This window comes from Saccostrea cucullata, unplaced genomic scaffold (genome assembly GCF_032062105.1).
Source record: "Saccostrea cucullata isolate Sc308-1 unplaced genomic scaffold, CSIRO_AGI_Scuc_v1 ctg1420, whole genome shotgun sequence".
NCBI lineage: Eukaryota > Metazoa > Mollusca > Bivalvia > Ostreida > Ostreidae > Saccostrea > Saccostrea cuccullata.
The window spans coordinates 12194-84282 of NW_026919358.1; the positions used below are offsets into that span (position 1 = coordinate 12194).

A 72089-nucleotide genomic window follows, 5' to 3' on the forward strand; every position below is an offset into this window, starting at 1 on the left:
AATCAAAAGCATTCTCCTAATATGACAATGTTTTAAACCTAGTATACTTTTGACAGATAAAATTATAGTATAGTAAATTTAACAGCGTCGTGTAATATTAGGATATAGTAGAATTTGTAGTCGTTATAATCACCGTGTAACCTAACTTATTATAAAGTCTATGAATATTCCTTTTATTATCTACGCAAACGGAAACAGTTCATAGCACTACTGATTCGCTGAGTTTGAAGCCGTATTAACCGCAGGGTCAGTTCTTGTGCGGGGTATTATGATGTCACAATTTCTCAAACATTGTTGAAAATAATATGGTGGCAACGATCGAGGCTGTGTATCGAAGCAAGAAAAAATGCCAAGGAAGTCTACTGCAGGATTATTTTCAAAATGTTGCGATGTTTTAAATAGCACAGATTTAAGACGAAAGTTATAAGTTGTGTCTAGACATTTATTTTTTGCAACAGAAGTTCGTTCATGATAATAAAATTGTCATGTGGTCTCACTACATATGATTCAAATTCTGACTATATGATAAAACAATTATATTGGCTTTTTCGTTGGTGATATGGTTTGTTCTTAAACTTAAAATTATACATGTATATATTAAAATTATTAACTGAAGAACAAACAATATTTCAACCAAAGAAAAAATCCAAAATTGCATATCTTTCTAATATTCAGCCGTATTTATGTTGACTCATTTAATCTACATCGCAATGTTTCGTCAAACTGACCAATGGATAGAAATCAAGGTTGATGTTACCGGTAAATAGGGGATGTCACCTCCCTTAAGGCACCTTATGTGATATGAAATTTAAAAGCCAATTTCCACCAAAGGTCAGTAATCTGGTTATTATACCCCACGCTTGAAAAGCGGGAGGGTATATTGTAATCGGTATGTCCGTCCATCCGTCTGTCTGTTACGCTTTGGGGTACCCATCTCTTATCCGCAAATCCTCTTATACCACTGAGTGAAATTTAATGAAACTTAATTCACAGAATTTTTTTTACATATTGCAATTGTGCACCTCCTATTTTACTTTGTGATTTGACACGTATTTTGGGTTTCTTGGCCACAGCAAAACATGGACTTTGCCATTATAACTATATGTATGCATGTACCCCCTGCTTGAAACGTGGGAGGATATATAGTAATCGGTACGTCCGTCCGTCCATCTGTACGTCTACCTGTCTGTACGTCCGCCTGTCTGTCTGTCTGTCTTTTACACTTAGGGGTACCCATCTCTTATCCACATCTCCTCTTATACCACTGAGTGAAATTTAATGAAACTTTACAGAACCTTTATTACATATTGTCATTATGTACGCCTCCTATTTTACCTTTTGATCCGACACATATTCTGGGTTTCAAAGCCAAAACAAATCGTGGGCTTTGCCATAATAACCATTTCGGAGGCGATGGGAGGCGGGGGTATCATTTAGTGAGCTCATTGCTCACACTACCTCTACTTTGATATCTAAGAATTAGTGGTATATAACTGAAAATTTAGTATATTATTCTCACCATATAACCCAGTGAACCCACTTATTGTTAAGATGTATTCTGTGCTTTCATCACCGACAAAGAAATAACTGTATTCTGCTTCTAATGGCTTGTCATCTGTCTTCAGCATCTCTACTCTCATATGATTGTACCCATTTTTCGTCAACATGTGTATTACGTCATTTCCTGTTGCAACATTGTACATAAATATATATTCAGTTAAAGAAATTAACTGTGACATCAAATAATAAAAAAGAATTCTATTAGTGTTTATAATTCTTCTCATCAAAAATATTTATAACATAAAACATATATGTTTTTTTGGAAGAATAAAACTGTTCTCTGGCATACCGATCCAGAAATCGGATTCCTCTTTAAAATTACCAAAACCAGTCTTGTAGTTGAACCAACTTCTATAAAAGTTTGTATTATTAAAGCATCTCCTTTGTATCACCTAAGAAAAGAGACAATTTCACGTATAGTATTTAAAACGAGCTTAAGCGGTTTATTAATTATTAATGTTAATGTTAAGACTCCTTCACCACAGTTAAATTTCAGAGGCTTTTGTCTTGGTAAATTGACATGAAGAGGAAGCTATTCAGCAATTAGAAAACATGACAGGGATTTGTATTTTGATAGCCTACATGTCAAGGATATCTATGTTTGACAGTGTAAACATTATGATACAATTTATAAAGAATGGTTTAGAAATCCTGAAGAGGGCAAATACACAAGACATTTGTAATTAATTATATTATGGCCTACAAAGGAGAACTAATTCATCGAAAGCAAGTTAAACATCATTTCAAATGAGATTTTTATTTAAAAAAATGTTTCTGTATATTCAAAATAAGACTTGTCAATCCTAAGATCCAACGGTAAAATGGATATTTTAGTGCAAAATGTGCATACAGTGTAAGAGGCAAACACCCAATGAATGTAGTTGGTTTTGATAGATAAAAAAGGTTTAAGAGTTCGTACAAAAATTGGAAAACATCTTCAAGTTGTTTGTATATTATGTACTTACTTCTGATATTAAAATTTGAAATCGTACAAGGGCCTTTTATAATACAATACATTAAAAAATAAATCTGAAGAGTAACACTTGTAAACTGATTTACCGCCCATTTGTGTCCCTGTGAGTAAACATATGGTACGTCAATTTGTTTATCATCAATGTCCAGATTCTCTACTGACGTCACTTCAGTAGCACAGGTGACCAAATCTAAAAAGAGGATTGTTAATTATATTAGATATTATATATAAAGAATGTGAATTGAAAATAAAGGAAACCAAGTACAAAAATTATCTTTTCTAAGGTTTTGAATAATTATGAATTATAATGTTTTAGCTTTAAATGTTCTCTAAAAGAAATTGTCTCAAGAAATAATGATATAAAAAAGCAACTTATGATAATGTTACGTTGTTTACACTTTATGTTAGCTCGTGAATATGCATTTTCATGATATTTTTACATACTGCAGGGTGTATTTTGATAATGTGTCCAATTTCCGTCTGACTGACATATAACTTTTTGTCTATATTTTTTCTCATGAGTCCAGGGATAGCATTGAAATATCCTAAGGGAACCAACGCCAATTTTTAGAAACTGTCCTTTTGATTTTATTTCTTTTGCGTTTCTCAAAGTAGGAAGAGGTCCACAATCTACAATGTAATTCTTAAATAATTGATCTCTGTCCCCTTACACAGATAGCTGACTCAATACTGTGAGCCAACATATATTTGCATGCGAAAAATTTTCGCGAGGTTCGTGAGAGCCTCTTCATCCCAAATGTTTTACTCCGCCAACCGGTCCTTAAGCTCTCTCTTTCTCTTAACAACATATTAAAAAATAGGTTGATCTCAAGATTAATCGTCGTGAACGAATTTACCTTTCGTTAATTGTTAAATAAAGTCGCCGTAATTGAAAGTTAGTTAACATTTTCATGATTTTGACAATAGAAAAATTGTTGAGGTCAACCTACAAAATGGGATATAAAAATGTATAAAATACAGGATGAACAGGTGCATAGAGTTATATCCTACATGTGTTTTAGACGATCATGTTTGCTCTGCTTTTAAAGATTAATAACTCTTAATTAGATTAAGATCACAATAATTGTTCGTCAATTTTTATTATTTTTCTTTTTTTTTTTTTTTGGTTTAATGAATAATGCAGGACTAGATAAATAATTATGATATATAAAACCAATCAAGATATACACAAAGTCACTATAATTTTTGTCACGTGAACAATTGCATTAAGTGACTTTTTAAATATTTTCATCGCATAAAAGAAGTTAAACTTTCAACAAAATATCTAGTATTCGTTTGTAGCCACCTTTTTCTTTAATTTTAAATATTCGTGCGAAAAAAAATATGGAATTGACGAGCAGTATTCAAGACCATTTAAACATGTCGAATCGGGTACAGAACAAACAAGGAACTTCATAAAAAATCAAAGATGGAATCAGGTGCCGTGGAGAAGTAAGCATCTTCTACAATAAATTACCTGATATTTCACACGAATATGCACCAAAAGGACCAGGTACACATTTCATATCAATTGCACATTGGTGATTTCTGCAACCTTCAACAAAATCCTATAAAAGTGAAAAAAAAATCTTCAACACATTATATTTACATTCAGTGTGATTTTTTTTATGAAATCCACGACGTTCAAATTTCTATAGCACAAACAAAACCTCGTCACAGCGCGGTAGAATACACAGTAGGAACTACATGCATTTTCAATATCTAGGAACACCAAAATGTATATTGTTTTGACTCAATTTTATTTTTGAAAAACTACCCTTTTAGAATTAAGGTAAAATGCAACAAATGAGCAATAACATTTAATTTGTCATTTTTTTTCCTCGCAATGTTTATTTGCATTATTTAACTTTCTGTGTCACAAACGGCTTTCCAACGTTACGAACGGCTATTGCGTTTATTAAGCACACCAATACCGAATGGCGCTAAATTCACATTAAACATAAACGAAATAAACAATTATGATGAAGGAAAATTAGAAATTGTAAATATTAGCATTGAATTCATATTTTGGTATGTCTTCGGTCCTATAACACATCTGGCCGTGCCGACAAATAATCATACCGCGCTAACGGCCAGGTGTGTTATAGGACCGAAGACGTACCAAAATATGAATTCAATGCTTAAATAAACGTTTTCGAACATGCCGTCAAAATTTGAATAACTCAATATATGCAGCATTGTTAAGGCTTGAACAGGGGGCAAGGCCTAATTATACAGGGAATGTTTACTGTGACGTCACAAAAAATAGGTACATTTTGTATTCCTCATGATAATAGAAAATCAAAAACTTTGCAATTGTAAACTGGATTAGCATACAATGTATAAACGACATCAAAACTTATCAATGCATTAAACATAGTTACTAGTTATATCCCAGACAACAATTCATAAAGAAATCACTGATCGCAGCAAACTTGTCGACATGACATCATTTCCGTAAACATGACGTAATTTATGTGCTGCGAAAGGCAGATCAAGTATATTTTTTACAATCTATTATTTACAGAGTTTAGATAGGCTATTAATACCATCGTAAAACTTTGTTTAGTGCGATTATCTAATAATTAGCGAGGGAATGTATGTAATTAATTTTACTGTGTTTATGGGTACAGGTTAGGTATGTTTAATATTGAGGTGGCTTGTCAAATCGCCGTTTCGCAAGGGCATACACTTAATAGATGTTAGTCATTTTGTAAATATAAATAGAGGATGGTTTTCTTAACTTGGAAAGTGCTGCTGCTTTCTTTATATCGAGAGTGTAACTTAATAAGGAAATAAAATACTTGGTAAGTTTATACATATTTCGACATTGGCATATTTGCTTTAGATTTTAAGTAATAAAATGCGAATTCTATATAAAGCAGCAGCAATTTCTGGAAAAAAACAAAGTATGCAGAATCAAATGATAATTTAAATTTTCAGTTTAAACTAGGGTATACCCTTGCGATATTGAAATTTGTTTATGACCTCCATTCAGTTCACATATGAGGGTTGTCCCATAAAGTCGTAGACAATGTTCATAACTTTTTAAACATGCAACCAATACTAACCAAATCTTGCATAGATATAATGTATTCAACGTTCTTTGAAATTGTGAATTTCTAAGTATATATCTTTCATACCAATGATATTAGGACGATTTATATGAAGGCCGATAAGGTCTGTCGGCGCACGAACAAAATTCGGAATAATGTACGCATATAACTATTACATTTGCTCTGTTTTCTTTAGTACTATGTAAAACATTGAACCCAATTTTAAATCAGTAAAACCAGAATCAAAATCTTAATAATATGTGAAATTTCATATAAATAGCTTTAGAAACAGACGATTGGTGTCATGATTTTCAAAGTGTTCGTGGAATTGAGTTTGATGAAAATGATGTCGTCAAACGTGTAACCGGCGCACGGAGATGGAGATGGGAAAATAGAGGAAAAAAGTGACATTACACACGAGAATTAATAGGGAAGTTATTTTTAAATGACATGACATTTAATGAGAGTTTTTTCTCTTTACCGAAAATAGTTACAGCAGTTAAGAAATAGAGTACTGTTTGTTAAACGCAGAAAATGGGGAACAATATCGACCACGAACGACGTCAATCAGTGTGTATTCTCTGCTGCCTACAATCTATTGCGATCTTTCGACTAAGTTTAGACCTAAATGTGAACCTGCTTGAAAAAAAAAAAAAAAGAAAAGAAAACTCGGAAAGTACTGAATTTAAATAAGTCCCTCAGTCAAGAATGGTCTTTCACTTTAAAAAAAATTTGAATGTTAACAGACGCGTGTGAAACAAAAAAAAGAGATCATGACGTTATAAGAGATGTAAATTACGCTTGCTTTCGTTCGCCGATGTACACTTACACACATTCTTTATCTTTTTATAATGTTCTTATTAAATGTGATATCATCATAAGATTTGAAATGCATGATCATGAAATGTTACTTTTTGCTATGACAAGAAAAGAAATTTAATTTAGCAAAGAGAAACAAAACTGTTTTCTCTCTCTAAGACTTTTTGGGACAACCCTTGTACTATGCATTTATCACGTGACTGTCCATTGATGGAACCAAACTTAGTTCAGCACAGAGTGGGGTATAGGCCCCTACTTAGTAATTTCAGTAAATATTTAATAAAGTTATGTAATAATAAAATGGACTTATACAAATATATCCAGTTTTGAAAAATTTCCGTTTTTTGCACGTCTATATTCCATTGAATTCTTTAAAGTAGACCTTAACAGCGCTGCGTATTTACACTTTATGTATTTTTCTACTTAACCAACTGTGAAATTGATCAGAAAACCACTTTTGCTTTATTCATGCGTAAAAATATTCACGGAGGAACTCACGCTTAGTGATGTCACAATGAAGTTCCAAAGATATTGATATAAATTTGACTATAAAGGGGCGCCGAGAAATTCAAATAAAGAGTGTGTTATTGGTGCTTTAAGCTTGTAAGATATAAATATAAGCAATGTTTTTAAGGGTAGAGTGAAAAATTGCTGTGTAAACCAAAGATTTAAGGTTTTCGTGATGCGCTAGTGTGTTTCATGAAATATACCTACTTACGAGTCTCCGAGATTTTACAAGAATAACTCATACAAAACATAAAAACATTCCTGTATAAGCTTTAATAATAAAAATAACGACGGTTTTTGATGATTAATTACTTCTTTATTTCAATATTTTATGATAAAAAAGTTATGAAATATGAATTAAAGATTGGTTTCCGGATTTTTGTTCTGGAGTAGTTCTAAAAATAAATTATTATAGTAAGCTCATTAATCAATTTAACATAAATTTTTAAATAAATGGTATATTTATCAATACTTTTAGGTAATGTTCATAGTGTTCTCAGGGTTAGCAGAGAATTGCATTAAACAGATACATTATATAACTATTTCGGTTTGAAAATTTCGACGTTTTCTCGTAGAGAACATACATCATATAAAATAATTTCTGTGAAGCGTGCACTGCAGTGCAGGGGAATACATGTATTCAGTATTGATATTTCGAACTATTACTACATCTACCCAGAAATGCATAAGAAAATGCCCTTTTCATAAATCTAGATATGAAATTTGCTTAAATTGACATTCGTTTATGCAACACTACATCGAACAATTTAAATCAGAACAAAGAACCATTCCCCTTGTTTTCAAAAGACTGCATTATCTAATATAAAAGTTTTAAGACTATATTATTATACGAGTATATTAAGTGTTCAATTACATATATGCACATGAAACATATGGAGATAACGAACAGTATACAAGATCAAAAGTCCATTTAACAATATAAAACAGAAGTAGAGCAAACACGGACACCAAAACATCAGAGGTGGAATTTTGTGCAATTTAGGAGTGAGCATCCCCAGCCGAACGGTAACACCTGCCGTGTGCTCTTTGTCATGATCGGGAAATAGGGGAAAAATCCGTCGTCATTTCAGTGTATTATTAATGCATGTTTATCAATAATTAATTACATTTTAAAATTATATATTTCATATTTTTTCTAATTCATTCCAAAGTTTTATTGTATTCGTTTAATGAACTTAAAGATTTTAAAAGCACACGCATTCAAAAACTAAGTAATAATCAGTTATCACTAAGAAAATCATTTTAGTAATAAAAGTGTGAATATCATATACATTCTGGTTATACTAAGCAGAATAAGAACGACTGTCAACCACAACTAAAGAATTTAGAAGAAAAACGTTTATTAACGAAGAGATTCTGATATTAATTGACCTTGAAGGTTGAAAAGTAAAATTACGTAATTTTACCTGTTTCCATAATGCAATGTCAGCAAACACTGTCCTTGGTTCTTCTGAGAGTAAATGTGACGATGTGTCCACACTGTTCATCTCACATAACAGTATACTTCTCCAGTAATTCACTGACAAACATCTTCTTCTACTGAAACATTCTTCTGTACACTCTATAAAACTGACTCCCTGAACAATGTCAATAAGGGCACCCAATATTCTCTTGCCGTACTGAATTTTATTTTCAATGTCTTGATAAGAAAGACTCCAGATAAATACCGTACTTAAGATTACAGTATAAGTGACATATTTTCTCATTATAAATATTAAAACGTCTTTCCTTTTACTACGAAAATTTTCTGCGAGAAAATACTTGCAGAGAAAGACAAAATCTGCAATGCAAAACTCGATCTACGCAACAGATTTAATCTATCTGTAGATATATTTATTGGGTTCAATATCGGACCAGCAATGTATGTTTTACATGAACAAGGAATAGTTCTTATTTACATGTATATCACTTTGACTAACGGTTGTGACGTAAACAATTTAATGCTTTTGAATAATACATGATTGATAGAACTAAAAAATCCAAACAATTATTTAGTTCATCTTTTATCATTTAGATTTTTTGTTTTGAAGTGATTTTTTTCAAACATTGATTTCTCTACACCAAAATCAGTGAGAATATTAGATTTCTTCATTTTGTGATCAAAGAGGTATTTAACCTTTTTCGATATTGATCATGAAGAAAGACATTATCCAGTAAATAAAGAATATCAATTGATTTACAAGCTCCTAGCATTATCACAACTTTGAGCTGCACAAAAGATAGGTACATGGAAAATACTTATCATTGGTGTCTAAGAATTGATAGGACATAAAACATGTTAAAAAAAAAAGTACGGCCTAAAACAGATTGTAACCTGAAGGGTATTTATATCCTGATACAGTTTGAAATGGTGTTTTATTGATTGATTGATTGATTAAATGGATGTTGCTTTACGTCAAAATCAATAATTTTTCACTCATATAGAGAAGTCACCATCTACTGATGAAGAGCCTCAAATTAAGTTTTTTACTCTATAATTAGTACCCTGAGAAGGGGGTCCTTATTTTGTCATTGTCTACCGTGACACAGGACCTTGGTTTCATCCAAAGACCGAAAACATTTATTTCAAATTTCAAAACGCATGACAAAGGAGCAAATACTATCTTTTCTATCGACTTCGGTAAATCGCGTCCTTGATTCGTACACACGAACTTCCAATTATGGATTCTCTTCAGCGATTAACCGTGAGGGTCTAAGATCTATAGTGTTTAAGGAATATTTTAAATGTATTCTAATAGTATTGCTTCCATCTCCCTTGACAGAACGGACCATTTTAATCATCGCGCGATATTCTATTTTTCGGCACGGATAATCGCTTTAATATAATCATCAAATGTCATAAAAAAAATGAATAATAATAATAAAAACCATAAAGCTAACCAACCAGCAAACAACCAAACAAACCAACCAACCAAAATAAAGATGTTAAGCTTAAGTAATTTTAACGTTAAATCCCCTGTGTATTTTATCTCTTTGAACTTCTTTTTTCCATGTGGTTTCAATAACAATTACATTTTCTTTTCTTTTCTTTTTTTGAAAATCATTATTATAATATAAATCTGTAGTCATACTGTACATGCCAGAATTTTAAAGGCAAGCACTTAGAATAAAGATATTGTAAAAATTACCTTTTGGTTTAAGACTAAATTAAAGTAACTTTACAATTTCTATTGACATTTCTTATGACAAAACTTTTTTCCGTTTAAAGCTGTTTAATGATTTATAAAAAAAAGTAATATTTGAAAGACCCCAAAAACAGAAAATTCTAAAGACAAAGTTAAAGTTTCTTGGAAACATACAAAAAAAAAAAAGACAGACATATGGATGGACTACATTTTACCACTTTATTCAAATTTTTAGTATCTGTAGCATCACAAATAAAAGAAACACATTTAGGGACAAAAAATCAAATTGAACATACTGATTTTTTCTACCAATATGTTACATATAATTTTGTGTTTATTAACGATAAATATATGCTTTTTCATTATTATGCCTGAATTACAAATTCGCCCAAAGTCTGAAAATCATAGTATTTATTAAAATTGATTATATTTCAGAATAAACTCTACTAAAGATAAAAATTATGAAAAATTTATAAGAAAGTTGTTGATTACACAAGGCGATGATCATAATAAAAAATATGACCTTCAGTTGACGCTTTATCGACATGGATCAAAGGGATCAGATTGATTATATAATCTTTAAAATTGATTATATTATAATTATAAATTGATTAATTATAAAATCATTAAACGGCTGAAATGTATTTAACAAGAAATCTTTACTACCTTCTTTTATTCATAGGTTGAAAACAGATCGATTGAAATTAGGTTTAAATTGTACAGGTTTTGTTTGTAAAGCTCATTCTTAAACTATATTTTAAAATTTTCTGGGGTCCTTAGATCATTCCCCTTATTTTCCTTACAATTTTTTTTATAAGTACCTGTAGTATTTTACTTTAAGTTACTCTAAGTGTTTTAGCTGTATAACTCAATAAAACATCAAGCATTCTTTACTTTGCAGTTTTTAGTTTAATTCCAGAAAAAAAAAAGAAAATGAAATTAATCCACCCACCCACCATCACGAATGGATGCACTACAAGTATTGCAGTGTTGAAATTAGAACGATTATTCTCCGTAACTTTTTTTAAAGAGTTTAAGTTTTCATTGAGGTTTCTTTAAAGATAAACATTATGATATTTTTTATGAGCCATGGAGTCAGTTTGTCTGCCTGAGTTAAGTATTAATATACAAACAAAGGTACTAGTAAACCATCCATTTCCTACAAATTCGGAAGTCAATATGGAAGAAAATATGAAAATATGTTCTTTATTATTTTATAATTTTCTTAATTATGACTTACTTCGGTTATTCAATAATCTGATAAGCGAGATGATTCTGATTTATGTAAATGTTTATTGTTCTTATATAATTTGTCAAGTTGAAGTGTTTTGCCAAATTTTGTCTTACAAGCTACAAATTATGCATAATAATTGTAAGTAATTTACCTAATAAAAGATGTTTGGGCAAATCTTTAGAGTTAAAGAAACATTTTTAATACGCAGAGGGTATATGAACCCGAAATTTAATTTATTTTTATAATTTATATTTAAATTTGGATTCAATAAAGGTAACAAGAGAGAAAAAAAGTGGAAAGAAATGTTATCCGATCCTATAAATCTTTCATATTAGCGTGATATATATATTAGCTTAAACATTGCATGTTTCATTAAATGAAACAATTTGAAAGAGTGTCATATCTTTTTACGTATAACCCGTCCTTTTCATGAAGTGAATTTGTAATAAGAAATAAAAACAGTAACATGTCCTACCTAAAAATCATCGTTAATGAACACCTTATATAGCATCAAAGATTTAACTTAAGTTTATTTTTTTTTCTAGTATGTCAAGGTCATATGAATCTTGGCTTTTACATGTTAAACACGTGATTGTCTGCAAGCATGGAATTAGGTGCTCATGTACTTACTAACTGAAATGTCAGATGTACGGGGATATTTATTTCAAATTACCGCTTGGCTTGGTTCAAAATTATTTTATTGTTTAGATGTAACAACAAAAGAATTGGACAAACTAAGAACATGCATCCTCTCCGTTATAACAATTAATTACAAAGAATATTGTTATAAAACTTAATTTACACTGGCTTTACCACTTACTAAAACTCATTTATTTTCAAAATCAGTCTCATCAAATAAATCGATAAATAAATATTTATAAAGCAGCAATTTCCCCTTGCCAATAACCAGTTCATATTTTTTTTCTTATGGTGACATGCCTATTTCTTTTCCAACATCTTTTGTGATATCTGCCGTTAATCTCAGATGGTTATACAATACTTGTAGGACTCAGGAAACTACTATGCATTTTTTTGTTTTCTAATTGTTTTGCCATTTGTATACTACATGTTATTTTATATTTTTAGTAGGTCCTAAACTGTCCATATACTTATATTACATACTAGTTCAAGAACGAATACTTGTACTTGTGACAAAAAATTATATGCTATAAAGATTCTAAACAAAACCATCGCTGAAAATAAAGAAATTTGATGCTATTTCCCGATGTCTGAAATTTACGGCGACATCCGATCGTTTACAACAGTGAATCACGCTCTTCCTGAATGGAAAGAAAATAAATTTAAAATTTCGCGAACGTTTTAAAAACATCCTATATATAAAGGATGGTGAAGAGAAACCGATACATTCAACAAATTGATTCCAATTACGATGTTAATTATTATGACTATTGCAATGATAGGATAATTAGAAAACTTAATAAAGAAAACGGAAAGATTGCAGCCATCATATTAACAAAAGGGTAACATATGTAAAGAAATTACTGCAAATCAGATCATAAAACAATAAATTTTACATATAATCTGTCTAAGATAAAGAAAACCTGTTCCTTGCTTTATGGAAAGCAAAGTAAAACATTAAATATTCGCCATTTTCATCAAAATGATTTTTCTAATCTACTGTTTTTCTTTCTTTCTGATATATTTCTGATTATTCCTTTTTTAAGTGGATCCTGGGAGATACATGTGTAATAATGTCTATCCCTTATAGAAAACTTATTATTAATTAGGGAAACTGTACTAGTATATTTAGATAATTTATTTGTTTAAAACTGATCGGATTAGCAGAGATAAAACTACATGTAGATTTTAAAAATGTGAATATAATCTTGAAACCAGTAGGACTATGAAAATATATATGAATGCATCGCTAATTTAGTCTAAATCTTTCTGTGTTTTTCAATGAATTTCTATAATGAAAAAGAATGAAAAAAGAGGGGTCAGGCTGTTCTGAAGGTGCATTCCGAGTCTAGCTGTCGGGTAAACATTGCGTAACTGACTGCGAGTGATATCCGGCAGGTGCCCGTCTGTATAGAAGAAGTGACACCTATTGTTCTTGTTTCTCGCTACCGCATTGTATAATTCACAGAGCTTCCATGTGCGTAGTACTTCACAGAGCTTCCGTTTGTCAGCGCCAGTGTAGTACTTCAAAGCGCTTCCGTTTGTGTACAATATCCATATTCACGAATAAACTGCAGTGTTAAATAAAAACATTTTTTAATAAATTAAAAAAAATGTTTTATTCGTACAATTACACAGTAAACAACTGTTTCCGATTAAGCTATATTTTTATATGGAGTTCATAGTATAGCTTGGGTTTTTTAATCTGATGGTATTAGTTATTTTCCATTTTAAATGTTTATATGCACGCGATCTTGTCACCTACCAGCCTAAGTATTAGCAAATGACTTAGGCACTATTGTTCTGGATGAGGGATAAACATATGCCCCCATACGTTAATACTCTTGAAAATCACTTCAAAATCGAGATCCTACACAATAAACAAAACAAATCTGCTCCGAGGATCCACTTCCACTCAAGCATACATCAACATGGTGTCACATGTCTTATGTAATATTTAAATGCATCCGATTTCCATCTACCCAGGAATCTAATCTGACTATCGCTCATCCCTCGTGATGCACAGTAAGAGGCCATTCCGATTCGAAAGGAATGTCCTTTGAATCTATTGACATCCAAATTACAAAACATGAGGCTTTGCTTTAATATGTTTGAAAATTCTTGCCTTGTGACTGCAGTGTTTTGGGGGTAGCAAAAAAGGGGCCCATTGGTCCTCCCTCTCATCTTAATGTAGTGTTCCAATGCCCCCACTGGACAATATTTTAAAGAGTTGCAAGAATTAATTGTAAGAGTAAATACTTTACCATCAGAATGTTTATAATTTTGAAAGTGAATCAAAACTTTACTTTTTTGAAAAGTAATCTGTGAAACTTGTAAAACCTTATTAGCAGTGCCAACTGATGTTATCTCTCCTATTCTGAGGAAGCCGTGAAAAGCCAATAAAAACATTGTTTGAAATAATGCCCTTTTATATATGTTCGATATTGTATGTTCTAAAGCATCACAAATTTTATGCAGAACTACTATGGTTATTGGTAAACGAATATCCATTGAAGGTCTTGATTTGCGACAGGAACTTAATAGTTTCTGAATGAGAAAGCATGATGTATTGTCAGGCAAATTATTAATTTTATGTATATCTGCTATTGATGAAATAAATGACACGATAGAGGAGGCTGCATAACCTTCAGCAAATAAATAAGAGATAAACAAAGCCAAAGTTTCCTGAGACAACGGAAGATCATTACTCATATCAAATTTGCAAAATTTCTATAAATAGACCATGCCCGTTTATATGCTTGAGTGGAAGCTGGTGCCAATGTTGAAGTCAACAGGTTCCTCAAGACTGGTTCTAAGGAGGCAATGTTGGCAGATTGGGAATCACCGTTGGTTCTTTGTCCATCCAAGGAGCAAGTTAATGGAACTGCTGCACCTTCAAACGAGACAAGCAATCACATAGAATATTTTCCTTGGTACCCAGATGCCTAGCTTTAAACAAAATGTTAGACTGCAAACAAATTAGCACTAACTCTCTAACCAAATACATTATACTTTTATCCTTAGACGATTGCTTGTTAATGATATGCACAAGGGCATAATTGTCTGTGTAAAAGTAAATGCATTTGTTTTTAAAAATATGACTCCAAACTTAAAGAGCTAACACTATTGGGTAAAATTCCAAGAGAGTAATATTACATTTTTTCCAATTATCATTCCAAGTCCCATAGAACCAGTGCCCACCTAACACTGCCCCGTATCCTATAGATCCTGAAGCGTCTGTATACAGTTTTAATTCATTGGAATCAACCCACCTATCTGGTAAGAAAACCGACCTACCATTAAATTTTTCCAAGAAGGCTAACCAAGTACATGAATCTGCTTTTACTTCTTTGTTTAGTCTAATGCGATAATATGCTTTTGTAATGCCAATAGTAGTGTTGATAAGTCGCCTTAAGAACGCTCTACCTGGCAAGACCACATTACATGCAAAATTAAGAAGACCAATCACTGACTGCATGTCCTTCAAAGTAATCTTTCTGCTTGGTAAAAGCTGTTCAATTGTATCTCTACATATTTTAACTTTATCAATAGGTAACCTTGCCTCCATCATCTCGGTGTCTAATTCATATCCCAAAAAAGTCATTACCTTGTTAGGACCAAATGTCTTATCCTTAGCCATAGGTACACCTATGTCGGCGCAAACTGTTAAAAATGCCACAAGTTTTTTGTGGCACTCTGTCGCAGATTTGTCAACAATTAGAAAATCATCTAATACATGAGTCATAAATTTAATTCCTAATTTTTCTTGTGCAATCCACTGAAGTGCTGTACTAAACCTTTCAAATATACGACAGGAAGAACTGCAACCCATCTGAAGACATGTGTCAAAATACCAATGACCTTGCCAAGTGAAACCAAAGTATTCAAACTGTGATGCATGTAAGTTGATAATTCGAAATGCATTAGAAATATCTGTTTTGCAACAATATGATCCTTTCCCACACTGCTTAATGTTTTGAATAGCATCCTCTACAGAAGAGTATTGAACAAATGACTCTTCCTCGGGTATGCCATCATTGACAGATATGACAAATGATGGATCATACGGTACTCACCCTCTGTTTTCTTACTAACTAGACCTAAAGGGGAACAATTTAAAATTGGCAGTGGTTTCTCTTTGAAAGGACCCATAATTCTACCCAAATTTATCTCCTTTTCTACCTTTTTGCTAATAACTTCTGGTAAGTCCAGTGCCGATTTTAAATTTTTTGAAAGAGTATTTCTACTTTCCCCTGTGTAACCAATGTGGAAACCATATCGAAAACCATTAACTAAAAATTCTGTTTCTACCTTGTCATACCCCACCAACCAGTACTCTAATCTACTGGGATTTACTGGAGTTGGACCCTTTTGTGGGATAGGTTGGTTTTGAGAATTTAGCATTACCTGTGTTGGTTGATGTGCCATTTCCTTGAAATGGTTTTTGGGTTCTGGATTTGTCCAAGAAACGAAATGGCCGTTGAATTGGTTTTTTACATATGTAGATTGGATGGAAGCCACCACAGTTATAACATCTGTGCTGGAATTTGCATGATGAACCAAGCCTACAATACCTTCCAGCTTTGTGATAGGCAAAGCATGACCCCTGAGGGACTTCCTCATACGTACCAAATGACGAACGGTCTGGTGTTATTTTGCTTGACTTCTTTTCTGATTGTTTGAGGCGAGCATTAACATATATCTCCATATGGACATCACCCCATTCTACCTCACCTTGTTCTATGAGTTCCCTGAACTCCTTATCATATTTTCTCCAGTCCCCCTTTTCCTCTGCAATTTGCCTTACTGATTCCATGTGTTTTGCAAGCTTTGGCTGTGCAAGTGTATTTTTAATGCAATATATTGTCACATACCTATTCCACGCAGTTACCCAGTCATGCAGGGATAACGAACCATCCCTAACTTCGTCGTCATCTGTGGATCGCATATTGTGGATAATACCACCTTACCTGTCTGATCCTGTTCCTCTACCTTGATAGAATACTTACTTTTCCCCTTTTCCTTTTTTAACAACAGAGCCCTATCAACATATTGTTTTGACCAAATTTTAGATTTTATTTTGTCAGAAACAGTTGCCTCTATTGGTACTGATGAGCTTACAAAACCTGATTTCTTACCGACATTTGCTGCAGGTGGAAGTTCAGTACCTACAATCTGTGAACTGTGTTCGATTACAGCGCCTGATACCAATCCTGAGATACTTGCATCCACTGACTTATTTGTTATTTGACAAACTGACCCAGAAGGACCTGCTGTTAAGCTATTGCTTGATGTAGTGGAAGCATTATTTCCCCTTTCTCCCCCCATATTATGAACAGAGATACTCCCCTGATGTTGCAGTAATGGTTTTATCTCTGCTAACACCTTCTCCGTGACTGCCTTTGTTATGGTTTGGGTTAATGCAGCCAAGGTTTCAGGAGGAACATCAAGGGGTTGAGTGCTTGTATCGACAGCCACAGCATCATTGGTAGTGGACTCTCCAGTTCCGTTCTGTGCACGACGTGGTCTTTTCACCTGACTTGTTTTGGACTGTTGGGCTTTATTCCTTTTGCCTGGCATAATGCTGGTAAATATATACCTATATAAATTTAAAATTAAAGAAGAAGTATGTATCCAATATATTATGTTATGTATAAATATAAACTGTAAAAGGCTTCGGCCTTAATTGACAATGAACAAGAATTGTAAGACCTCACTGTAGCCAGTGAGGCCCCAACTGTAACTGTAAGAGTCAGTTAGCCTACATGACAACGTATTTGAGCATATTGATATTTAACATTACATTATATAACCACTTTCATCGCTCAGTACAATGTGTAAATCTAATACAACAAACTAGAAAGTGATGAACCTTTTCTTACAATTAATTTTTCACTTCATTGATTCTGCCGCTTTTCGATAAAACACCCTGTATCACCTACAGTTGTTGACAAAAATTTTCCGGAAATAGAGTAAATAGTAGAACCAAAAGTGTTTTGGAACAGATCTGTATTTCCCGAATTGCCGTAAGCCAATAAAAGCACCCATTGTGCGACTGCAAAAGCCATTAGTCAACATCACTAAGCCGATGCTGATCAGTAAGAACTATCCGCCACATAAAACGAAAGGTTGACATAAGTTATAAATCACCACCTTTGAAGCCGACAACCCTCGCATCGTGTCAAATTCCCAAGAAGGCTGTAGTGCCTTTCCCACAGATAACAACCTGTTCGGCTGTTGTTAATTGTTTTCATCACTACTACAAACGAGGTACTTGAAGGGCTTGTAAAGTATCTAAGCGCAGTTGCAGAACAATAAAACCTTAATAAATGAATAATGAAAAACAACTATTTGTACAAGACTCAATATCATATATACAAACAGTAAACTTGTACCTTCAAAATGAAATGCGGATTTTTTTTTTTTTTTTTTTTTTTAATTTTAATTCCTCCATAATCTGGACCATTGAATCGAACATGATTAGGTAAATCAACTTGAAGTGAAATCGATATAAAAATCATCAAGGTAAAAGTGGGCCTAACATTAATTAAAAACCAAAACGGCTAAATGTCAAGTACAAAAGACTGCCTGAAACTTGTACCTAGGACTTGCCTAAAGTACTGTAAAAATTCACAATATTTTAGTAATCAACTAATACCGAAACAAACAAATTGGCAGATATTTTTCCAACAAATTGTTTTCTTTTTATACAGAAAAAGGATAAATCTGGAAGGCATCAACATGCACTTCTAGACTTATCAAATAAACAAGCGATGGAAAATAAATCGCCGGGGTAAAAGTTGAAACTAAAATGAAAAGACCCGCATGGGTACAAACTTGGCAAGTACAAAAGACTGCCTGAAACTTGTACTTAGGACTTGCCTAAAGTACTGTAGAATTTCACAATATTTTAGTAATCAACTTATACCGAAACAAACGAATTGGCAGACAATTTCCAACGATTTTCCTTCACAGAAAAAGGATAAGTCGATCTGGAATGCATTGAAATACATTCATAGACATCAAATAAAAACCGATGGAAAAAATCGCCATATGCATGGTAAAAGCTGAAACTAAAATGAAAAAACCCGAACGGGTTTAAACTTGGCAAGTACAAAAGACTGCCTGAAACTTGTACTTAGGACTTGCCTAAAGTACTGTAAAAATTCACAATATTTTAGTAATCAACTAATACCGAAACAAACTAATTGGCAGACATTCTTCCAACGAATTTACTTCACAGAAAAAGGATAAATCTGGAATGCTTTAAAATACATTCCTAGATATCAAATAGAAAAACGATGGAAAAAATCGCCATCTGCCTGGTAAAAGCCGAAACTAAAATGAAAAAAACCCAAATGGGTTGAAACTTGGCAAGTACCAAAAAACTGCCTGAAACTTGTACATAGTATCTGCCTAAAGTACTGTAAAAATTAAACTAACAACGAAACAATCAAATTTGCTGATACTTTTTCCAACCGAATTTTCTTCACAGAAAAAGGATAAATCCGTTTTACACTATTAGACATCCTAAATGCCTATCGTACTGTTAAAATAACAAAATGTTGTATAATTTCAAAGAATATCTATCTGAAAAATTGACGAACAATAAAAGTAACAAAATGGTGACAAACTTTTATGACTTAGATGTATATCTATTTTCTCGCTGAAATTAAAGCTCCCCTTATACTCCTATATAAATGAACATTCCCCTGACTGTTCAGATGAACTCCGTCGTGAACAAATTTACGACTGCAGTCTCCTTCACGGGGAGAAACGAAATAATTCCCATGTTCCCAAAATACGCAGTAACCCAGTGCTGGCAATGCATCTCTCAATATTGCGTTTACTTTGTCTGCAATATTATTGTACCCAAAACGAACACCAAATCGTGGCAATAATTTACAAACAATTACTTTTGCAACTTTATAGCGGCGATGCATTACCGATACCACAGATTCAGTTTCTGCAGCTAACAAGGTAGCGTCGGTACTTGGACTAATATCGTTCTCCCCAATCATTAGAACAACTACATCTGGACCTAAAGCAAATACGCTCTCCATATCCTTAGATATTACATCACGAACCTTTCTTCCACCCACACCCCTGTACAGAACGGAATGCGTTTCTCCAAGACCAAGGCTCGCAGAATACCTAATGTCACCATATTTCAAGAATTCATGAAAACGACGCACAATTGAGTGTCCAAGAATGACAACTGAAGTTTTACTCATAGCAGACATAATGAAATAAATTTACTCACCAAAATCTTGATAAAATAAATTACAAACTTTGAAACAACGTCCGTCCTCCAAGGATGTAGGTGGGAGAAAAGGCAGAGTAACGCACCGCATGGTCAGAATTTCATTTGTTAGATTTTAATTGGTCAGATTTTGATTGGTCAATCTCTGCCTCTCCTACCACGGTAAGACATGGAACAAAATTAACATTACAAATCACAGCTATACAGTATTTCAGACTTTCACATTCAAGGAGGACACTTATTGATTACAATAAAAATTTTTAAGTAAACTTAAATTTATTTAATAAATTAAAAAAAATGTTTTATTCGTACAATTACACAGTAAACAACTGTTTCCGATTAAGCTATATTTTTATATGGAGTTCATAGTATAGCTTGGGTTTTTTAATCTGATGGTATTAGTTATTTTTCAAAATGAAATTTTTTGAGCATTCAATCTTAGCAGAATTTTTAAATCATGTGCGTGTGTGCTAAATAAATTGCGAACTTATTCAAAATAAAACCTGGACATAAAGAAAAATATGCTATAACTTAAGTATTATTTTCTGCTGTCGGTGTTCATTTTATTATGCAAGCACATGTAACAAAACTTTAAGTTATCCCCATTTTTTTTTTTTTTTTTTTTTCAAATTATTTTCATAATTTGTAAGTTGTAAAAATAAGAATTAACTGCGTGACAATGAATACAAAATTTACAAAGTGACAATTACACGTTTTTACTGACCCGGTAAATTAAGTATTATACTCTACATATTGAATTTATACCGAGTGGGAGTTAATACAAAATTTAGACGATGACAACAATGAAAAACGAGATATGATTTTGAAATTCTGAATATTTTCTTTTTAAGATTCCGCAGCAACAGCATAAATATTGATGATATTAATAGCATTAAAAATACGCAATGAATGGTAAAGTCAGTCAAAATACATCTTTTCTATATTATTTTATTTGACAGTAAATTTATTTCTAATTAACAAGTTGTAAATTTGATCTGTGACACATCACTCTATTTCTGCTTAAATTGATTAAATACCATTGAAAAATGTCTTTGTTTGAGTTATTTCTTTATTCATTTAATATCAATATTTCGACAATTGTTTTGATTTATTTTCATAATTTTGATCATCAGCAACGAACAACTTTCAAGTAAAAGCTTTTTGAGACTTGCTAAAACTTTTTTCTGTCATTGTGATTGCGACCTGTTCATCAAAATTTTTATATGTGCCGTACAATAGAATATGTCAGAAGCATTATCATTACCCTAACGTCATTAACGACTTTGTATTTGCACTGCAGAATTGTAACTTATTAAATTGTGAGGTGTTGAATGAGAATTATTAGACAGGAACTACTATTCATCACGATGTTAACACTGGTTGGATAAATGTTGAACAACTAAATTTCACAAATAATTAATATTTAACTAATTGGTTGATATAAAAAAATAAATAAATAAATAAATAAATAAGATATATTTCATTTTAAATATGCTTAGAAGACTTAATTAAATATCCTTGTAAAAGTTCAAAAGAAATACAATAAAAAGCAAACACAATTTCAGTTTTATTGTTGACGATACTTGTACCTACTGATTTTGATTTGAAGAAAGTTTATAAATAAAGAAATTTGAACATTAGATTACAATAAGTCTCATAATAAAAATAATAATGTTTAAGAAAAATAGCCTCAGTGTTACTCAGATTTACCTCAGTAGCAACAGTATTAAAACTCAGGGCTACTCAGTATCAGCTCAGAGCCCCAGAACCACCTCAGTATCCCTCAGTACCTCCACAGTACCAACAGAGTCAACCTCAGAACCTCCCAGTATGTCCTCAGTGTATACAGTAAAAACCTCAGTGCTACTCAGGACTTCCTCAGTTACTCAGTACCGGGCTCAGTACAACTCAGGGTTTTCTCAGTACCACTCAGTACTTCCACAGGGTTTTGTTGGATTCTCAGTGCTTTTTAGTTACAGTAGTGCTAGCTATAAGTCACTGCGATTAAACTTTTATTGGAAGCATTCTGGTATATATATATTTTTTTTGTTTTCCATGAAATTGATACTTGCTCAATTCTTATATAAAATGAGACTATTACTTATGTATTTACGCATCCCCCTCCCCAAAATTTTACTCACCTTTTTCATCGAATATAAAAATGTCAAGTTCTGAAACATATATCTAAAGGTATATGTAAATTATATTTAACTTAAGCAAATTTTTGTCAGGGCACGATTCACCCATTAATTTTTTATTTAACTGATTTTTATTACTGTACACTTCAAAGGCATTTAACCTATTAATTTGTAGAGAGAATTAGGTTTTGTGCTGCTAAATTTTCCCATATGGAGTCTCATATTTTCAGGCTTTGTTTTTTATCGTTACTATTCAAATCGAATATCGCTGAACGAGAAGAATGTTCCGAAGAGAAAGATCATAATGAAGTTAATGGAGGAAAAGGAATGAATTAAGAAATAACAAGACACTTAGTGGAATAGTTCAAAATTCTTTCACTACAACATCTCAATAAGACAGCTTCTAGAAGATTACGATTAAATATGTTAGAAAGCTAATGAAAATAAATTATGAACATGGGCGGTGAGTAAGGTAAAAGGGGCATTGTTATTGCTGTGGAGCGATTAACAAAACATACATGTAACACTATGTTCATGTTGAAACTTATGTGGATTTACCAATGCTTTTTGTACAAGATTTTAACGTAATCTATAATTTAACGTAACATTTCAAAGCCTTTTGCACTACACATGATTATGACTTTATCTTTGAGTAAAAGTCACATTTCGCAGATGAATCTCGTTTGAGTGTGGCAGGTCAGGTCAAATAATCCAACTCTAAGGTCTGATTTCAAGTATTGCACCATTCCACAGAATTCATTTCCTTGTGGCTCTCCCGGGAACCAAAGGCTCTGATTATATTCTTTGCTTCTGTGTTTGGTCCAGATCCATGTACCATCTTGGTCAGTATCCTCCAACCCAATCCAATAATACACTAATAAAAAAATGGAAGAATAGTGTTCTTATTGGAGAAAGCAAGTACTATAATAAAGTGTGTTCCGAGGAACTGTCACAAAATATTTGCTTTTTTATTACATATAACCCCTAAAAATATGTTTAAGTTCATATAATAAAGAACCGTTGTTTTATGAAATATACATATACATACATGTACACTGTATATTTATACCCCCCGCTTGAAAAGCGGGAGGGTATATAGTAATCGGTATTTCCGTCCGTCTGTACGTCTGTCCGTCCGTCCGTCCGTCTGTCCGTCCGTCCTTCCGTCTGTCCGTCCGTCCGTCTGTTACGCTTTGGGGTACCCATCTCTTATCCGCAACTCCTCTCATACCACTGAAGGAAATTTAATGAAACTTTCACAGAATCTTTATTACATATTGCCATTGTGCACCTCCTATTTTACTTTTTGATCTGACATATATTTTGGATTTTCCAGAGCAAAACATGGATACTGCCAATATATTCATATGGGAGGCGGGGGGTATCATTTAGTGAGCTCATTGCTCACAGTACCTCTAGTTCGTAAAAAAGTTTCCTTCTTTAATAAAATTTAAATGACTGTACATCAATATAAACAATTCATGATATTAAAATAGATAACCAAAACACTGTACGTCAGTTTATTCGTGAAAAAAATATTGATAATTTTACTAAATACATGTATTTCCTGATTGAAAACAGTAGATACATGATATCCCTAAGCAGGATGGGAATTTCATGTATTTCATGTAAGTCAGGAAATACGTGAAATTCCTGCTCACACATATTTTACTGTAACATTAATACAAGAATGGCCCTTTAGGAAAAAAAGCAGAAAATCATTATGAATAAAATAAACAAAAAACCTAGAAAATGTTAAAGAATAATTAATAAGTTCTTTAATTATAAAATGCATATACTAGACTGTTTTTTTTTTCACAGCTGAACATATATAGAAATACCTGTACTTACCTGAAAGATATAATTGATTAAAATATGCAAGAATATTTATCAAATTAAAGTAATGATGTTGAACAATTTTAATTAATATAATTATTCTTGGAATAAAGTTGGAAAAAAATTAGTTGAAGAACTTATCAATAATCCTTTAACATTCCAAAGTTTTTTTTTTTTTAATTTTTTTTTTTATTTTATTTATTACAATTTTTATCTTATTATTTATTTTCTTTTCTTAAAGTCAGATTTTGTATAACTGAATTGCACTTTACTCTGTACCTTAAGTTTGACTTTTCTATTTGCTTTCCTTAAATTTTCAATCAGGATTTTTCAATTGTGTATGCATGATATTCTCAGATTTACATTGAAGCAAACTGAATAGATAAAATTGCTGTTTGAAAGGAATGTTTTGAGCTTTCTTTATGAAAAAGATTTTCAATGAATTAGCCTTTGAGTTAATGATGTCTTTTTAATATCACTTTTTAATTTAAACATATGTCTGTAACAGTTTCCTCCTATTTCTTATTGTTTTAGAACACATTTTTGAGTGTGGACCTTCTTATACTGAAATATGACAGATCCTATGATTTCATGGACTTGTTTCTTCGTTTTGATAGGAGTCTTTTATCAAGTTTGGAAAATGAAACAAATTAAAATATAACAGATTTGGAGAATTATATTGTTGACATGAATAAACATTAATTTTCTGTTTATCCCCAAAACTCCTATATATTCAGGGCATGTGGGTATGAACACCGTCAGGAGAAAATTTAATATAGTGGATGTCTGATTCTGATTCAATTCTCTTATTAAACTTTAGATTCTTTTGGAAAAGATCCTTTCTAGACTACTCACGAAAATGAACTTCGTTTTTGTGTTTTTGCAATTCTTTGCTCTTCTCAGACTTTTGCTGTTTTTGTCAAGTACATCTTATTGTAAATTTGTTTTGAGGGTTAAAAGCAATGGATTCAAGTTCCACAGTACTCTCTTTAAATTTCAGAGAAAAATGGATAATTCCACTTTTTTTATTTTTTTTTTAAAAATACAGTAAAACTCGGTTATAACGAAGTCACTTGGACCTGTGAAATTACTTCGCTATATCCGTAATTCGTTATAACCGTATAAGAAAGTAATTAAATTTATATAGCTGGGGATCCTAGATTACTTCACTTTATCCGTAAATTCGCAATTTCCGTGTTTGCACTAAACGAGTTTTGCTGTAATTGTTTTAATATTCTTATACACTGTCGTTTTCACTCATTTTTCAAAACATAGGGTCACAATTGAGTATTAAGAATTTTACTGTCAAATGTTACTGTTTCTGTAAAACAATGTATGCTACATGCAACTCAATCAATATTGCTATGTCGCTAAAGACGTGGGCTTTTTCAGGGCCATTGAGCAGTGAGGGATATTTATCGCGCCAACGCCTGTCGTGACACGGAACCTTGGTTTCTAAGGTCTCATCCGAAGGACGCAACTTTCACTTCAAGTAGCGAGCGCATGGCAGAGGAACAGTTGCTACCTATAGCTATTTTTTATCGACTTAGGTCGGTTGCGGTCGAGATTCGAACTCACGACCTCCCGTTCACTATAGTGGAGTGACTAGACCATCAAAAATTTGAATTTAATGGACCACCCTACCCTACGGCTGATTTGTACTTTTTTGGACAGATATATTATCAGGCAGTAATTTTTGCCCGGTCGTAGAAAATTCTATGGTCAAAATTTAAAATAAAAGGAGATCAAAGATCAATGAACAAAATCTGACCATAATATTGTACATATAAAGAAAAGTTAAAGGAATTCGTGAAAAAAATGTATATTTGTATAGGAATTTTATTTATTCGGTGAATATATTGATTTCATGGAAAAGGAACGCAAAATTGAATAAGAATGCCCGTTTGTCTGTCTGTAAAATGAAAGGTTTGTCTTATAGTATTTTATTTAAACTTAAAAGGTTTAATGCTATTGTACGTTATTCTTTACGTACTATCACGTAATATTTAGTACACAAAGTAAAGAAAAATAAAAACAAGAACAACAACACCCATCACCCCTACCCCCCCCCCCCCCCCCCACCACCACCACCACCACCCCACCCATAAAGCAACCGAAATATGACCATAAATTTCGCACTTTTTTAAATGTTATGTTTTTATTAAGCCTTTTTCGTCTGATTCATTATTTTTTAAAGAAATTGTTCAACGCTTTTTTAAAAATACTAAGTAGTTTTTTTGTAAAACTTCTGATAGAGGTCATCCTTGCTCTCACACTGAATTTCGGTACTCCACTCTCATCCAAAAGACAGAAAACAGAATATTAAAAGTCTTTATATTATTAATTTTTCTGTTAAAAGGGTCAATTTTTTATCAGTGAATGTTGTCTATGATTTGAAAATTTACGTTGTTTTGATGAACTTTTGAATAAGCGTTTATTCATAAATTAAGCAGGTTATATTGTAGAGATTTTGAGGTTTTGAAAGATTTTTAACACGTATTGGTGTTAAAGTTGCAATTCTTTGAAAAAGGGGCGAAGAGTTAAATTAATGACGTAATACGTTTGCTAGTGCTTGTAATTTCTATTCATTGGTTTTCATGTGCACGTACATGTATATCTTTATTGTTAACTTTTCAAAAATATGTTTCATTGAAAACTATAAAAGTAGAAACTTTGTAAAAGAGCTACACTGTAAAAGTAATGATAGCCGATCCTTAAAAAGATACTTCAGGTGGGAAGACAATAATTAGAACAGTGCAAAATGTTGATCATGTGGCAATATTTACAATAAATGCTTGTCGTGCGTGGCTTTTTTCATCTGCTGACTGGAAATATCTTTGAATTTTGAAAAAGGCTGATTGCCTAAATACTCAGTAGTCTTTGTCACTTCATCAGAAGTCCTAAAAAGAATGTTGAAACCTCCTTGTTGTTTCTGTGGTTGGTTAAAGATACCGTATATAGTACTTTGTCTTCTGTCTCCATTGCAATTTGTAAGATTAATATTAGACATTTTTTGAAGCAAAACTGACAATTATTTCTCAAAAGGAAAAATATCGAAAAAGCTTTCTTATGACAGAACAAACCATGAGTTTTCCAAGCAAAAACTTTAGTGGATTGCTTTAACGGTTCCGTTTGATTCATATCTACCTTTCTGGTACGTCTTTCCAAAAGAAAACTTAAGTACTGTAAGCAAAATACGATACCCCCGCTCATAAAGGATTGTAGTAACATAGTTCAATTTTTGGCAGTATGTACATGTAAATGAGGAAATGCGTAAACAAAATATGTATCCCTTAGTTTGAATAATGACAAAGTCCATGTTTTTGCTGTAGAAAACACTAAATATATTTTCGAAGGAAATAAAAAATAGTTTCTGTAAAGTGATGGACAGTCTTTTTGACGACATACGAAAATCGTTCTTCTCTTTCTGTTTCATACTTGCGTTAGACTATATTGCTTATGAAGTAGAAAGGCAATATCCAATCATGCAAGATACCTTATTCAAACAAGAATGTGAATGAAAAGTGACATGTTTGTCCTTTACGTATTTGTTTAAATTGAAAAAAAAGGAAAATTAATTACTTTTAAATGCTCATTAATTTAAATTCAAACTGAATATTACCTTTATCTTAATAATAATGGAAGCCAATTTAATATATTTAACAATATTTTGATCGATGGCGTCACTGTCATAGACACAATGGGATTCTACAATCCGTTTCCAGTTACACAAAACATTTTAGATCAAGTAGAATACAAGACTTATTGTGAAGATGTCTTTAAAAAAGTGCGGTTTATTTGAACAGAAATCGTTGTCTTATAAATCTTTTTAACGCTTAAGTAAACATTCGTTATTTATATTGCATGAAATAATTGTATTGAATGTATTTTGTTGAAATTAACGCAGTTTCTATAAGAAAACATAAGTTGTTTTTTTTTACAGGGGGGGGGGGATAATTTTCCTGATTAATTTTGCATTGTAAATTTAGATACCTGTAGCTATCCTATCACACACGATATAGTATTTTTTTTAAATTAATAATTAATCTTTAAAAAAGAATATTATCAGCAAGTAAAATAAAAGACTTAACCCCCCCTCTTTTCTCTTTCATCGCAAGTTAAAAAAAAATTGACTTAAGAAAACTCTACGACCGGGCGAAAATGCATGAGGAGGAATGTCTCTTTTATAAAATATAACTTTCAGCCGTAGGGTATGCCGGTCCATTAAACTCGAAAACTAAGCATCTTTTTCTAGGATTGTCACTCCACTACTAAGAGTGCGCTCTATCGACTAGGCTACTCTGAGCGGTTTCAATCAGTAGAGAAAGTCAAGTTTTAAGTCATAATTATGATTTCTATGTTGTATGTTATAGAACTCATCACATTATTTATATTAGAGCCTTCTTAGTATATAAAATGCAACATAGTTTTATTTAGGCATGGTAATGATGTACATATTAGTGATGAAAATAATGAATTATTTAAATTGAATTTAAGAGGAAATAGGATTGAATTCTACTAGTGGTAATTCAAAATATATCCATACCTCATTTCTAAAAAAAAATATTGCAACCAGCATAGATTTGAATTACAATATCTATTTTGAATTGTAATAACTTAAAAAAAAATCGCTACATTCAAACATACGTAGAAGATTCCAGTTAATCTTCTACAAATCCCCTTTCTTTACTTTTCACCAAAATATTATATGTGGTGAAAAAGGAACTACAGGATTTCCTTGCTTAAGTATATTCTAGAAGTGGTGTAAATCCTTTATTTGTTATTTCCTGATAAGAGGAAGGGACATATAGTGAGTGTGACAGTCTCACTCCTCCATGATACCTGATCCCATCCTTGATGTTTTGCTTTAATTTTACCTTGTTTAATGAACATTAGAAATCTGTTAGGTATCTCCATGTATCATCACACTTTTCCTTCAACAGGGACGCCATTTGAGGAGAAAAAAGTATCAATATGACAACCGAAATTCGATTGAACTCTTTGAAAAAATATCAAAATTAGAGAGAATAAATGGCGCCTGATGCAGAGAAAATAAGACATACTTTTAAGCAAAGTAAAACCTACCCTGTTTGGGTATTAAAGTTTGAAACACAGAGAGTTTTTCCACAGTGTCAAGCATAATGAGATACCCTCCGTCTGATTGGCACTTTGCATTGGCATCTTGCCAGTTCTTGTTGTCAAGATAATCTTTATAACACACACTGATCTGAGATAGATATTGATAGTTATTGTCTCGGCAATCTGAAAAAAATAAATCGACAAAAATGAAGATTTGAATTCATTCTTTTTTAATTTCATTTTTAAAAAATGCAAGACCTAGAAGTCTTTATCATTATGTGTTATTCCTTACAAAATTCCTTTAAAGGTCTTACATTTTCAATGTTTAACTGAACTGATATTGTTCACATTAGATAAAAGTATGGTTCTTGCATGGCTCAGACAAAACGCATGTTGATTAATGTATAATATTCTGTTATAAAACTTAAAAAAAGAAAGACAAAGAGAAATTATTTTACAACGCAAATGATAATTATGCCAAGGATTTCTTTCAGCTGACAATAGCAATCATGTGATTGTTTTTTTAAATGTAAATTATATAGGATTTTATAATGAAATTATATTGAGAGGTTTAAGAAATAAAATGACGTTAAAACCTTATCTTCAAAAGAACTGAAGATACTTTCTTTATTTAAATAAAGTGTTCTCTGAAATATTTAACAATGTTTGTGAAAAAAATCGATTCTCTGTTAAATATAAATTATGCATTGGAAAAAAACAAGGAATTGAGACACAGTGAAATCGCGATTGCAATAATATTTCATTTCTAAAATAAGTTTAAATTACAAATTCTGTAAGAAAATTGACAATTAAAAAAATTTTGAGCAGAAAAATAAGAACATGTTCTAATTATAACTTACACTTTTCATCTGTCTGAAAATAGTTGGATAAGTAATAATATTGAGCTCCCTCCACAGTGTTATAGGAATGACTCTCTGTCTTATTTTTGTAACAGTAACATTCGTCTTCTATGTGAGAAAATGCCAGTGCTTTTCCATTCTTGCACATTCGGCCACAGGATATTGCAGAAAGTGCGTGCAATGAGTTGTTTGTTTCATGTGTTTCATTCAGATATATTTTGTCATCAAATTGTAAATCTCTCTTCCAAATTTGAAAATATTTACATCCTTTGAATTAAAAATAAATTCATTAGTTTTATTATAAGTTTTCAAAAAAATAAAATCATTTGTCAAAACTAGTTCCATGAACTACATGTAGCTGCATATAAAATTTTTTGTTGTAAATTTCAAAATTGAAAAGAAAAACATTTAAGTTTAATAGATTAAAAGCTAATTTACTCATTACAAAATTTTGTTGAAAAAAATAAAACTCACCAACACTTTGGACGAAAAATGTTAAAACCATAAAACTCGCCAAGCCCAGCATGTTGTTGCATTAAAACATACATGGAATGGTGACATATAAATGATGAATCATGAGATTTTATCTAAGACGTGTTATTGTAGGTAAAAGTTTAAACGGTACAAATGCATTAAAATTCTAACCTTGTAAATTACAAAAAGCCAAATTCCAATTTGATGGATATTTATTTACACACGGTATTGACTGCATATTACAATTCAATATTTTATGAATTTTCAAATTTTTGTAGGGCTTGATCAATATTTTCTTGCATGTTCTTGCGTAAGTAAACATCATTTTTTTTTTGCCTAGTCATATATGTATTTACAAAGATTTTAGATTAAGTGCTTTTAAATGACAATTGAAATATATAATATTGTCAGTATTAATGTTATCACATCTTGTTTTCGCCAGGTGAAAGCCAAGAAATAAGTTCCAAAGAAATTAATAGCAAATTCGAATGTCAAAATAGTTGATTGCAAAAGCCACATTTTCAAAAAGGTTAAGATGATAGAGACTTGTTGAAATTAAATAAAAACAAAACAGTGACATATATTTGCAATATGTCTGAGTAAGCAGTAATCAATTAAGTAAACACGTACATGAGCTAATGGGATATTTTAGCAAGCAAAATATGTAATTAAAGAAATATGTCCTTTATCAACAGAATTAAAAAAAATGTTTTTCTTGTGTAAACAATACTGGTTTATAAAGCGTATCTTATATGTAAACTTTAAATCAAATAAATTTGAAAGTGTCGATAACTTTTTCAAGTGCTTTCTAACAATGTGCAAAACAACAATAAATCAAATTTGTTTATGGAATTTTAGCCTTCTTTAGTCTAAAAAAAAAACTTTAGTATTAATTATATATACGGAAAATAAGTAATTGTGTGTGAAATACATCTCCATATTTTACACCAATTTCAAATATTAGCCATCTTCATTTAAATAATGTATAAATAGATTAATTACCTCGCTGTAAATGTTACATGTACAAGGGTTGTCCCAAAAAGTCGTAGACAGGGAAAACAGTTTTCTTTCTCTTGCTTAATTCAATTTCTTTTCTTGTCATAGTAAAAAGTAACATTTTATGATCATGCATTTCAAGTTTCATGATGATATCACATCTTATAAGAAAATTATGAAGAAATAAAGAAAGAATATAAGTGCACACCGGCTCACGAATGCAAGCGTAAATTATGTCTCTTGTAACCTTATGATCTCTTTGTCTGCTTCACTCGCGCGTATTAACATTCAGTAATTTTTAAAGTGATTAGACCACTCTTGACTAAGGGACATATCTAAATTCATTACTGATCGTTTGTTCTTTACTGGTTTGTTTAAAAGCAGATTCAAATTTCAGTCGAAATTAAGTCGAAAGACCGCCTTACATTGTAGGCGGTGGAGAATACACATTGTTTGACGTCGTTCGCAGTCCAAATTTTTCCCAATTGTCTGCGTTTAACAAACAGTACTATATACTTCTTACATGCCGTAATTAACTAATTTCGGTATAGAAGAAAAACTCTCATTGAATATCGTGCAATTTAAAAATAACTTTATCAAAAACTGGTGTGTAATGTCACTTCTGTTCCCTTTTTTCCCGTCTCTGATGTCTACAAATCATATCCAACACAATTTAATACACCTACGTGCACCGTTTACGTGTTTGACGACGTCATGTTCATCAAACTCAATTTCAACGATACTATGAAAACCATGACACCAATCGTCTATTTCTAATGATATTGTAACGAAACCGAGGGTATCGTGTAATATTTAACTCGTGGGCCGCTATTGGTTTTTGTGGTCACTGGTCGAGATTTGATAGTTCCGTTGGTCACAGTTTATATAATGGTTAATAACCAATTTTTGGTCACTTAATTGGTTAACAGAATGACCAATTTTTGGTCACTTATTTGGTTGACGTAATGACCAACTTTTGGTCACTTATTTGGTTGAAGTAATGGCCAACTTTTGGTCACTTTAAACAATGTTTCTTAGGAACAACACTTGTTAAAAGTTTATAACATTTATTAGACCGATCAAATGGTTCACTTATAAACACACAGAATGGTACACCGTAACTTGGTTGGTACAACGTTATTTGGTTAACAAAAAGGTGACCAACCGGTGGTCAATCCAGGACGTTCCTAAAAACTTGGTTCCCTTTAATGCTTTCGTATACATAGAATTGGTACCGTCTTATAACCGAAGTATACGGAGTCGTTCCCCAAAGTGACTTAGGTCACTTTTTCCTTACCAGGGAAGGCTGTGTGCTCCGAGTCGCTCCCCACAGCCGACTGAAGTCAGAACCCAAAACAGCTGGTTTATATAGACAAAAGTTGTTATGATGACGTAAGGGACAATCAGATACCCATTACGTCACAATCAATGCAATCAATAAGTTAGCGGGTTTTAACCAATAAAATTACCTACTAAATCAATAATGTTGTACCCAAATAAAACATATAAATCAATAACGTTGTACCCAAATAAAACATACAAAATACACTACTTTGTCATTAAATCTTACATGTTAAATTAATAAAGTCATTAAATCAATTATTGTTCATTTCTTTCGTTAACTGTTCATTGACTATTATTTACGGAATTTATAAACATCGGGTTCACGTTCCATATATTCCAAACTTGTGAACAAGAGTTAACCCGAATTTCACAGGTACATTTCATGAAACGTAACATTACCCCCTTCTTAATTCGAAACGCCCTCGTTTCGGGGTATTTTATCAATAACATACAAATACACTGGTAATGTCTTTCAAGATACGCGTTACACGGATATAATGTCATCTGCTTCACCACGAAACAGCTTCATCTGGTCATGATGCACATATTTTGGTTTCTCGGCTGTAGACTTTCTCACTTTGAATACCGAATCGGACACAACACGTAACACTGTGTAAGGTCCATTCCAATGAACCTTAAGTTTATGAGATCTTCTTTTGGTCATTGTCTTTGATGCAATCCACACATATTGCCCTGGGGTGTACTGAATCTGGTTTGACTTGGTGCCATACTTTCGTTTCTGGTTATCGGTTGCTTCTATCCGTCGGGTGCAATAATCTGAACTGGTAATAACGTCCTTGTTATCCTTCTTGGTCCGTGGTAAAAGACGAAGGATGTCGATGTCCACTTGTTCCAGTGGTTTCCTAATTAAATACTGACCCGGTTTTCCTCTAGATCTGGCTGCCCTTGGTGGAGTCTTCTCAGCGTCGTTTGTCTCCTCCCCGTCACAAGGTTTACGTGGTCGTCGGTCACTATTATCATGTTGTAAAACTTCTTGTGAGCAAATTTTGAACACAGGATTGTGTTCACTCTTAAGGTCACATGATAATTTATTCTTTCCCAATGTAAGAGTTCCTTCACCCAAATTCAATTGACAATTTTGCTGTTTCAGAAAATCAAGACCTAAAATCATATGTGACTCAACGTCAGCGACGACCACTTTATGTTCGGTAACTTCACCATTAATACCAATTTGAAGTTCAGTCTGACCTTCTGGTACAACTTAATCACCGTTTGCCATCTGTAAGTTACTACGGTTTGGAAATAATTTAGGTCTAACACATCTTTCTATCTCGTAATATTTCTTTGGGTGGATAACCGTTATAACGGAACCAGTGTCAATGACAGAACTGATTTTCACATTGTTAACAAACACGTCAATTGTTAATAAGTTGGAACTGCGAGTATTTGAGCTCTTTATTCCAAAAACATGTGGCCTTTTCTGTTTTGTAGTTGACGTTTGGCCGCCGACGTCAACTACTGTGCGTTTCCCTGGTTCTCAGGTTCTCTGGTCGTCACGTCTTTTACGTATTCCGGTTTTCTTTGGTTTCTGTATTTTTCATTTTTTAGGTGCCGTTGTAGTAACCTGCATTCTCTCTTGATGTGACCATCTTTCTTACAATAAAAACAGGGACCTTTCTTGTTAAATTTCTTTTCTGTATTTTGGCTGATCATCGCTACTAAGTCTGTTTCGTAATTATTTCTGTCGGTATACGCTGGTTCCTCTGTCTGCATACGCACTGCAACTGTATTTCGTTTCCCCCGCGCTTGTTGAAAGGCCTCGTATTCCATTGCTAGTCGCACTGCATCTTCTAGGTCTTTAGGTTTTCCTTGAAACACTGCCCATTCCATTTCTTGGTCGTTTAAACTTCCAATGAACGAATCTTTGGTTATCTGGTCGCGGAAACTTAGAGGTGCGTTCGGGTATGACATCCTCGTAAGTTGTTTTATGTCTTGCATTAACTCTGTGATCGTTTCATTTTTCTTCCGTATTCGGCTCTTTAGTTGCGTCTTGTAGATTTCTGTTTGGTTTTCTGGGTCAAATCTTGCTGCTAGTGCGGTAACAAAGTGACGAAAATTATATCGATATTCTGGCTGTAGGTCACTCAAAACGCTTAGTGCCGGGCAGCGTAGACTGGTAGCTAACTCTAATGCCTTTGTTTCTTCATTCCAGTGGTTCAATTGGGCGATCATGTCGAAATGAACTATATAGTCGTTCCAGTTCATAGTACCATCGAATGTTGCTGGTTTTCTCCCGTTAGGTTCCGTGGTACGCCTGAATCCGTGGTCATGGGCTTGTCTTGTGTGACCATAATTTGGTACATCGTAATCGAAGCTGCGCATGGTCTGCTGAAATTCGTTGGTCTCATCATTGGTAGTGTAACTTCGTGGTACTGTCAGGTTTGACCAACTTGTCCTTGAAGGTTCATGATACCGAAATTCTTCACATAAATTTTGTAGAGGTGTATTTCTGTATGGTCGATGCTCACTGCGTATTTGGTCATCTTCAGACGTAGTTCTGGTACCGGACTGCACGCAACTTTGCTATACATATTGGTCATTAGTACTCATAGATCTCACTTGAGATTGTTATTGGTTCATTTGGGACTTCAGAGTTTTTAATTCTTGTAGAATTATGTGTAGACTGTCGTTTGTACATGTGTTGACTGCGCTGCCGTCTCCTATCTGGTCGTTGTCATTAACCCGCAAAAGAACTTCTTTGCTTGTAGTACCGTCGATAAACTGTAATTCTTTTGGTTCTGTATGTTGGTCACTTTCCTCAACCAATTTTTCGTTCCTCGACATCTTTGTAATGGTTTAGGTTCACAATTCACAGAATAGCGGATCCCACCGCTGCCACCAATGTAACGAAACCGAGGGTATCGTGTAATATTTAACTCGTGGGCCGCTATTGGTTTTTGTGGTCACTGGTCGAGATTTGATAGTTCCGTTGGTCACAGTTTATATAATGGTTAATAACCAATTTTTGGTCACTTAATTGGTTAACAGAATGACCAATTTTGGTCACTTATTTGGTTGACGTAATGACCAACTTTTGGTCACTTATTTGGTTGACGTAATGACCAACGTTTGGTCACTTTGAACAATGTTTCTTAGGAACAACACTTGTTAAAAGTTTATAACATTTGTTTAACATTATGTGTTTTTATACATTGTTTCATTTTATTTTTTCTCAAAAATATCATGAATAAGTCCCAATATGTTTCTAACCCAAAAATGATAAATGATTTAGAAGGAATAAAAAAATTATTTCGAGATATTTATTCTGCTTCACTCGAATGAATATAAAATGTAAATCTGATTCAATATACATGTCAATAAAAAGTAAAATTTTGCTTAAATAATAATTATGTTGGCAGGCAGTCACTTGATCAGAAAAAGAGAAATAATTAAGAATTTCATAATTTTTTATATTGCTGATTTCCACTTCAATCCCCCACCTAGAAAGTTGAAACATCCTCGCAATGCATGTCACTGCTGTTAGCATTTGATTCCAAAATTTCGATATATTCATTCCCATCCGTCTTAATTGTGAAATTTTCACAAGGATTCCCAGAAATGTCATGACATTCTGCACCATATGCATCCATATCTGAATAAACATCTTCGTGGAAATTTAAAGATGTTATTGTAACGTATGGAAAAATTTCATGATAGTGTGAAAAATCTTCATCAGCTGTTGAGCGATTAATATTGATCCCTGCATAGTTATTGTTCTCTAAGTCCGTAGATGTCGTGGCGAGGTACAGATTCACTAGCTTTCTTCTGCTATGAAGTTTAATACACAGATGAACTATTATGTAGATAGCCAGAACAGCTATTACAATGATCACTATTATGGTAATGCGGTGTGCAGTAAATTCAAAGAAATTATTATCTGGAAACTTGGAGATTAATTCCGTGGTTTCTTCTTGGTCCGACATAAAGTTCCTGGAGCTTTTTCCATCTCTTTCAGAAATCCAAGAATTCGTGTTGGTAATTTTACCTTGAATTTAAATTTTATATGAACATGAATTATACGTACATGTTACAGTTTGCGTTATCACTCTTATCATAATCATAAGGTATCTACATGTATATACTAGTAATATATCACTTCACTTAAAAACCAGGGCTTTCCTTATGACAGATTACTACATACATTTCAACGAGTGTTATAGTTTCCCAAATGCAAATCAATCTCCAGGGTCAAATCAGTGAGATAAAAATGCTACTTTAAGAAAGGACTAAAGTGCCAACAACTCAAAAGTTGTGACCAATGTTAATGTTTTAGAAAGGGGGTCAAACTTCAAGGGTAAATCAAAGGTTCAAAAGGGGGGGGACTTGTTACAAGAAATAATGGTGAAGTTTAGATTTTCTATAGCTTACACCCATTGTTCAGAATGGCCATAGTAATTTTTCGAAAGGAAATGAATGGCAAGGTCAAACAGTGTAAATATTTGGTATTCTAAATAGGTCTTGTAACAAAAATATAATCTGAGAAATATGAAACTCCTAGCATTAAGTTGATTCAATTAATATCTTTTAAAATGAACAAAACGACAACATTTCGATATAAAAAAGGGAATTATTATAATAAATAAACATAAATAGGTAGACAGAGCTAAAACTATTTTTAAAAGTAATGGCTAAGATGAAAAATTGTCTTTTTTTGCAAAAGTGAGTCACTATGTCAAGAGTTAAAATCCAGATCTTTTGACATGATACAAGGAAAACAGAGGTCAAATATAAAAGATTAAGATTAAGATTACGGATTACCTAATACACAGAAATCTTTACTGTTCACAGGTTTCTTTGAATCTTCCTCAAAAGGATATTGACATGTCTGGCAAAATCTTTCGGTGGTATTGTGGTCACAATCCAGACATATCCCTCCGCTAGTTCCATCAACAACTAAAGGGTCGTACCCACACTTCTTTGAGTGACCATTACAGTTACATCCTAAAATGATTTTACATTATTTTATTTCACATTAATCCTGCAAATTATAACCGAAGATCTAGAATTTTGTTAATTATCTGCACATTTACTTTAAAAACAAAACAAATCAGTCTAGAGAGTGTACAATGACATGGGTTTACTTTGAAAATTAGTTATTACGTTTGCATTTGTTTGACTTGAAGAAATCAGCAGGTTGCCATGGGCGTTCGTTGTAAAACTCTCGACATTTTTCACAATATTGACCTGTTGTTTTATGCTTGCAAACACACTTTCCGTTGACCTGCAAATAAATTTGAAATAATTTACTTTAACTTATTCTCTCTCTCTCTCTCTCTCTCTCTCTCTCTCTCTCTCTTACCTACACATTAGTATTTAATTGTTACCATAGTTCCAGTATCTGTGGTGAAATTATATCCAGGAAATGGTTTGCAGCGAGAAGCATGTCCATAACACATGCAGGTTCCCTCTATCCTTAAATTGTACACGCTATAGTAATCTAATAAAAAAAATCAATATCCCAGACCATTAAAATATAAAATGGAAAGAGGAAATAGAAAAAAGGATAATTAATTTGTAAAGTTCTGTATTTCACAGCAAGTAGAGCTGGAATTTTTTTTTTATAACACTATGCCAGTAATTTTTGCGACTACTAGTTACTTTTCAGACATTATATAAATATATTGAATGTAGTTGAGTGTAAAATTGAAAATTTTCACCCAGGCGAAGCCGAGGTTGACAATGGTTTTCGAGGAGTGAAAATTTTTAATGTTACACTCAACTACATGTACATGCAATATTTATTATATTATACTGAATGTTTTATACAAATACATATAACAGTGAACCGTGCGCGCATAAATTCTGCGTAGTCGCTATTTTTGGAATACCACCCGTCGTCAAGCAATGTTGGCTGTTGTTACGAAGGAAGGCGTGGCTTCATTATTCAGCAGGTAATAGTGTTTTTTGACAAATGTTTCTCGACGAATCAGATTTAAGTAATTTACATGAAAGTATAATAAAATAATATAGCGAACTTTAAAGTTATCAGAGAGCAAGATATATGACAAGCGTTTAAACCTTATTCACTGTTTGTGCATTGTCTTTATATGAATTATACTTGATCTAAGATATCTAAACTCGCTGTATATGTTATAGTTCCCAGCAGATAAATATTCTCTCATTTTCGTTTAGAACTCTCTGCTGTTTATTGTGGTTATTTAAGGAATCACTAGTTTTGAGGGTATGCCAGGGCATCAACAATAGTGGGAAACATTGGAAAAACTGCATAACGGGCGAAATCCCCATCTTTACTTGAGGTAAAAATCTTAAAATAAATAGAAATACCAACTTATTTAGTAGATTTGAAATGCACGATGGATTCCATGTTAATTTCCATTGCCCCACCCCATGACGTCATATTTTACTATTAAAAAAATAGTCCCATACAAACTCGAAACAAACTTAATGATTATTTAGTTATATTGCAGTCGAATATTAACATTAATTTATAAAATAAACAACAACAAAAATTATATTACGATCAAAGCAATCATGTTAACTTTAATTATGTATGTGACCTACATTTAGGGTGCGGAAGCACGAACACGTGTATGGGCTCCGCAGCCATATTGAATGCAATGTTGCAGTTGATGAAACGGGAGTTGGTCAGCATGGTCAGGAAACAGAATTGTGTGTGTTAAAATAACAGAGGACGTTGAATTGCGTAAGAATTTGGATTGTAATGACTGAAGGTCTTTGTCTGTACCGGATGATCTACATGTATGTGACTTTGCAGATTTCTCCACGTGGTTTAGATGGGCTGCTAACCATGATTACGGAAGTGAGGTTCTCGGTCACGCAAGGTCTCAGTGATAATGGACTAGCTAGTGACTTGCTTTTGATCCGAAGATAATTCATTATTTATTTTGTTTGTAAAAGGATATATCATATCTAATTACTTGGTAAACAATTAAACAAAACATCTTTATTTTCTTCTGTGTATTTATACATCACTCATATACATGCAAGTTTGACATTTGACCTTTCAGTAGTATTTCAGTAGAGAAATTTACATGCCACAGTCATCACGGTGAAATTAACAAGAATCATTTTTGTAGTGTTTATCATAGGAAAAATAATTGGAAATGGGAATTTTGTCATTTAAAGTCCGTCTTAAATGATTTAGATTAATGACTTACGTGTTAGAGAGAATGCTGTGAAGTTGATTCTCAAATTTGTAAAGGTTATTAAGTTCAAAATATCTTTACCAAGAGGTGTGACAAAGACATGTGGTGGGACACTTAAAAAGAAGCTTATCTGAAACAAAAGTATTCATTTAATGAAAAGAACATTTATGAAAGTTTGTTAAAAAAAATCAAAATGATCTGATAAAATAAAATAAAAAAATGTCCTACTTATTAAATGATTCCAAATATTTTGTTTACAGCTTCACTTTATTTGAACAAGTATTTTTAAGTAGTGAGGTTTATTTTGTACTGTTATTATTAAGTAAAACAGAGTAATTATGGAGAAGAAACACATTATTTGCATTACTTTATTCACCTCTAGCGTTTCTGCACTTTTATATTCTATCTCCTGACAAAAGATGTTCAAGTATTCACGATTAGATTTCAAAATCGGGAACTTAATTCCAGGCCACGAAAAGTTACAGCTTTCAGCAAAATACCGATAGACTCTCCACGTTCTTGCAAAATCAGAGGATCGCTCAATTAAGAATGCTTTAGGACCATGGTTTCTAAACTTAATTGTTACACCAGTAAACCAAAAGGTTGTTTCCAGATCAAACTGAATAAAGACACTTTCCTGTCCAAGCTGAGATTGCCACCAGTTTTCTGTAGTGTCGTAGAGCACGTTGCTGATTTGATGAGAAAGAGAATTGCTTTCAGACCAAGGTGTTCTCGAATCGCATCTGAAACATCTCGTGTAGGGAGCATCTCCTGTATTATTACAGATGTTCTCATGATGACGTAATCCACAGGTTGACGATGCCTTTAGAAATGATCTCCGTCCTATTAGTAGGTTTCCTCCATCCGTTGACCAAAAGTTTCCGTAAAATATCCTTTCCGTGGTTCTTGTTTTCCATGTTGCGTTTGAAAACACTTTAGAAAGACCAAGAGTACAAAAAAGGCAATTATTTAAGAAGTATTCATTAAAATGAATAAAATTTCGATATATCTAATTATATTTTTTTAATTTTAGCAATATATCGTTTATGTTGTGCTCCTTGTTTCTAAATGAGAGATTGTGACATTGGTTTAAAAATGCAAAGATGGAGTTTCAAATATCTAAAGCAAAGGTTCTTTTTTTATTTTCATTGTTATGAACAAAGAGTGTTAATCGTTGATTTGTAAAATGCAAATAATGGAGAAATACGTGTAATTTTATAAGTAAAGTTAACTATAGAAAATACTTTTATATCTTGATAATTATGAAACTTTTCTTTTTGATTAATCAGAGCCTAAATATCTCTTACACTGTGAAAGATGATAATAACGAAGATTTGATGTATTATATCTAGTGAAAAGGCGATTCATGAAATGAAAAATCTCAAACTCCTGAAAATATCAGAGGTGCTTGCAAATTATGAACTGACAACAGACTTAAGTCAAAGTTTATTATCTTTTCTCTGGAGGTGGAGTATGGGCAGCGAAAAGGGCAAAAATTACCATAATGAGAAAACAAACAATTATTGTAATTTCAATGATCATAAAAACTTAACAAATGATATACAATGCATAATCAACAGACCTTTTCGCAGAACAAGTATACATTAAAGCTTAACAAACGAACAAGTACGTAACAAACATATATGAATGCAAAACCAACGATCATCTTTGCAGTACAAACGTACATAAAAACACGACAAACGAAAAAAACTTAACCAACGTGCACGCGGTAAATCTAGTCTTCCCGACTCCCGGCTCCCGACGGTATCGGATTTTTTTTTTAAATTACTTTTTTGTCGGTGCACAGAAACTCTTCAAACTTCTCAGGCACATTTTCTTTTTAAATGAATTCAATAATATGTAAAAACTTTTAAAAATTTGCGTATCTATTACTGAATCAGCAGTATCACCTTAAAAAAGCGGTAAATGTAGTACTCCGTTATAAATATGAAAACCAAAAACGGACATCTTTACAGAGAGACGTAAGTGTCGTAGATAGTAAAGGTAAATGGGCACAGATTTGAAGTTAATATTTTCTGTATAATATTACGACTTATGTATCTTAATAGCATTTCACACAAAAATATATTAAAAATCTTATTTCATCTAAAAGTTATGAAAACTTCAAATTTTTAGACGGGTTTGATTGACACATCCTTGCACTCTCACAAATTGTAATTTTATTCTTAATACTTAGGAAAAGTGGCAATCTTGTTTCAATAACTTTAAGACGAAATAAATTAATTTCAAATCTGTGTCCATGTATCCTAAAAGATGTTTAAGGTATTGATATTGAGAAGATATTTCTTCTCAAAAGATTGAATTAGTATTTCAGTGAAAATTGGTGGTGTATGTTAATAAAAAAATGAACAATTAAGTAAATTCTATAAAAATTCATAACATCAAAATGATTTGATTTCAAAAAAGATTTTTATCAAAATCTTCATAAAAATAGCTAAATCTAACATTGTACTTATGGAAAAATAATGCAAAATGAAAGTACTGCATTGTTATACATTGACGTAGCATCGTTTTTAAAAGGAGGGGGTAACCAAAGAAAAAATTTCAATCTAGCTGAAAAAAAAGATTTTAAAAACTTAAAAATTAGCAAAAACAAAAAGGAAATTTAAATGATATATCCCAAACTCGAAAATCTCGTGTGTGTGAGTGTTTGTGTGTGTGTGTGGGGGGGGGGGGGTGTTAGGTTCAACTTCTTTCAGTGCCATTTTTTTCCTAATATACATGTACTACATAACCATTTTTTTTTCTTACTCTTAAAATTGGGTATTGTTGCTACGTACCTGTCATATGATATGCCACTGTAATGTAAAGTTATCATAACAGATTCTTGTAATATATAAAGAATTGGGAAAAACCAACTTATGTAACAAGAACAACAAAAATTGACGAGATATTTTTCTACATTTTATGTAAATTCTTTTCTTTCATTTTAAATTTTTAAGTTGAATTGACCCCCCAAAAAAATGAAAAAAAAAAAATAAGGGGGATCCGAGGTAGAACCACGTCCATGTTGTATAGCCTGGGAACAAAAACATAATGTGGCAAAGAGTTTTATACAAAAAAAATGTGTGGGGGAATTTCTGTGCATACAAATTATCTAGCATGTAAATGAGGGTTTTCATTTATTAAAAAAAAATATAAACTGTACCTCAGTTTGTTGTTTTTAATCTCGATTCTACGAAAGCATTTGTGTCCTTTTTTCAGTGGTTTTCGCAATTATAGCTGAGTACTAGATTTACCGCTTTTGGCAGATGATACTGCTGATTAAGTAATAAATACACAAATTTGTTAAAGTTTTTATATATTAATGAATTTTTTTAAACCTAGAAATTTGCCTGAGAAGTGTGAAGACTTTCTGTGCGCCGACAAAAAAGAAATCGGCAAGAAAAAAAAAAAGAAAACGGGACCGTCGGGAGTCGGGAAGACTAGATTTACCGCGTGCACGTTGGTTAAGTTTTTTTCGTTTGTTGTGTTTTATGAACGTTTGTACTTCAAAGATGGTCGTTCGTTTTGCATTCATGTATGTTTGTTACGTACTTGTTAGCTGGTTCTGCTTTAATGTATACTTGTTCTGCGAAAAGGTCTATTGATTATGCATTGTATATCATTTGTTAAGTTTTTATGATCATTGAAATAAAATAATTGTTTGTTTTCTTATTATTGTAATTTTTGCCCTTTCCGCTGCCCATAGTGGAGCCCCAATACGTAGAGGAACTGAATGTTAAATTACTAAAATAATTACATGTATTGTGATTTACACTTCCTCTTAAACAAGTTTGGATAACAAATTATCAAGAATACCGGTACTTGTTGAGCATTTGTTGTATATATATTTTTAAATCATACAAAAATTTTCTTTTTTTAAACCCAATGATTATGATTTTTTTTTTGTCTGAGAACATCTGTTTGCATACTTGGTATCTTAAATTAAAAATATCTTACAAAATTATCAGTATGTAAGGTGCATTTTACATGTCTTTTAAATAACTGATTACACTCAGTGAATGTTTTTGTGTATTATCAGTTGAGAAACATAAACATTAAACATACCTGGTAATTAAAAACTTTGATTATTTTTGCCATTGCTGTTTTTTTAAGGGTGGTGGGTGGAGGGTCGCGGGTGGGGGAAGTGTGGTAAGGGGCTAATTATAAAAAGAGGGTTTTTTAATAAATAAAAAAAAGGTTTGAGAATTGAAAAAAAAAATAAATCATGCACATGGTGAATACTATACTGACACACAAAAGAAACGCAACACACTATTTTAGGGGGAAATAATTATGTAAAGTAAAGAATTCTGTATCTTAAAATTATGAATACACACATATCTTCAATTTGGTGAACATCAGTAAATTAACAGTTGAACGATTTCCATATCATAACCGGAAGTCAAGGTTTAGTCTGCTTAACAGAAATCAAAAATTGCATGTTTATCAAAACATTTGGCAATATTATGGAGTTTTAAGGGATTTTTTACTGTTCATCATAAGTAATGCAGCAATATTTAAAAAAAAAATAAACTCTACTTTAGTTTCCCGAAACAATGCTAAGGCTACTGGAAAATGGCTTATGTGCGCATTTCCATTGCTCTAGCTGGAAAATTTCAATGTAAAGGTGATGGAGAGTTGCTGATGCGAAATTTCACTTCATTACGCCTCAACAGGGTTTTACGTATTATATGCATTAAGGACAGTCCTTGTACCGGAAGTGCAAGGGTAACTACACTGCTCTAAGTTAGAGAAAATTCGACCGAATTATCTGAAAAACGGGCATTTTAAAATGTCGAAGAATAATTCCTTCGCTGAGATCTCGATATTAATGAACCTATTGTATCGTAGAAATTAAGCTGCAATTGTTGTTTAGGACAGTCTTGCACGTTTTATCATATTTTACTCAGTAGAGTAAACATGTCAACATTTAACATTTTTATCAAATCTCTGATGTTCTGAAAAGTGAATTTAGCCTTACTTTATTCGCTTTTGAAAATTATAAGATAAAAAATCAAACATTTGAAAATTACTGCTTGTTGCGTTTCTTTTGCGTGTCAGTATTTATGTTGATTTATTCTTCTATACAGCAGTAAGAAATAGTTAACAACAGTAACATGTAATTTTAAATTGTCGAAGTAAAAAAAATTGCGTATTATTTTAATACATACTCTCTTTGGGAAGTACATCTACATATACGATAATGTTTAATTTTTCTTACCAATTTTCCATTATCTTAATTAAAAACTTTTTTCTTACTTTAACCCTTTAACGGCCAGAGATTTTGCCTAAAAAAGTTCAAATAGAATTTTAGACATTTTCTGGTCACTTTTACATAGAGCAACCTATATATTTTCTGAAAGGTAAGATCCTAAAGTATTTAATTATGCAGAGTAATTTGACGTCACGGTTGCCATGGCAACGATTGAGACCCATAATTGCCAAAATATGTGTTTTTCTCCCTTTATTCGTCCATGAAATACAAACAATTTTACAAATAATGTTTCCAAACCAGAGGATTTGACTATTAAAACAAAGCATGCATTCAATTATGTTTTAGTTTTACTGGTCAATTTTATGTGATAAAAAGAGTTACAATCACACAATGTCCGTACGTCATCCGACTTAGACTTCGGCTTTACAACTGTCCGATTGTCGTAAGCAATTTTTGAATCGCTCTCCCTCCTACAGTTTTTTTCTGACTTCAGTAAAAATTGGGAGACATCTGAAGCATACAAAGATGCACATTTTTTTTTATATTTTAGTTCTTTTATTTCAAGGACAGTGTTGCCATGGTTACAAAAATAGCAATTTTGAGAAGGGGGCTTCTTAACAAATCATGGGTATTATATTATTAATTTTTTACTTTCAGTAGAGTGTTATCAATGAATAAAATTACCTGCCTGGTTCCAGCGATCTGCGTACAAAAATTCACAATACACTGTTATGTACTTGAGCATACAATATCATTAGTTTATCACTAAGTTTTAGATGACGGTCATGGGGAGAGTATGACTAAGAACTATGCACACTAACTCTCAATTCGAGCCTACATTTTACATAAACACCTTCTATTCAATAAAAATGACATTTTTGCCATTACTTTTTTTTTTAATTACAAACAGGAATCAACCAGAGAATGAATTATAATATTAATACCAGTGTCAAATCGTTAATTGTTCTTAATTACAACTCTTCGTGTAAGGGTGAAGGGGGGTGGGTGGGTAGAAGATATATATCCACTGTGATTAAGTTTAAACATCACCAGATTTTAAACAAAAGTTTTAATATTTTTAATTCTCATAGATATGGATAAATGATCCTTCATTTTTTTTTATTTTCACTTTACTTCACTAATATAAAATAATTTATTTTTATCTGTGAACATACTGCAGCTGTTTGTCTCCGTTTATGACGAACAACGTAGCCAAATTAAAACTTACAGCTGATTTTAATCTGATTGATCAATATAGTTACATGTACCTGGGAGTATGTAATTGCAATCGGTAGCGTATGCATAAAGCAAATTGTAAAATTTTTGCTTTGGGATTAAAATAAAAAGACCTACAATATTAATACAAGTTTACACGGTCTCACTATTATACATGAATGAATTTAAATTTAGTCCATTCCATTTTTCCCTATGAAGGTTTCACAAAGTACTGCACATGTCTTCTATTACACGGTTTATCACTTTATTATCACCTATGATCCCCTTCTCACATCAATTTTCAATGCAAAATGAACACCAACTAACTGTGACATGTGGCATCTACCATAAATAGTCCAACCAGGGCAGGTAACTGTTTGATCCACTTTATATCCATTACCCAAAGTAATCCTTTATCTCTATTTAGTATTTACTAAGAGACGAGAAGCATTGTTATTAAAATATGTTAGTGTGTGGATGGAAGAGGGGGGGGGGGGGGTTACCGATGAGTAAAAAAGGAAACGAAACTTAGGCAAGGAATGTGTAAACAAAAATGGAGGTGGCAAATGGAGCAGCCTTTGAAAATGACCTTACTTAAGAAACCCTAAAAGACTATTCTCGTGTGTCAACCTTCCTAAGAAAAACTGAGTGCATCACATTGAGTCCAGTTTGAGTCACAATCTTGATCATGTTATCTTTGCAGGATTATATGTATTTGTTTAATTGCTTAATCTACTGATGAGCCCGAATGGGGCGAAAGCGCAATATTAATTAAAGTTTGAGTTTTCATTTTAAATTTGGATTTCGTTTCAATGTTAAAGATCTTCAATATTTTTAGGTGGTAATATCAGTACAGGCTTATGCAAAGCAAATTCACCAAACTTTTTTTCAGGGAACTAAGATAAAATTCATGCACTGGGAACAAAATGTTTAGATGACAAACACTTCGCATTTTCTAGTGCAAACCGGCATGGTGTCTTTCTAATCACGGCCAAAATCCACTTTCAATCTAGAGACTACAGGCGGACTCTGGACCGTGGCTTGCGTGTTGATTATCGATGTACTTAGGCATTCACAATGAACGCGTATATAATAGTTCATAGGTGACATATATTAGACTTGCACTTGCATGCAAATGTCTTTTCTCGGACTTGGTACTTGTATAAATATATTCATAATAGATATCAATTTCCGAGAACGTTTTACAGTTCTGTTAAAAAATATATTGCGATACAATTTGAACCTGCGATGTAAAGAGAATGGTTATTGGAGGGGGTCCTTCTCATTATGGTTTACACAGACAAACAATTTTCATGCAATTCAGTGGCAGCATCTCTGTCTGTGTCTGACAAAACACCATTTCTTTATTCAAAGTCGCAGTAGAAAAAAAAAACGTAATCTGAATCGCTACACAAATTTACAAATCATAAGCGTCGGAACCGGGGGAGGGGGGCTAGGGCCTTTTTTTTTTTGCAAAAATAGCCATAATATAGACAATGAACATTGGAGCGTAGGTTTAGAAAGAAATTGTACTGAAAGAAGTTCAATATTAACCCCCACACACACACACACACACACACACACACAAAATAGGATTTTCGTGAAGGACGAAGGACTATTTTTTTCGCTTTTCAAGTTTTTGGTATCTTGAATATTTTTTTTTCCTTTACTATGCCCCTTCCACTTTCAATTTGCTTCCGACGCCAATGCATATTCTACCATTGTATGTCCCACTTCCCTACCCTACCTTATATGTAATGCCCATTTATTCTACGATAAATGGACGAACTCATGATACAAATCACTGCAAATAACTGCTTCGAAAAGCAAAAACATAATTATAATTCTCTTAAAGACATATCATTGAACTTGAAAAAAAAATTCCACGACTCTGACATTGTTTACTTTCTAAAAATAATTCTAATTATCCATTGTTTTTTAGGTAATATTACGGAATTAATACTTGATCAAGTCCCATTATTTTGAAATGAAGCTAAATACGACCAATTGTTTGTTTCTGATGTCTTAGTATAGACACAAATGTATAATTTAGGAAGTCTCACATATCCAAAATTAAGTTAAAATTTCGGTAAAATATCGGAACGAAGTTAAGGTTACAGAAGTTATTTTTCAAGCTTTTATAATAAAAATTAAAATTCTCTGCGGTAGTTAAAATCAAAGCTTGTTTTAGGATATACACTGTAAAACAAAAGAATGAAGAATTTCGCTCCCCAAAGAATGAAAAAAAAAACACTACACGCCCGGCGGCAACAAAGTTCGAAAAAGAAACTATTTTTAGCATATTGGTCACAGTCTAGGTCAAAGTCATTGACCTTGGAGTCATTTGAAAGAACTTGATTATTGGAATGTGCATACCAAATATGAAGTCTCTATCTTTCATGGTTCAAAAGTAATAGCGAATGTTAAAGTTTGCAGAGAAAACTATTTTTAGCATATAGGCCACAGTCAAGGCACAGGGTCATTGTCCTTGGTATTATTTGAAAGAGCTTAATTAGTGGAGTACGCATACCAAATATGAAGTCGCTATCTTTCATGGTTCTACAGTTATGTCGAAGGTTAAAGTTTGCAGACAAACAAACAGACAGACAGGACAAAAACAATATACGCCTCGGATCTACCGATCCGGGCGCATAATTATATCTGTCACGCAAATTCCTTCCTGAATTAACATTTCGGAAGTAAATGTTTTCCTTCAATGATTTTTTATATCTAAAAAGCCATTGTCTTAAAAATAAATAGCTGACTTGCAACTAGAATTATAATGATATAAGGTTTTTTGGTCAATTTTAGTTTGTTTTTTTTTTTTGGAAATCTGCAAATAATCTGTCCGTGAAATTGAGACTAGAGCAAACTCATTACTGAAGTTAATTGGTTTTTAGCGATATGCTATGATTACTTATTAAAGAAGATCCATACATGTATTTCTTTTTCGAGAAGTGGTTTGATTTACTTTCATTCAATATTTAAAAAAAAAAAAACTTATTTAACACTCATCGCAATCTTTTAGGAACGCTTTTACGGCTGAGAATCCCGTCTTGAAATTTGTAAATAAATAAAGCGACATTAAGATTTGCAGTGAAACACGTTTTCAACATTAGGCCGACATATCTAAATTTTAACTACATATATATCGAACAATAAATATTTAAAAAAAAACCATGTGTGTATGTTATATCTTAGAGCTGAAATCGATCTTTAAATTTATTATAACGGCTTTGTAAGTGACATGAAAAAAAAAAAAATTGTCCATGCTTGTTTTTGTAGAATGACTGTTCCGTGCTATGTCTCTCCCTGTGTATATAACAAGTTAACAACAATGGCAACAGAAAGGGAAATAATTCAAGCGAAATTAAGTTTCCCAATTTTTACAGATTAAATATCACAGTGCATATTCGTTATTTTATTTTCATGTTCCTATACATTCATTTTATATATTGAATATTTATATAAAGATAGGGATAAGAAAAAAATCGCGGCAGTTAAATGCAGTTTGTGCGGTAGCAAAAAAAAAAAAAAAAAAAACAGGTATATCTTTCATCGAAATTTTAACACCTAATATATGTTTCTTCGTTGTGACAGCTTTTCCTTTCAAAGTACTTTTAAAATACTATAGACCAAGCACTCGAAAAAACATTTATAAGCTTAAATTGTATATTTTCTTTTAATCTTTAATGGTAACGACAAAACCTAATTTCTTGATTGATTATTCCCACAAGATGTAGGAATGACACAAAATTTGACAGGGATTTCTGAAACAGTCGGTGCGCGAAATTAAATCGGGGCGTTGGGTCAAGAACTGTTACTATATAAGTATTCTAAAGCTAAGGAAAATTCCCTTTATTGCATGTTTTTGGCTCAAAACGTCTCGTATATTAACTATTTTTTACAAATAATTTATTTAAAAAAAAATATGTTCCATATATTAAAAGAATCGATTTATTTTACACCGAGCTTATGAAAGATTTCATTGTGTACATGCTAAACGTAAGATGACGTCATAGTGCATTTTTTTGCTTTACTTGAAAAAGTTCCAATATTCAACAGCAAATATTTCTGTAACGAATGCTCGTACCTTTCAATGTCCAATATAGAAAATATAGGGAAAATTCCCACCTTTTAGGTTATGGCATTCATTTTTTTATCGTGTGCTGTAACTGAGATACAGCTTACAGAATATAGCAAAAAATCACTCATTTGTGGGTAATTTTACTAACTTCCTGCAATTATATTCAATGTTCAATTCCAGTTTACGACAATTTCTTAACATCGCAGAGAAAAACTGAAAATAGAAAAATTGTTGTGTTTCTTCTCTAGTTTCAGAAAATATCAATTGTTTCGTTGTATCCCAATTATTTACAAAACGCCAACAGTTAAATCACTGTGATGCTGAAAATGCGTCAAAAGGCGCACTTGGCCGTTAAGGGGTTAACATAACTGAAGGGTGTCAAAGATTTTGCTTTCGTTAAAATAAAGAAATATACATTTACTTAAAGTAAAGAATAAGAAAATATTCTCAGTACTTGTAGTACAAATATATCAAGATGTTTCAGAAAAAAATACCAACCTGAGAAGTACACAAAAAACAATACCCAATTTTTATGATCAAACATCTCTCCGATTCATTTAAAAAATCTAGATAATATAAGGGGGAAATATATGATTTAAAAATAGGTTTTGTTTACTTCAAAATGGAAATAATACTTGTATATTTATTTTAGGAATTCTTAAAAATTTCCAATCGGATTTCCGTGTTAAGTTTCTTGGTCTAAATGTTTTAGTTATAAATATTTACATACATCATTGAATGCTATTATCCTTAATTCTCACTAAAACACCCATTTAGACTTTTTTTTCAATTTAAGCAAACACCCAGATAAAAATGTCCAGATCAGTGTATCCCCTACCATGAATTATATGGATATAATGGAAGTTTATATTCAAGCCTTAAACAATACAAAACGGAATCAAATATGGACCTAAAATATCCAAAGTTGGGTCAGGTTTTAATAAGGAGTTAGCACCTCTCAGCCAACTGGTAATATACAGGGATAAACATTTTTATTACACAATAATAAACGTTCATGTTTGAGATATTTTTTTTATATGATTTTATATGCAGTCAAGACATGTATATAATACAATTTCTTTCTATCCTTGTTGAAACAGGGTTTAATTTTATACTGCAGCTAGCGTAGGAGAGGAAAACATTACATAACCGCTGGCTATGTTTTTTTTTCTGCAACAGCTGCAACATGAGCTCTAAAAATAACGTTACAAAACAGAATTAGATAATAATCATATAAGTACCCAGCGAATATTTTAAAGAGCTTTGTATATAGAAAAAAATTATTTGGTATAGAAAGAAATATTCGAACAATATTGAGAATAACAAGGGAAAGCAAAATGTTTTTTTTTTTTTTGTCATCCATTTTTTATCAAGATTTTTATCATTTGAGAAAACCTTGAGGGGTTTGAAGCGTTGTAAGAAGTCAAAGCATACAATATCAGAATGTCTAAGCTGCAAAAGGGTTATATCTTAGATATTAGATTACACATCCTAATCAGTATTTCTTAAGTCCATCTTTCATCTTTTGATAGTTATCTATTTATAATTTAATTTAAATTTGTTTTTATTCTAGTCTCTTATTGGTTGATTACCAAAAGGGAACGCAAATAATTTCTTAATAACCTGGTTTGGTATGGGGACACACCCCCTTGACAACCAGCTAAATTATCTGTATCCATACAATCCCCCCATTTCCAGTCCTAGGAATTCATGGGAAATTCCAGATTTAATAGATGTACCTTTAACTTCAAACAGTGGCTCGATCTCACCTCGTGTACACAAACACCATGGCTGCCAGAGCTGTATATCAGTTATTACCTCCCCCTTTTTCATATCACTTCCGTTACTAGGAATGTATTATTGAGCAGTAAATTTGAACTAAAAAAAAGTAACATAATTTTACACCCACAGTTGTTTAATAAAGAACTATATGCGGTATATTGCATATATTTGCCCCCACACAAGTCAAATTTTGAAAACTTCCTGAAATGTGCTGAATTCAATAAATTGTATGAGAAATATAAATTAACAGACAATTTTATAGTTTAAAAGCAGTGTATTCACAATTTTTGTTTTTATGACGTCACAAACTAGTCCGATTTTATATCCTTTTTCAGGAAGAGGAAAAAATGGACAAAATTTCAACAATTTAAGCTTTAAAATTCATAGAGCGCAAGTTTGTTCAGGATTAGTATTGACATATTTCATTGATATTATCATTTTACACATTATATCAAAAAATTGATCCTGAACACACATGTGCTCGGTGACTTTTACTCAAAATATCGACGAAATATATACATTTTTCTGTAAAATTCATAAAAAAACTGAAATTTACGTCATGTTTGTGACGTCATTACGTACTTATGACGTCATTGCTTATGAAAATATTCAGTGCTTCGAAGTCAACATATACTCCCCTGTTTTACAACTTAATTAAATACATCTCCATCAAAGTTTGATTTGGGGGGCAAATATTGATTATTACCGAATAAAGTTCTTTTAAAATTAAATTATAAGGAATGACTCTATTTCTTGGCCAAATTATTCGATGATAACCTGGTTTGGGTCAGTTTACGCTTTTTTATAATACGCTTCGCGAATTATGAAGCGTAAACTGACCTAAACCAGGTTACTATCGAATAATTTGGCCAAGAATTAGAGTCATTCCTTAAATATTTTTAAAAATCTGTGATTTCACAATAGAGTTACGTCAATTCATGACACATTTAAATGATCATGACCAATATTTCCAATTTGAAAAAAAAAAATGTCAGGAATAATTACATGTTGTATTTTGACAGTTGAAATATAAGCCATACAAGTACTTTCATATTAAATTGTTTGCAATATGTACACTTGTAAAATACATCTCTGACCTGACTGTTTTGGTTAAGCGCTCCGTTATTTTTTTTTATTTATTTATTTTTTTTTTTTGGAATGCAGGGTTGCAAATTTCATTAAAAACATAATTAGTTATGTTCATATTCTTTCCCTTGCCTCTACAAATAAATAAAAAATTCTAACAGGTTTATATTATATAAGTAATATCATATTACTTATTACCTTTTAGCTACTTCAGGCCGGCGGGCGAGTTGGATATCGTACTTCGAAGATGGCTAAATCATTGTATTGACCGAAAAAAAACAACAATAATTGTTTTAATATACGATTCACTGATAAACCTGATACAGCTCATTAATTGTTTGCATTTAATTAAGTCCTAGCCAAATTCACGAGTGAAGCAGATTTAAAATGTAAATAAACCTTACCGGTCGTATCAATTGGAACTGTTGTTTTTTTATTATTATTATTTATTTTAGTTGCCATGAAAAAAGATTTAATGTCAGTCTTTTTTATACGATATATTTTGAAAGGAAGGATTCTTACCTGGGAAAACTACATGTACAATGTAACAGCCAAACAAAGTAAAAATTGTTGTTCAGTAAAAGTGTTAGAATGGGGTCCCTTCATCCCCTTGACCACTCTCAGCCGAAAATATGTATTCGCTTATGTTTTGTTCACATGAATAAAAAGAAATAGTCGTTAAGATAGCTTTCCAAAAATTTTATATCAATATGGAAATTCCAGATCTATTTTTAAATCAATATAGAGGACATAAATCTTTGTATTCACTTGGAACGTCAGGTGTAGGTATATACAACGCAGTGTTTCTTCCACATAGTTGGTTCTCAGCCAATCAGAAAGTTAGGAATTATTCAATCATATTATAACTACTTTTACTTAATTATTTCGATTAATGAAATATATGGAGTGAAGCATATGGTAATAAGGAGCAATATTTATGATCAAAAGTCTATAAATCAATACAAAAAAGGAACAGAGCAAACACGATCCTCCAAAACACCAGAAGTGGGATCAGGTGCCAGGACTGAGCATCCCCTGTCGTGTGCTCTTTGTCATGATCGGAATAACGGAAAATCCTTGGTCAATTCAGTGTATAATTAAAAGCATTTGACTCAATGATAAATTGTATTTGCTTAGATGGTTAAATCAATGTACTATCCATAGAACTTACGAAATGACGACTTTGAACAAGAATACTGATATTTTTTCCTTACCAACTTGTTTGACAATAATTAGCCTTCTTTTAGAAAGTTTCACAAGTAGAGCATGCTCTTTCGTATCGAATCAGCTTAGATGTATAAACTCTGCATGCAGGTGATCAAGGTATATTTCTGCATACGTAAGAGAAGTTGACGATTGAAAGGTTAAAGTCATCACGTTTATAATATATCTTTGTTGTTACATTACCATAAAAGACTTTTTCGAATAAAATAATTATGTAACAGAATAGTCAGACTCTGTGGTACATGTATCTTTATCTCAAGCTCACCAGGATATAATAAGAACCTGAAAATTAAGACAAAGTGTAGAGAGGGTCCATAAAAATTAAAAATGATATTCGAACATAATTATATCGTAATTCACACACAAGAATATAAATCAAACCTTCACATTTCGCAGATGTAAGAGAATTCGGAAATACAGTTACAGTTATATAGACCATATTGGTGAGTGGATTTGTGTTGAAAGCATCCACATAATTCATGTGTGAAATTTGGCTCACGAGGATACCACAGGGTCGAATTTATGTCAACAGTCTTTTTATTGGTCCATTGCCAGACGCCATCTTTATTCAGATCCTCCAATCCAATCCAGTAAAATGCTGTATGGATTAAAAAGAAAAGCTCCGTTAACTTTCAAATATGCTTTAAAACTCAACTTTATAGTGTTACTGACACATGTATATTAAAATATAATCAGAGAAAATCAATACATATATGCATTACCCTGATCTTATATATGTAAGGTACGAAAATATGACTACATATACACGTCTATGTATGTATTTCTCATTTTAGCTTTGATACTTCCTATTTGATAAAAATGATTGCAAAATTATTGCATTTCATAAAATATGCCTACATGCAAGTCTTTGTTATTTACATGCACAGACCAATTGCATTCAAAAAAAAAAAAAAAAAAAAAAAAAAAAATCCCTGAGATATATTTACATAATGGAACTTAAAAGACCAACACTTATAAATATGATAATCCGAATCATCAACATTTTTTGTAATATACGAGGGTTGTCCCGAAAAATCGTGGACAAGTTGTCTCGCATGAATAATAATCGTCACTGCATTCTGAAATTTTTACTACTTCTTAGTACATATTTTCTTAATAAATATAGAAAATTTCAAATAGATATATGCATAAATAAACGAATTATGAGATTTTATTATATGTATTGTATCGTCTTACGGCGCACGGATGATAACGTCAAAGTGCCTAAAACAGCGTCAGGTACCTCAAGTTTCATCTTTGCGCTAAAAATAAAGTTGGATAAGTCCCTTTTAAATTTCGAAATTTCATGGAAGCACATGCTTAAGTCTCCATTAACAATTGAGGAACCAATCTGGCACAAATGTACGATCTTTTGATGATTTATTAGTTAGATACGGACAGTATTCCAACATCATTCAACTAATAGACAATCTTATATTGACGCGGTCAACATTGACAGCGTCTTTAGCTATTACAATTTTAGTTTGTCTGTATGTCTTGTACTACCTCGGGACTCGATCAAGAAAGACTTTATTCAGAAAACTCCCATTTCATTTATATACTAAAGATCTGGAAATTTTGGGGGATTTTTTTTCTTCTGTATTTATTTTAAGTTTTATACGGCGTTATTACACCATCTAAATCATAGCGAACTGATCTCCGGTGCGCCGTAACGTCACCAAACGTCACCATTTTTCGTGTGTTGTGTTTACCACTTTACCATTTCAAATGCTCAGGAAACTGTCAAAAATTGACCAAATGCATTGAAAATTTCAAGAAGAAAACAAAATAAACTGTGGGATTGAATAAGGATAATTTTAACCCTAATCTTATCTATTTTAATCTTATGTTTCAAATCAATATTCCTGTATTCTCTTATAAAACCTTCGTTTTTTGACCGTGCGCCATAGGGCCTTACCCTGTGCACATTCAAGCATCATAAAATCTATATTTTTGTGTATATTTTATCCAAAACAGAATGATTAAATTAAATATGATAAATAAACATTCACTGAAAATTTCAGCTTAATACGTCCATTATTTTTTGAGAAAAACGCTTTGTCCACGATTTTACGGGACAACCCTCGTATATTGTCAAAATCATTAAACTTATCATAAATGATAGAAGAAAAAAAATCGGACAACAAACTGTCAAATAACTCACTGTTGTAATGAAGAATGGTTTGAAACTTTTGTAATTCCTCAACAGAATCTAGTGTAATGAGTTGACTTCTATCCAGCATACATTTTTTATTGGCATCCTCTCAGTTTAAAGCATTCTCGTAAAGCTTGAAGCAGACGTTGATTTCAGTAAAATATTGGTACCAGTGATCGTTGCAATCTACAATAAAATGAGATATACATTCATGTAATCTCAATTTCATTTATTCATAAATATAATATTCAATGCATTCGTTGGAATCCTTAAATGTCGAAATATTTCAAAAAATTGATTAAAATATGACATTGGTCTAAGTTATTTGCTTACTACTTTCATCCGAAAGTGAAAGTTTGGAATAGTATTGAGCTCCGTTCATTATGGAAAATGCTTGTCCTTCCGTCTGTTTGCGTTCATAACAGTAGCACTCCGACTCTGTAAGTGTGAATGCTAAAGGTTTACCAATCTTCCTACAGAACCGACTGCATGAAGAAGCACCTGGTATGCTCAACTGTTTTATCGTCACATCAGAAGAATTGACAAATATTTTGTCATCATATCTTTCATCTCTCTTCCAAATTTGAATCACCTGGCATTCTTAGAAAAAAAAATCTGTTTATTCTATCGATTTTTTAATATGATATATTGTTTATAAATTCATATCAGACTCGTGTGAAATTGTATTCTCCGCGTACACTTTACTTTCATTTTTGATTATGGCCTAAAATATATAGTTACACACTATTGATGTAACTACATCAAACATCAAACACACAGGGTTTGTATTCATACTCTAAAACAATAATTTACGGTGACACTTTGCGACATACCAGTAGGTTGAATTTTTAGAATATTTCTATGTAAAAATACATTCAAAATTTGAAATCAACAAAATCAATTGCAGCTTTAATTTGATTTATACTAAGAAAATGCTTTGATTTTCATGGCTAAGAATTCTTTATCATGTAAAAAAAAATAATTTTAAGTTGACTTTAACTAACAATGCTTTTTCCTTTGGTTTTGGAATTTGAACTTACGAAAAATTTAATAAAATAGAGTACAATTCCAGTGAATGAATTACATATGGTATTGCTTTTAAAAAGGTGAAGAAAAAAAAAACGCTACGAAAAATCAATATCAGGAATAAAAACTTACCAATTGCACTTAAAAACACAGCTTCTGAAATAATGACACGTAAAAATCTATTCATATTTATAAATTATATAGTATAAGTGAAATATTTTACGTGCGTGTCGAGTAAAATATTCAAATATGTAATTTTTATTTTTTCAAAAGTGGAAAGAATATAAATATTTATAGAGAACATACAAATAGGAAATTTTACAGAACAAATACATATAAAATGCTTTACTTTTATTCTAAACAAAAGAACAATTGTTAGAATCGTCTAGCCTAATTCATCTTATTCAAAAGCATTAAAAGTGCTAAGTATTTTGCATCCATTAATCCATCAATGAAGCAAAGTTAAATGTTTACCGAAGGTCAACAGATAAATTAGCAATTGTTGGACGGAGATTTTTAATTTGTCATCGATATTTTGTTCCAATATATAATTTTTAAAGCACAGCATTTAAATTAAACTTCCCCCAACTATACTTATATTCTTTTAATACAAATGTAAAACAGACTTGTGATAATGCATTCAAATATTACCAGAATATGCTTTTAAACCACAATGTTTCTTTTGTTTTAGGGAAGTATTTTAATCTAAACCATAATTCCAATCATCGTGATTGTTCTATTTTGGTTAATATATATATTAAAACAATTTATTATTCCTTCCTGGAAGGATGTCTTGTTGAAATGGCAAGAATACGAAAGCTTAACTTATTAAAAATCAAAACTTAGTAGAACTTTTGTTAATATGTAAAACGTTGAAATAGAAACTTGACCGATGAAAACCTTTTCACATTTTAACAAAATAAAATACATGTTTTCCTTGTATTTTCCTTGAAAAGAAAATTCGTTTGCTTGAAAAGCCCTTGATGAAATAAACACCACGATCTACTTTAGTTTCATAGTTTTCTTTTCATGGGTGATGTTGCATAAACCATTATGAATGTTCTGGCATCATATCTAATTTGCATATTATATTAGCAACTTTTAAATAATATTTAATCGCTATGAAATAAAGGTATGTCATGTACAAGATAAGAAGTAATAACAATATTAAATATAATGGATATAACTACATATCTTCACAAGTATTTCCTTGGGGCCCGGGAGGTTAATCTCCAGCTCTCTTATCCTCTGTACTTAGTATTTGTCGATTTAATGGGATTCAGAATAAACACCACACAAAATTTTATCTGTCATTTATTATTAATTGTCAAATAAATGACAATTTAAACTATTTGTATGCATATTTTGGAACAAATAGTTTTTGATTGGAAGTTCCGAGATTTACACCCTCCTCCCTTCCCTCGACTGCTCAAGAGTAGGAAAATAATTTCAACAGACTGACTATAAAATACTTTTTTAAAAGGTCAGTCTAGTCTGGATAAAAAGGTTTGGTAACTGATTTCTTAAATTACATGTATTAATATACTAGTCAAAATTTCCAAGTCCCCAGACAAGTTTTTATTTACACCGCTCTTATATTGAATTATTTTAACAGTATACTTTACTATGTATACAGGGTAAAAAAGTAGAAATACAATTTTTTTCTCACTAAATTTATTTTATTGAAGCACTTTAACACAACATGCAGAAATGTTAAGGCACACTAGAATTAAAAATTCACAACGTTAAATACTGCATTATCCTCCATTCAAACGAATTCACAGCAAGACAACCGTTCCTCAAAGAGTTTACATATGGATGGAGGTATGCTTATTGTGTATAGAATAAAATGGTACTCTATTTGTTCATTTTTGTTCTTTTTAAATTGTAAAAAACAACCCAAAATCTGGATTTTCATAACATATTAATTTCATTTTTGTTAGATTTACAAACATGACCTTTGACACAAAATCATGATAAAGATTTCTTTAATATTTCAAAATTCATCACTGTAACAATTATACAAAGATAGGGAGTGTGCTCGTGCAGAATGATTTTGTTTTAGATTTACTCAGACAACATTAGATATATAGATAAAACTTTACTGAAACTATATAGGTAACACTGGAGGAGGGGGTGCATCAGGAATTTTTTTTTATATTTGGCTTAGCTTGCTCGTTTATTCCAGAAGAATCGATGATTTGTATTGGATCGAAAGCAAAGAAAGAAGTTGAATATTCAGTATTCATAAGATAAGGCTGTAAGAGGTCAAGTGTATAGTCGTGAGATGAGTATTTCGGATTTGGAAACATGGAATGAATACTTTGAACAGGTAACACTGAAGGAGGGGGTATATCAGGAACTATATTGATATTTGGCTTAGCTTGTTCATTCATGTCAGAAAAATCGACAGTTTCAATAGGATTGACAGCAGTGATGTTATATGCCCAATCAGGGCTATTAAGACATTGCTGTTGGATTTCATCGCCGTAAGATGAAGGATTTTCATCACCAAATAAATATTCCCAATTTGGAAGATTAATACCAGTATCTTGGTCCGGAAACACCATTGAAGGGGGTGCTGCGAAGAGAATGTTCATATTTGTCTCAGCCTGCTCATTTATACCAGAAAACTCGATGAGTCTAACTGGATCGAAAGCAGATACTGGTGGTGGACTTTCAGGGCTTCTAGGACATTGCTGCTGAACATCATCTTCCTTAGATGACATATTTTCATCACTTAATAAATTAGAAGAATGATCAAATACCGTCAATGGATGTGATGCATCAGGTAGAATGTTTATAGTTGGTTTAGCTTCTTCAATCAAGTTAGAAATATCGTCGTCCTGCTGTGTATTGAAAGCAGAGATGGTAGTTGGACTTTTGGAGCTTCTAAGAAATTGCTGTTGAATTTCATTGCCGTAAGTTAAAGAATTCTCATCATCAAATAATTTCTCCCAGTTTGGGAGAATACTACGAGAAGGTTGATCAATCAACTCAAATTTGGATGTCTTTTCCTTTTGTTTATCACTCATTGCGTCAGTCATATCGAACTCCCCTGACTGGTAACTCTGTATTGCACTGGATGAATTCTTCAAGGAAATGTCACTTGATGTCTTAAATGGAAATGGAATTATAAAAGGAAATTTAATGTTAGAATCATGTATATGTAACAATTACACTTTCATGTATTTTGGAAATAAAAAAAAAAAGCAAAATCCCAAATTTATAGGATATAGAAATGTCCAGCACAGTACCGAGTAATAATGAGAAACACTGACGAGAAAATTGGTGCAATTAAAAAAAATTATCTTACCACCTTAAAAAGGTTGGTCGGTGTTTAGGATATAAAAAAGTAACGGTTTTAAGACAAATATGGGCTTTGTTTGACATTGTTCTTAACTTTCTAACGACAATTAATATACATCTGTACATATTAAAGATTCTTGAAGAGATAGACTACAATCCATTTAATTTATTCCATGGTGCATTGTGATTTCTTTTCTTATTTTAACAATCTTCTTATCATTATCGATGACTTTATTACATCTTATCGGGAAAATAAAACGACCAGAAAACTGATTTTTGATTGTCACCATAAGCAGGCATTGTACCGAAATATTTACTTAACTTCATCATCCTGGGCATATAAAGTGTAATAACAAACTGAATTTGAATGATTGATTGTTATTTTTATGAATGTCTCTCGAGAATTGAGTAGTGAGGAAACATTTTGGCATCAGCACCGACTGCAACACGGGACCTCATTTTAAATGGTATCATCCGAAGGACTGGTCTCCATGTCCCACAGTGGGATTCAAACCCGAGGCATAAGGAGCAACCCCTAACTTTGCAACTCTAGATCAGACGCTCCAACCACTATGCCACGAGGGCGACGAATTTGAATGAAAATAATGGAGATGAAGAGGTAGTAAATATTCACCCATATTACTTAATATGAATATAACATGTTATAATTCTATTGGCCAATATGACAATAGTGTTATAAAATGTTTTTTAATTTTGAAAATTGTACATTTACTCTTGTTTTTATTTATTTTTTATTATTTTTTTTTTTTTTTGATTTTGTATTTTTTTTTGTTTTATAATTTTCTCTCATACATTTCCCGAATAAAAACTATATTTTACTGACCGTTTTATTTTCATACAATCTTCAATTAACTTCCTCTCTAAGGTCCTCTTATTTGCTGAAAAATTTCAGAATATAATTTATGACATAATTAAATTCAATGACCAGTTATTCATCATTAGTAATTTTCCATCAATTTTTTTGCGCTCTTAATTCGTTTTTCGAATTCACTCTGTTCGTTTCCCGAGAATGATCTGTTTTACTCATTAATTTCTCAGAGTTTACTCACCAGTTACTTCGCTGGTTTACGTTTATGGGAATGTGTAGTTGCTCTTCCTGATAGAGATGCCGGTGCAGCATTGTCATCAAATTGTGAATAACGGTTACAGCATCTCATTGCTCTCATGAAAGCTGGAATAAGTAAAATTTCGCACAAAGTTTTACATTCAAATATTTTATAGAGCAATAAATTTAATGCATTTATTAGTCTCTACACTCTAAAAAATAAACCCTTTTATCTATGCGTATTTACATGCTGTAAAGAAGGACTAATGGACAACATCCCTATCGTATGAATTATAGGAATGATAACTTACTTTAAAAGAAATATTAGTTGCATTTTTCAGATTGGAAAATTTTGTTGCAAATTTGTAATGAAATCTTTAAATGACAGAAAAAAAAACACATATAAACTTCTGTTGTTAATATAATTTATAAGATCTGTATGAATCTAATAACGTTATTGTCCTCCAATAGAATGTTGATTACTTATATAATAGTATTTATTATATGATTGAATAATTTCCATCTCTCTGATTGGCTGAGATCCAACTACCGGTATGTTGGAAAAATACTACGTTGTATTGACCTGCATGTGACGTTCTAGGTGAATACAAGGATTTATTTCCTCTACCTTAAAAATAGATCGAGAAATTCCGAATTGATACAAATTGTTTTGGAAAGCTATTTAAACGACAATGACTTTTTTCATGTAAAAAAAATAATCAAATTTATACATGTATATATATTCGGATGACTGTGGTATGAGGGGATGCAGGGAACCCCCTCCAACACTTTTACTGAACAACAATTTTTACTTTTTGGCAGTCAGTTTTCCCTGATAATACTCATTCCTTTCAAAATCTATCATATAAAACAGACTGACATTATAAATATGTTTCCTGGCAACTAAAATTGATAAAAAAAAGAAACATTTCAAATTGATGCGATTGGTAAGGTTTATTTACATAATTCTGCTTCTCTCTTGTATTTGGTTGGGACTTAATTATATGCAAACAAGTAATGAGCTGTATCATTTTATCAGTGAATCATAAAACAATTATTGCTTTTTTCGGTTAATACAATAATTTAGCCATCTTTGAAGTACACTATTCACCTCGCCCTTCGAGCTCGGTGAATATTGTACTCCCCAGATGGCTAAATCAATGTATTGACCTAAAACAAAAAACAGCAATAATTGTATAATATTCAATTGTATAGAATTTTTTTTCAAACACCTTAATACAATTCCAGGATAGGAGCAAGATAGACTCTACACCGTGTTTATGATCAAATTTCAGAACAAAGCTTTGCCTTATAATCATTTTTATATAACTGTTAAAGACATGATATCTACATAAAATTTTCTACGAATCGTCTGTAAATGAAACAATTCGTACTTTGTCAAAAAATCAATGTTGTGTCCGGGTGTATGCAACATTCTATACAGGGGGTGTATACCCCCTATTTTTCTTATTACCTGTAGTAAAATTGTCTTAAATATCATTGAAAAATTATTAAAGTTTATCTTGGTCTTATTGATCATTATTATAACTAAACTAAATTCCAGGACCGGTTTGGTCAACTTACACATATTCTGGAACTTTATTGAAGTAAACTTTTTGTAAATTCTCGATTCTCAAAAGAAGTATAAATTTTGTTGTGTAGGAATAAAAAAAATAATATTAAGACCATATTCTAGAAATTCAGGATAGCAAATGTAGAAAAGTAAAACAAACTCACTAGTATTGTCTGTGCGTGGTCAATGATGTGTGCAGAATACACACACTCAACAAAAATATAAAAATAATAGAGATTGTGTCCTGTTTACAAAGCATGCAGGCAATTGGCTTGCTTTGATAAAAAAAAAGAAATTGTTAAATTGAAATCTTATTTTTGGTAGTTTTAAACGTGACACGGAAGTTATTTAAAAAAACAACAAAATAATTAAAATTTAAACTATAAGAATTTTAATCATAAAATTAGATAATCAATCATCACTTTCACCTAAGAACCATACATAAATAAGAGAAAAAAATGAGAGAATTTCAATACTTGCCTCTAACTTTCTTTGATTTATCCAATGATTATTTTCTTTTATCTTTAGATAGTGTTCTCTTTTCGAAAGTACCTCGGAAAACTCCATAGTCAGGATACGCGTTTAGTTTAATAGAATACATGAGAATAGATATTTGACAAGTAGAAAGATAATGGATTAACTTCAAGTAGTACACATCTACCTCTTGTTACGTAAACTTATTAAACATTCTTTTAGAATTGTTTGAAGAAAGTCAAACCAAAGAGAGTGAGAGATAGAAACAAACAATGCGTATTTGCTTTTGATGGTGTCAATTGTAATATGGGGGAAGTCCTTATTTTTCTGCAAAATAATCTTAACAAATCCTCATTACCAAATATCAAAAATCATATCAATCGTTGCGAATTTTATTTACTCAGTTTATACATGTATTTTCTCAAAGGCTATGCGAATTAAATGTTTCGAAGAAGTCAAATAAATTTACGTCCAATACAATCAACGACCTCACAGAATTCATCAACTTTTCAAATTATGACATGTATGATCGTGTCAATTTCCAAAGCCCTTAATAACCGGTCATATGTTCATTTAAAGCTCTAATTTAACAATATTTCTTCGGGCACCTGTCTAACAGGAACAGCCAGCTTAAACACATGTATCAAGGAAGGAAACCATTGTATTGAGGTGACAGGAGATGTTTGAACACGTAGAATGGCGGAAGATTCAATGTAATTGTTATACTTTGTTTCTATTTAAACCTTTCTGATAAGAGGGTACTGTGAAATCACAAATTTCCGTGAGGGTTTAACTTTTGTTGATTTCGAGGTATGAAGAGACCCACGAATTCATGTCCACAACGAAATGTAGAATGTAACATAATACCTACTAAACAATTCTTCATCGACAAATTCAAATCCCTATGAACCAATTGTTTTACTCAAACAACAAAAATTTGTCCTCACGAAAATATGTGATTTTACAGTATCCATTTCATACATGTACAAAAAATGTAAATACTGAGGTGACAAATGTTTCTTATGCTTGCAAGTTTATCACAACTACATGAAATTTAGAGAATTAAACTTGAAACTAAACAAATATTTGTGATTCGATATTTGTGATTCGATCTCAGCACCCCCTTTTAATATCAGTATGTTTGTACATTTAAGAGAATGAATCATAGGCATTGTTATTTTCTCACATATAATTTAAAGTGTTGCTCATCAAAACTTGTGTTCCTGATTGACATCCCATACTTGATCTTTTTAATCAAATAAATTGACTTAATTATATAAATGCCTTAATGTACTGGGTTTTTGAAAATCGTTTGGGTTATTAACATGTATACATATATAAAATTATAAATTATGAATACTCTTAGCTTTCTATGGACGTAACACAAAGATGACTTGCATTAATCAAAATAAGTTTTGATTTTTAAGATTTTTGTATCTGATTTTTTTCTCCTTTAAATCTTTGATACTCCATCCTCTGTTTAAGTTTCCTAATGTGTGTGTATGCACGTATCGGCCAGGTAAAGCCTAGAGTACCAGCACCTGAATTATTGCTTGATTTCTTTTTTCAAATGACATTGCCAAAAAAAAAAAACTATATATGGAAGGAAGCAAGAATGCCATATTCATTTGGTAGATCTCTCTTCCGTGGCAAGAAAAAAGCAATGCTTACCTTTAGAGTGTTATGTCCAAAGGTTATTGTGTGATCGAGTCAATTTTGTTTTGACAAAGAAAATACATCACATATTTAGCGAGTTTCCCCTGGCTGTATATGACAACAAACCGATTAAAGCAGCCGAGAAAACAAAATGATTTTTATAAAATGCCACTTTTTATCCTTTCACTTGCACGGAGCAGTGAACATTCTCAACAATTTGAAGAAATATAATTGACCTTATCAGAAATAATGTAATATTGAGAATGAAGTTTCGTCAAGATTCACAGTGAGCTTTCAGAAATTCTGCGGACATTATTATTTGTCGAATAATAACAACTTATCTCCACCTTCGTCCAGAATGACATTATAATCGGAATATCCCTCAGCCTTTTTTCATCATGCTGAAAAAAACTCGGTAAAGGCCGCTTGATGCTTTTATTTAAAAAAAAAAGTATCAGATGTCATGCAATTTTTATGTCAAAACATGGTTGAAGCAACATATGTCAAGAATTTTGAATTCCTTTTCAATTCTCAAAAAAAATTCTAAACTGAATTTAATTGTTCACTTGCGATCAATACACATACCAATTCATCAGAAAAACTCAAAATGAAAATGATTGTTAATGATTGGAGCTTAAAATCGTTATCTTACATTTTAAAGATATACCGTATAAATGGAAATTTTAGCGAGACGCAAATTCAGCCTTAAAAACTGGTATTTTATTTTTAGCGATATTTAATTTTAGCGATATCAGCATCCTCGAGAATAATGCCAAAGTTAAATCCTCGCTAAAATTTCTACTCTTACGATATTTATTTTGAATAATAGACAAATCATATAGGCATATCAATAAGAATGAATGCAGTTAAAATAGATCGAAACAGCACATAGCATTTAAAACATTTACTAAGATTTTTATGATTTGAGGGTCATTTTATTCATTATTTCATTTCTCCTACAGGAACATTTTTTCCCATGGGATTTTCCTTTCAAAGGCGATTATCTTACCAGGAAGGTGAGATTAACCTGCATCAAAGGTAGTTATGAACTCTGTGAGTGATGGTCTACCACTTCGTACAAATGGTTTTTATTTGACATGAGCGTTTGGCGGGTGCCAAAACTCCACTTTTGATGTGGCAGAATTATCTGGAACAGTGTTTATAATTCCAGACATTAAACAATTGAAAATGAGGGTTTGGGTGTGGGTGGTTGTGGGTGTTAAATGATCACATGAACGTTGCCTTCTTTACTTCAATAAAATGAATTAAAAATGTGCGGATAAAATTAAAAGTTTGAAGTCCCCAAACCACCCACCAAACCCGCCCCCCCCCCCCCCCCAACCAAAAAAAAAAAAAAAAAAAAAAAAAAAAAAACCTTAGTCCTACATGTAAAAATTTATTTTTGAAATGCTGAAATTTTTGTAATGTCTTTTTATTAATTATTTCAAAGAAACTGATAATATTTAAGAACTAAAATGATAAGCAATAATACACTGTAGATTGGAAAATAATCCCGATGGTTTTAATTTCACTATCTTCGCGAATCTTCATTGAAATTGAACCCATCGCGAATGCTATCATTAACTATTTAAACTATTAAATGCTTATATGAAATTTAAATAAATGTCTTCCACCGTGAAATTAAAACCATCGCGACTCATAAATTTTTTAGAAAATTTGAACACTGTGGATTTAAAACAACTTATAGTAATATGTTTCTCCGACTTCGTCTGGGTGACATAATTGCATCAATAACTTTAAAAGAGAACAAGGTACATGTAATTCAATAATTTCTTTTTAAGAATAGGTGTTTAGCCTCCATAAGCATTTGACACAAATAACTAAAAAATGTACATGTACGAAAGGTTGAAAAAAAAACGCAAAGACCAGAATTAATGTGAAGCCTCTAAAATGCAGTTATCATTTTTCAAAATTATTGTATAAACAACATAACGTGAAAGTAATCGAATTGTAGTCTTTATTATACATTAACATAGTCTTTATTATACATGTAGCACTGGGGGGAGGAGGTGCATCGGGCACAATGTTTATGTATGGCTTAGCTTGGCCATTTATGTCAGAAAAAGCAACGGTTTCCGGATCCTGACAACAATGTTTATATGTTATATTTAAATCACTCCAATGAGGAAAAATACGATAAGTATGATCATCATTCTCCTCAATTTTAACACTCCTTTCCTCTCGTTTACTACGAATTTCGCCTGCCACTTCACCCATTTTGAATTCTTTGGGAAGGACACTTTGGTTTGAACCGGATGGATTTGTAGTCTCAATAGTCTTGTCGTTTAATATCTTTTTAGGAAATAAATTTAAACAAAATCGATTAGCTTGAAAAAAAAAATATCAAGACAACACATATATATATTTTTAAATTGTAAATAAAAAGGAAAAATGCTATTAAAAAATAAACCAAGATTATGTTTCATTGTGTCATTAAGTTTAGTTCTTTAAGACCGACAATACAGTTATGAAAATCAATAAAAAAAAAAATGATTCAGCTATGGTGTAGGGACCAGTATCTGCACTAGATTGCAACAACAAGTAACGCCGTGGCAACGCACACTGAAAAAAATGTCCAATTAAAAAAATTTAAAAAGGCGTTAAAATTGGGACAAAATAAATGCACTCTGATTTTTGAGAGTGTTAAGAGTTCTCATCTCCATTTTAAGCATGGAGACATTTAACGTACTTAGGTAAAATTTCCTGAAAAAGAAAACTGCACCCTGTTCTATTAAAGAAGAGAGGTCCAGGGACCTCGTCGCTGATCAACAATGCGGAACTGCATCACAATTCGGCCAAAATATATAATAAATGGAATGAAATACAAATCAAAAATGTTTAAAAGTGAGTACATACATTTATTATATACCCATCAATTTCCTTGTTTTTGTTACTGTTAATTTTACATAGTTTGATCCGATTTTCCGGATCACCACACTGTAGTTTTCTGAATCCTTATCACCACTCTCTGAAACTGATGACGTAGTACGCAAAAACATGACATTATTTTTCTTGCGCGTTAAAAAGTCCCTTGTTATTATGCTTTGTTTTATGGATAAATATTATACAATTGATCTCTAAAGTTTTATTCTGCTATATTTAGCTAGTTATAAGGGGGTATATAATAAATTTATCATTATAACAGTAACTTGATCCGAAGAGCCGTATCACGTCTCGTTGACAGGCGCGGATCATCAGATCAAACTCGGCGCTTCGCGTCTCGTTAGATCTGATGATCCGTGCCTGTCAACTCGACGTGATACGACCCTTCGGATCAAGTTCCTGTTATAATAATATGTATGTATCAAATTACCGTCAAAAAAGAGCCATTTTTCATGTTTATTTCATTTCATTAATTTTGTATTTGCAGAACTTTATGTTATATTTGACAAGTAAACTAAAAAATTCTAAATACTGTTTAAAAGTATAGGGATGTTTTTAGTGCAGTTGAATTTTTGTCCTTTTTAAAATCAAAGTCGATAAATGATCATTGCCTTTACATCATATATATATATATATATATATATATATATATATATATATATATATATATATATATATATATATATATATATATATATATATATATATACATATATATGTACATTAGTTGCCGGGACCGGTGGCTGGGGGAGGGAGAGTTAGATACCTAAAAGGCAACATAATATATGTATGGGCAATTTACCACTTCATGAACTTTTTTCGAAGTGTACTAATATGGCCTTTAATAAGTAATTGCATTTTCAAATGATTTTTTTTCAAAGTGTGTTAACTATGTCCAAATTCAAGATTTAATGCACTTTGGTTTTTTTCAAAGTACGTAATTTGTGAAAGTGCGTTGTATGATAGCGCTTCTCTCTAACAGAAATACCGGTATATATACATCAGATTTAGAAATACTAGTACACGTTAAAGCACCCATTTCCGAACGATATTTTCTGGACTTTTGCTCTTCTAGTCATTTCTAGATATATAATGTGGTACCATGAAAAATTCATCAATCGTAACAGTATATGAATGACTAAAATTGTTAAATGATAGAAAATAAAATATTTAAGAAACATAGGAAATTAGTTGTTATACACAGTCAATAATATAAGCGATGTATAAATGATCTTAAATTGCGGAAGAAAACTTTCTTTGACACGTATTTTCAATTTTTATTTGTATGTTGTTTTTGCTTTTCTTTCTTTTTTTTTTTGTTGTTGTGATTTTTAAACATCAAAGCGTAGCGTTATTAAAAATCACAATCTGAATTGCATACCTCATGCTGAGTTTTGTTGACCTTCTTCGAAAAGAAAGAGGTCAGAAAGGTTAATTTTCTACATGATATTTACGTGATGCTTATTAGAAACATAATCATATCACATATTTAAGATAACACACATCAAATTTTAATCACTACATGTATAAACATTTATAACAAACTAATTTAAAATTATATTTTTAAAAACGCTGCGGGGTCTTTGATTTGATTATTAGCAAAAAATTTAAAACTAAAGGAGGCCGATTCTATTTCCAAAGTGCATGAATATCTGCATAATTCCATGCAATCATAAAGTATGACAGAATAATAGAATAATGTAATTTTATGATAACAAATAGGAAAAATGCTGAAATGGCTCTAACGACGTCACTGGTTTCCGATTCTGGAAGCAATGTACGTCGCTGAAGAATGGCACATGACTCATTTTATGTTCGTAGACGTCCATTGATATATTTACTAAAAATTGATGAAGAGCATCAAAAGAAAAATGATAACAAGCTAGATGTTGCCATTTCTTTACCAAAAAAAAAATATCTACACCGATAATTCTTCTGCGCCGATATGAATTTATACCATTATATGGCAATTTAAGAGGCATTGAGCATCAAAAAATAAATTGTGTAATTAAGACTAAGATCGACTTAGATGGTCAACGTTTTTGAAATTTCACAATTTGGTGATTTTTCACAAAACCTTTCATTTTCACTAAAAATGAAAATCTAACGCAGAAATATATTGTACATGTTAAAAAAAACATCGGTTGACAACTTGGCGCTTTTCTAACAAAGTCTCATTGGGTCCAATAGTAAAATTTGGCAACTTGTGAGATGCACCACTAAGAAATCGGGGTGGTAAACATTTGGATTTTTAATCTTAAAACAATAAATTTAATAGTAAAATTAATTCAGGAAACTTTTAAAAACCCTAGGGTAAAAACAATTACACTGAGCCTCGTTAAATTTCATTTAAAGGATGTTCTTTTTATTTCAACAGAGGTTTTCAAATCTGATGATAAACAAAAATTTCAAAAATTCCCAAAAAATGGAATGTAAACGCTTTGCCTTTAAACATATACGAATTTATCCTATTGCTCAAAATCAAAACAACCAATTGTTTAAGAAATCAATTAAATAGCAACCCAAATTGTACTGTATAACCTGGTTTGGAGCAATTTACGCTTTAACTTAAAATTAATGTCATTCAGAATGCTACGTTTTTGACTGCAGTCATTGTTACGTAGGCAAACCAGAATATACAATTTAGATTAATTTTTTATGCAACCAAAATAAGATTATTAACCATGATTCCATCTTTGAATTAAACTACTTCAATATAATATAACATTTTAATCATACGCATGCAAATATATATAAATACATTGTACAGTTTTTTAACCTTTGCAATCCCATTACCATCATTGTACATTCTTTTCCCAAATAAATGTCATTTTAACAAATAGTGTTCGTGTAATTCTAAAGTTAAAAAAAATAATAATAAATATCTACCCGAAAAGCTTTGTAAAAAGCTTAAGACCTTATTTTTCATAAACTTTAGAACATGGCAATGTAAATATCGGTAACGTCAATTGACTAATGAGTTTTATAATATAAAAAGTTGTTGTTTATTAATAATTGTTGCACTGGCAATTAAAGTCATATTAAACTAACATTTCTTTTACATTAACGAGGAAAAAATTCTTTACAAACTTTATACTCAGTGATGGTTCTGCTTTTGTTGAATTCCCCGTTTCTTTCAACTCTACTCCGAATTTCATCTCTTCTTGGATTTCTGTTTTGCTGTAATATTTCAAGCAAATTACTTTTTTAACATCATAAATAATAAGAATTAATGTACG

The 72089-nt window shown here is 31.8% G+C and overlaps 2 protein-coding genes across 5 annotated transcripts; both read right to left on the reverse strand.

The window, feature by feature from the left end:
• Nucleotides 1-15485: 15485 nt before the first annotated feature.
• LOC134229811 (uncharacterized) lies at nt 15486-18155 on the reverse strand. Of its 4 annotated transcripts, none has more exons than XM_062711627.1 (2): nt 17807-18155; nt 15486-17518 (listed from the first exon to the last, which is right to left on the reverse strand). In XM_062711627.1, the coding sequence occupies exon 2, from the start codon at nt 17512-17514 to the stop codon at nt 16822-16824; it is 693 nt and encodes a 230-aa protein (XP_062567611.1). In that variant the 5' UTR covers nt 17515-17518; nt 17807-18155; the 3' UTR covers nt 15486-16821. The 4 variants fall into 4 exon arrangements, with proteins under 4 accessions (XP_062567611.1, XP_062567605.1, XP_062567599.1 ...); XM_062711621.1 differs by having other exon boundaries at nt 15487-17533; nt 17807-18154; XM_062711615.1 differs by having other exon boundaries at nt 15488-17518; nt 17817-18153.
• An 18048-nt stretch (nt 18156-36203) lies between these two features.
• Nucleotides 36204-51157, reverse strand: LOC134229796 (laminin subunit beta-1-like). The gene is made up of 7 exons (XM_062711586.1): nt 51094-51157; nt 40449-41005; nt 40085-40202; nt 38270-38382; nt 38046-38166; nt 37704-37886; nt 36204-36930 (listed from the first exon to the last, which is right to left on the reverse strand). The coding sequence occupies exons 1-7, from the start codon at nt 51137-51139 to the stop codon at nt 36386-36388; spliced, it is 1683 nt and encodes a 560-aa protein (XP_062567570.1). The 5' UTR covers nt 51140-51157; the 3' UTR covers nt 36204-36385.
• Nucleotides 51158-72089: the final 20932 nt, after the last annotated feature.

Excerpts from the sequence above, each read along its gene's own strand:
- LOC134229811 (XM_062711627.1), bottom strand. The coding sequence starts at position 17,514 with ATGCCAGGCAAAAGGAATAAAGCCCAACAGTCCAAAACAAGTCAGGTG.
- LOC134229796 (XM_062711586.1), bottom strand. The coding sequence starts at position 51,139 with ATGTTTGATCATAAAAATTGGGTATTGTTTTTTGTGTACTTCTCAG. Across the intron at positions 38,167-38,269 it reads CCACAGATACTGGAACTATG|GTCAACGGAAAGTGTGTTTG; the intron begins GTAACAATTAAA and ends ATTTATTTGCAG. Across the intron at positions 37,887-38,045 it reads CAAGTCAAACAAATGCAAAC|GATGTAACTGTAATGGTCAC; the intron begins GTAATAACTAAT and ends AAATCATTTTAG.